Source organism: Gopherus flavomarginatus, chromosome 1 (genome assembly GCF_025201925.1).
Source record: "Gopherus flavomarginatus isolate rGopFla2 chromosome 1, rGopFla2.mat.asm, whole genome shotgun sequence".
In the NCBI taxonomy this organism is placed as follows: Eukaryota; Metazoa; Chordata; order Testudines; family Testudinidae; genus Gopherus; species Gopherus flavomarginatus.
This window is the reverse complement of record NC_066617.1, coordinates 366,616,559-366,685,734: the sequence shown is the minus strand read 5'-3', so window position 1 is coordinate 366,685,734 and position 69,176 is coordinate 366,616,559. Positions and strand designations below refer to the sequence as shown.

Genomic DNA, 69,176 nt, shown 5'->3' with positions numbered 1-69,176 from the left:
GGTGGAGCCAAACTGGCCACCTTTTTGATCCGATTCAGAGCAGTTACAAACTACTGGTGTGTAGGTAATTAAAGAATTTCTTCTTTTCATGGCATTAGGTTCCTTGTTTAATTTTGTTCTCAACATCTCAATTTTGTGCCGAGTGCTTATCTTTCCTCTTTTGTTATTAGTTTATCACCCTCCTGACTACTCTCATCTCTAATTTCTCTGTAATAGACTTTCTATATCCCTCATTTTCCTCTGGACTTTTTTCTTCCATATCCTCTAGAAAATGACACAGTAGTCAAAAGTATGGAATACTGTTGACTTAGACATTGTATTTTCCACTTGGCATTTCATGTTTCCTTTGATTCTGAGGCGTGTAACTTAGTTGCTCAGTTCCTCATGGGCTTTGTCTTGGTATGCAAATTTAGGCCAGATCTCACTTGGATATTAATGAGTATGCACTTGGGAGAACCAGTTGTCCCTCACAAGCCAGAGTCAATCAGTGGAGGGGTCTCAGTTTTCAAAATACCTGCTCATTGATCTGGGTTCTTATAAAAATTTTGGTTATTTACCTACTCTTCTCTTTCAGTCTTGACTCCTATGTTAATTTCAGGAGTGTGAGGTCTGGTTCTTTTATATTCAGCGCCAGCACTCCCATGGAGGTAGGGGAGAACAGGGTGTGAGTGGTGCATCATGTAATATTTGAGTTGTCCCTAGCCTGCTTGCCAGAAGCTGGGAATGGTTGACAGGGATGGATCACTTGATGATTCCCTGTTCTGTTCATTTTCTCTGGGGCACCTGGCATTGGCCACTGTCGGAAGACAGGACACTGGGCTAGATGGACCTTCGGTCTGACGCAGTGTGGCCTGTCCTATGTTCTTGTGTTGTGTTCTAAGTATAGCACGTTACTGCAGACAAAGGGCTTGTCACATGGGGAGTTTAAACTGGACTAAGTAGAAAATGCGGTTTTAAAATGTGTACACATGACGCAATTCATTGTAGTGCACTGACTGCATTTATTGCAAATTCTGGAGTCCTTTTCAAAGAGTTAACTTTGCTGTGAATCTGGTTATTCCAGTGTATTTGTATGCCTGCAAAGCTATTGTGAACTACTTTGGCATTGTTCTACATGCCTCAAGCAGCCACTTGGAGACATGCCAAGATCTCAATTTTTGTCACCATCTTTGGAGACACATCGGTGCAGGAAGTTCTGGTGGCCAGCCACTGGAATAAGGGCCTTATTGTGGACATGGCTAGTTGAATGTTTGCGAGGGTCTTATGACTGAGATGCCAAACAATGCTGGATAAAGAGCAAACAGCTCAGGAGCACCTACATGAAAATGCTGGATAACAGGAAAAAATCCAGCAGGGGACATGTAACCAGTCCATTTTTTGAGGAGCTGCACAGGATTTTACATAACCACATGGCCACCTATCCCAGGCAGCTGGTGGGGCCTCCCCCAAGGATGGGCAGCAAGACTCATGGGAGGATGAGCACCAGGAGGCCAATAGAGCTTCCTGGAAAGCCAGGATCTCTTCTGACTTCGGACCCTGATGCCAGCTAGGTAGTGAGCCTGTTTCTTACCCTGCAGTAAGCCAGAATGGGACTGAGGAGGATGATCCTATAGAGGGAACTCCAACATGTAAGTGTCTTCAGAATTTTTAAAATTTAATGTTAGTTTTTTAATTGTGCTACGCTGCTGTGCTCGCTTCTGTTTCAGCGGCTCCATGGCCATGGCCACTACAGGAGGATGTGACCTAGAAACCTTTCCGAGTCTGAGGTCACCACCTCCTTCCCTTCCTTGGCCCATGCTGTCCTCTCGGCGCCCCCTCCCCAATCCACCTTTCCAAAATGGCATCTACTCTGACTAAGCAACATGTCCATCTCATGCCAAAGCCCCAACAACCAACCGTTGAGGCCCACATGCTGAAAAGCACAAGCCCATGTACCTATTTTCTTTCCCCCTCTAGCTGTCACCCAGTGAACGCACTGTCTCTCCCCCCCGCCCCTGCCGAACTCCCCATTTGCTACCTCAAAATAGTAGACCGCCTTATGGTGCTGCCCACAGCCCCTACCACTCCCTGCCCCCCCCATCACATCCTGTCCCCCTCCCCGGTCCATGGCAGATTCAGATAAGGAAAGCATACTTGTGTGAAGTGCAAAAGTTAGTTTACAGGAAAAGAAGTTTGCTGTTCTCACTTACATGGACACTGAATGCCCGTAAAGCTGTGAAGAGTACAATTCCCAGGGGGGGTATAAGTGCCCTGTAACACACGCTCTTCGACTGGTCACAGTGTGTGCTTCACGTGATCATTGCAGAATCTTCTACATTTTTCTCTCCACCTTTAGCATATTTGCTGGGGAGATAAGGTTAAAATTTAAGGCTGAGGAAAATGCCTGGTTTTGTTTGAGTATGAGGACTGGCTGCATGGCCATCTCCCCCCACCCGGGATTGCTCTTGACTCCCGCTGCTGCAACATTTCTGGAGTGACCCTGTTGGTGAATAACGTTGGAGTGTATCTTGCTGGGCTGCCCTTTTGTTTTAATAAGATCATTCTCTGCCTTGTTGTCACCCATCTCAGTGTAATGTCATTGAGAATCAGGACAGCTTTACGGAGATGTAGAAGGGATTACTCGCTCTGTCTTGCTTCCCCCTGATTTATCCCTGTAAGCCCTCTGACATGACAATCCCCTCCAAGGCACAGCAAAACTGCAAAGCCAGACCAGGATCATAATTCCCCTCCCCAGACTGAGAACATATTTCATACACACCCCATCCCTCCAAGGCATAACTGCAAAAGCAAACAATGCATGCACCATTTAACTAGCTCCCAGGCTCCCCCTAGCCTGAGAAGTATCTCAGCAAACTAGAGCCAGAAATGCATCTTAAAAAATTGCTGGCCCAGCCTTGCTATAATCTGAACACTTGTCATTGTTTTAATACCCCTCAGCTACAGAACCTGCACTGCCTTAGACCTTCCTCAGCAGCTGAGTAGGGGGAGAAAATCGGAAAGCTCCTGATGAATGGTTCACAAACATAATTCGAGTCCCAAACCACCACCCCCCGAACATGCAGAGAGGTGGAGACAGTGGCTGAGGACAGCAGGGATCGCACAGGGAGCTTTCCAGTGAGATTATTGAAGTGGCAAATGAAAGTTTGGTCATGACCCTGCTTTCCCTCGCAACCGCCACAGACAGCATGGAAAAGGGACAAGGCAGAGCCCACTCCTGGAGGCAATGCAAAGCCCAAGTGCCACATTGCAGTGTGTTATTAATGAGGGCAGTGGGCAATGCAGTACTGCAAACCAACACCCAGCCATGTACTGTAGCCCCTGGACGGTACAGGCTACTTGGAACAACCAGGGCTGGATTAATCTTTTGTGGGCCCTGGATTGTGGCACACTGCCTCCGCCCCCCGCCTGCCCCACTTGCATGCACTTGCAAGGGGGAAGGGGCCGGGGGGGAGGGGAGGCCAAATGGGGGCAGTGCCTCAGGGCAGAGCACAGGCAGAGAAGGGGGGTGGGGCTGTGGTCCAGGTGCTGGGGCTGGGGTCCACATGCCAGGGCCCTTTGAGTGTGGGCTTGGTGTCATAGGTGCCATTGTAAATAACAGCTGGAACAGCAGCAGATGCTACCCATCTTACCCCTGCAGCAGTGCTCCCAGGGACCATTCCCTTTCCAGACCCCTGCTCAGGGTCCTGAGGACAGTGGTGCCTGTGTCCCTAACCCTTTTGAGCCCTCCATCTGTCATAAACAGATTAAGGGTTAATGTCTCTTGTACCTGTAAAGGGTTACAAGCAGGGAACTGGACACCTGACCAGAAGGCCAATCAGAAGACAAGATACTTTTAAATTTGGATGGAGGGAAGCTTTTGTGTGTGTTCTTTGTCCATTGTGTGTTCTTCTCTCGGAGGGTCTGAGAGAGACCAGACATTACTACAGGATCTCTAAGTTTCTTTTCAAATAGTAAGTAAAAACAGGCGGTTTAGGCTTTTTGATTGTTTTACTCTATTTGCAATTGTGGATCTGGCTGGTTAACTTTTATATGTGTAGTTGCTGGGAATATTTTGGTTTGTATTGGTACTGGGGGGAAAGTCTCTTTCTGGTGTCTGTAAGCTATAGGACCCTGTAATATTTACATCTTGAAGTTACAGAGAATTCTTTACTTTTTCCTTTCTTTTATTAAAAGATTTCTTTTTAGAGAACCTGATTGATTTTTTTCCCCCTTGTTTCCCTTGTTTTATTCCAGGGGATTGGGTAACTCACCAGGATGGATGGGGGAGGGAGAGAATCTCTCTCTGTTTTCCTTGAATCTGTTTGCCTCTTTGTGGAAGGGAAGGGAGATGCTTCTCTATATGGTGAATTAAGAGGTTGGATCAGTATCTCTCAGGATAGCCCAGGGAGGGAAATTCTGGGAGGGGGAAAGGTGGGGGAATGGTTTATTTCTCCTTGTTTTAAGAACCCAAGGGATCTGGGTTCTTGGGGTCCCCAGGGAAGGTTGGGGTGGTCAGAGTGCCCCAAAACACTATATTTTTGGGTGGTGGCAGTGCTATCAGATCTAAGCTGGTAATTAAGCTTAGAGAATTCAGGTGCTAGTATCTCATTTTCTGAACTCTAAGGTTCAGATCTGAGAGGGAATGCTATGACACCATCACCCCTAGTAACTTCAAGCCTTGGCACTCAAGTCCCCCAAAATAGAAGAATCATAGAAAAGTTGGGCTAGAAGGGACCTCGAGAAGTCATAGTCCAGCCCCTGGCACTGAGGCAGGGCCAAGTAAACCTAGACCAGCTGCGGCAGGGGTTTGTCCAGCCTGGTTGAAAAGCCTCCAGTGACAGGGATTCCACAACCTCCCTTGGGAGCCTGTTCCCGTGTTTAACTATCCTCCTAGTTAATATTTAGGAGAAGAAACTCACCAAATCTCCCTTGCTGCAGATTAAGCCTGTTCCTACTTGTCCTACCTTCAGTGAACATGGGGAGCAATTGATCACCTTACACTTCATAACAGCCCTTAATATATTTGAGGATTGTTATTAGGTCCCCTCATCTTCTTTTCTCAAGACTAAACATATCCAATTTTTTAACATCTTCCTCACTGTTAAATGTGTAGAAAACATGACTGTTGTTGCTTTTCTCTGGACTCTCCAGTATGTCAACATCTTTCCTAAAGCGAGGCACCCAAAGTGGACACAGTACAGCAGCTGAGGTCTCACCAATGCTGAGCAGAGCAGGACAGTTGCTTCCTGCGTCTTACTTACAACACTCTGTTAATGCACCCATAGTATTAGCCTCTTTTGCTACTTCAGACTGTTGACTCGTATTCATTTAGTGATTCACCATAAACTCCTGATCCTCGTCAGCAGTACTGCTGCTTAGCCAGTTATCCCCATTTGATTTTTCCTTCCTAAGTCTAGTAGTTTTCACTTGTCCTTACTAAATTTCATCTTGTTCATTTCAGACCAATTCTCCAATTTGTCAAGATTTGTTTTGAATTCAAAGCGCTTGTAACCCCTCCCAGTTTGGTGTCATCCTCCGATTCTATAAGCAGATTCTCAGCTCCGTTATCGAAGTCATTAATGAAAATATTGAGTAGTACCAGACCCAAGAATGAGCCCTGCAGAATTCCAGGGGCAGAAAAGAGATCTATACTGACCTGTGACTTGAAGCCCTGACACCTCTTGTTATGCACTGTTGCACTTTGCTGTTTTGTTTTACTGCTGCTTTCATGAAAGGGTTCTTTGCGGATAAGTAACTTTTTTAAAATCTATTTTATTATTTAAAGTTGTTGCATTTTCACTTAAGTTGAAGGTTCATTTGTTCCTTACATAATAGTTGGTTTAATAATAAAAATCTTAAGTTTCATTTGGGAGGAGGCATTTTGCACAGAAAATAATTAAGTTTGCACTAATGAGGGCAGAATGTTCCATTTTTCAAAATGGAGTCCTTTGTAATACCAGACAAAAGCACGTCTGGTTTTTGTCTTGGTACCGGACCCGAGACAAATCTTAGGGAAAAACAGGACTGTCTGGCTTAAAACTGGACAAATGGCCAGCCTACTTGCTGCTGGAGGAGCCGCTGCTGCTACACCCACTCGATGGTGCGGCAGGCAAAGTTGCAAGTCAAATTTTATCCAGCTTTGGAGCTGAAATACACCCGAGCAGCATCTATGTATTTGAAGTTGTCAGCATAGCGGCATGGAGCACTGTTGGGTCCATGCTGGCCAACAACAGTTCAGAAATGGTGCTTGGCCACCCAGTCAGAGGAAGTATGAGGTGGAGACAAAGGAATCATGGGATCTTTCTTTTAAAAGAAATTGGAACTAGCCTGGTTTCTTCTAAGCATCCCACAATGCACTGCAAGGAAATCCCAGAATGTACACTGCTCAGCAACAGAGCAAAGGCGCACAGGATGCCCTCCAAGAATGCCTTGCCTTCAGTCCTCAGCACACTGTTGCTATGTGTAAACTATGTGCATTGACAGAGGGCACACTGTCCCATGTGCACCCTATTGCTGCAGCTTGCATACTGTGAGTTACCTGATACACAGCAAAAAGCTCTGGATTAACCCTTCTAACCCACATCTGTGTAGAGAAACCCTAAGGCTATAATGCTACTGTCCACCTTGTCCTGGAGGCTGCTCAAAGACGGGGCTAGATTAAGGCAATCTGGGACCTAGGCAGATGACACAAGGCTCCTAAACTTCCCTATGACTTAAGCCTACATGTCACTGTGTTCCTGCCACTCCAAGGCAGAGGGCAATGTTGGGGTTCTTTTGTGCCTCCCACACAGGCAGGGATAGCAGCCAGGGTCCCTGTCCAGTACTTATCCCAGCCACAAAGGTCTACTTGGAGGGGCTTGAACATGCTGCATATCTGCTAGGGCAGGGGGTGTTGGCAGGGAGCCCCATGTGCAGTGGGTCTTGGAGTTAACACCCTATTGAGATGCGTGAGTCAATTTGTGCACCTCTCAGAACTATTGTTTTAGACTCTCTGCAGGTGGCCTGAGTGTAACTGATGCAGTGACATGTTTCCAAGCTGTGGTGGTGGCTCTTCAGTGACCCATGAGAATCTAGCTGACTGTTTTGCTCCAGACGCTCAGAAGAATGTACAGAGTAGCTGTCAGCAGGGCATGGATGCCTTCTAGCTCTGCTCCCTCTCTAGAGAGGAAGGATGGTCTGGTGTTTAAGGGATGAGCTTTGGACTTGAGACCAGGATAAATTTCTCAGCTTTGCTGCAGCTGTGTGACCCTGGGTAAATCATTTAGCCTTGTGTCTCAATCCCTATCTCGCTTGGGGGCTGTGAGCCAAATTCGGTCTCTGCATTCAGGCTACTTAGTCACTCCGTGGCAGTGACTTCCCGCCCCTGCTAGGTTCTGCTGGAACTGTGGAACCATCGGACGCTAGCAGACGAGAGTGCAAGACAGAACTTTCTCAGCAGCTGGATCCGGACGAGAGCAAGTGATCAATCTGAGAAGAGAGTGTGAACCTAGTTCAAAACCAAAACTACTTCCAACTGGAGGGAGGTTGGAGGTGAGGAAGACAGCTGTTGTTTCCTTAATACCTGTAGGGCAGGTGTTGGGTGCAGAAAATCAAGGTCACTAATTCTTGCCAGAACCAACTATCTCTGTAGTGACCAAGCTTGCGTGGGCCACGGAAGATGAGCTACACTCTCCCAAAGGGGTGCCTCCATCTGTTGGCAGGGCAGTCTGGGGAAGTTCTGCACAGCTCTTACCCCTCCTTGGCTTACTTATGTGACTAGCCAGGACTCTGGTCTCAGGGGCATCTATTAGAAGCAATAATTACTTGAAAGGGAAGGTCCTTTTGTGAGTTTCTTTCCTTTGGAAAGAGGAAACCTTGCAGCCCTGTGCTTATATCCCATTCACTCCCCTGGAGAGGAGAGCTCTGTTTATGTAACGGATAATTAAATGTGACACCTGTAACTGTTCCAAAGGCAACAAGAAAGTTAGGTCATTTAGTGACTTATCCTCTTTTTTCATTATCTTAATTGACTTCATGCAAATCCACCTGCTTCTCTGGCTCCTGTGTAGTGGCGCAAAGGAGAAAAGTTGCAGGGACTTCAGGCTCAGGGATGAATAATTCACCACCTGTAAATAAAACCGTATCCTGCCTTAAAACTGATCAGCACTAGTGCTCATCTGCTGCTGCCTGGGATTAGCATATGAATGAAGCCAAGGAGATGTCAAGGGAGCTACTCGGGGCTCTTTAAAATGGGCCCCTAGTCGAGACAGGGAGCTGCACCTGGTTACGGGAGGAGAATCTTTTTGAGCTGGAGCATCATGAGCCCACTCGTAACTTCATGAAGATTCTCTTCCAACAGCTCTAACTTCCTAGGCCTGCAAAGTGCAGGGGCTCTCTGCTGCACCAGGTGAGAAGGTGGAAGTGCCTAGTGTCGCGTAGTATCCCTTTGACAGTTCTCTAAGCCTCCACCCTCTGCATTTTAGCCCTCCATTAGAGATTGTTGCTTCTGCTGTCGTCCAGCAGCGGAGAGAAGAATTTCACTCCAACTTGCTCCTTCCCCTTAGCTTCCCCAGTCTGTTTCTCTTGGACTGTTAGCTTTTAGAGGCAGATGCCGACATGTACAGGGCAGAACACCATTTTGGCACCGAGATTACATACATCGGCTACTGCAAATGTGGTGCAGGGAGGAGAGGTCATCTTGTGGTGGAGACAGTGGCATGGGATTCTGGAGATGTGGCTTCAATTCCTGGCTCTGCCACGCACACTCTGTGTCTCTGAGGGCAAGTCACTTTATCTCTCTGGGCCTCAGGTGAGAGGGCAATGCTACTTGTCCATTGCTCTATTCTGTCAAGTCTAAGCTATTTGGGGCTGGTGGTGTGTTTACAGCACCTAGCACAATGGGGCTAGGATATCGGACCACCCCAGAAGAGACTCTGGTCAGATAATAGCCCCAGTTCCCTAGTCATTTTTAAAAATCTATTGGTCTTTCTGACTTGCACCCAAGAGTTTTAAAAGAGCTGGCTGAGGAGCTTGCTGGTCCACTTCATATTCAATAAGTCTTGGAGCACTGGGGAAGTTCCAGAAGACTAGAAGAATGCTAAGGTTGGGTCAGCTTTTTAAAAGAGTGAATGGAATGACTTGGGTAATTATACGCCTGTCGGCCTGACATCAATTCCAGGCAAGATAATGGAGCAGCTAATATGGGACTTGATTGATCAAGAATTAAAGGAGGATAACGTAGTTAATGCAAATCAAAATGGGTTTATGATAGATACTGTCAACTTAACCTGATACCTTTTTTTTGATGATTACAGGGTTGATTCAAGTATTAGTGTTGAAGTCATATACTTGGCCTTCTGTAAGGCTTTTCACTTGGTACCGCACAACATTTCTGATTTTAAAAAAACTAGATGAATACAAAATGAGCATGGTGCATGTTAAATGGATTAAAAACTAAGTCTCAATGTAATTGTAAACAGGAAATCATCCCTTGAACAGGTCTATTTCTAGTGGAATCCTGCAGGGATCAGTTCTTGGCCCTAAGCCATTAACATCTTTATCAATGAGCTGGCAGAAGGCATAAAATCATCACTGATGAAGTTTGCAGATGATGCAAAAATTGAGGGAGTGGTAAATGAAGAAAACAGGCTGCTGACTCAGAGCAATCTATATCCATTAGTAAACTTGGTGCAAGCGAACAATATGCAAAAAGATACGAGGCTGGTTGTGGATAATCACCTCAACGTGAGCTCCCAGTGTGAGGCTGGGGCCAAAAGAGCTAATGTGATGCATCCCAGGATCAGCAGGGGAATCTCAAGTAGGAGCAGAGAGGTTATTTTCCCTCTGTATTTGACGCTGGTGAGACCGCTCCTGGAATCTTGTGCCCACGACTGGGCGATTGACAAACTGCAGAGGGTTCAGAGAAGAGCCATGAGCATGATTAAACGATATAGAGATTGACTTAAGGAGCTCAATCTATTTATCTTAACAAAGAGAAGGTTAAAGAGTGACTTAATCACAGTGTATAAGTACCTACCTGGGGAATGAATATTTAATAATAGGCTCTTCAATCTAGCAGAGAGCAGTCTAATACAATCCAATGGCTGGAAGCGGAAGCTAGAGGAATTCAAGTTGGAAATAAGGTGTGAATTTTTAAGTGAGTAATTAGCCATTAGAACAATTTTCCGAGGTTCTTGGTGGATTCTCCATCATTGACAATTTTCACATCAAGATTGGATGTTTTTTTTTCTGAAAACTCGGCTCTCGGAAATAATCTGTGGCAGGTCTCTGACCTGTGCTATACACGTGGTCAGGTAAGATGATCACAGTGGTCCCTTCTGGCCTTGGAATCGAGCAATCTCTCACTGCTATGACCATTTATCTCCATTGGGAAATCCAGCATTTATTCCCCAGGGTTTTTGAGAAGCCAGCCTTATTAGCAGCTTATCCACCATCTGAACTGTGATGCTAGGTGGTGAGGTTGTGCCAGCCATTGAAGTCAGCTTTGCAGTCTCTCCTTTTAAAGTAGTCAGCCAGCTTGTAAAACTCAAGGGGTGGGGGCTTGTTTCTCCTGTTACATTGGTTGTGTTAAAGACTGCTCAAAAGGTGGTGGTAAGAAATGGCTAAATAAGAGAAATGCCCCCCGAACAGCAGAGGGCAAACCTATCATGCCTGCAGGTATGGGAATGCCTGGAGACATGCCTGGCTCTGAAAGGTGAGATGTAATTGTTTCTGACACAGGGCCTTCTAGCTTTGAAGGATCTCAAGGCACATTGCTGGTACCAGTGAAGTGCCTGCTCGTGGTTAACTATGATACTTATTATATTATGGTAGCACCTAGAGGCCACAGCTGGGATCAGGCTCCATTGGACAAGGCACAATATAGGGGTATGGAACAGCTGCCATATGAGGTGAGATTAATAAGACTGGCACTTTTCAAGTTGGAAAAGAGATAACTAGGGCGGGGGGGAGATATCATAGAGGTCTATAAAATCATGACTGGTGTGGAGAAAGTAAATAACGAAGTGTTATTTATTCCTCATAACACAAGAACTAGGGGTCACCAAATGAAATGAATTGGCAGCAGGTTTAAAACAAACAAAAGGAAGTATTTCTTTACACAGCGCACAGTCAACCTGTGGAACTCTTTGCCAGAGGATGTTGTGAAGGCCAAGACTCTAACAGGGTTAAAAAAAGAACTGGATAAATTCATGGAGGGTAGGTCCATCAATGGCTATTAGCCAGCATGGGCAGGGATGGTGTGTCTAGCCCCTGTTTGCCAGAAGCTGGGAATGGACGACAGGGGATGGATCACTTGATGATTCCCTGTTCTGTTCATTCCCTCTGGGGCACCTGGCACTGGCCACTGTCAGAGACAGCGTACTGGGCTAGCTGGACTTTTTGTCCTAGTATGGCCGTTCTTATGTTCTTAAGCACGTAATAAGAGACAGTCCATATCTCAAAGAAGACCAGAAAGGGAGGTGTTATCCTTACTTGACACACAGGCTCGGAGGTTGCAACTTGCTCAACGCTGTGCAGAGTCTGTGGTAGAGTTGAGATTAGAACCAAGAACTTGCGAGGCCTCCGCTGCTGTCTTAGCCACCAGCCTTGCTTCCACTTTAACAGCCCATGATGATGCTGTGCAGCAGTGGGGGAGCGTGAGAGCTGACAGTTCGGATATTGATCTTGGTGAGGGTGTTAAGAGTGTTTATTTCCTTGCTAAATAACAAAGCTCTACTGCTATTAGCTCTATTCAGCAGGGGCTGTTTGCAAAATCAGGCAAAGGTGTTTTAGCGCCACCCGCTGTTCTATGCTGAAGATTTCCTGACTGTTTCTTTTTCATCCATTATAGCACAAAACATAAGAGCGACCCTACTGAGTCAGATCAGGGGTCCATCTAGCCCAGTATCCTGCCTCTGCCGTTCCCTCTGAAACATTTGTCACTGGCAGATCATCGAGTGATCAATCCGCGGCGTCCAGTCCCAGCTTCTGGCAGTTGGAAGTTTAGGGACACCCAATTTATGGACCTATTCTCCATGAATTTATATCATTCTTTTCTTAACCCAGTTATAGTTTTGGCTTTCACAACATCTCCTGCCAATGAGTTCCACAGGTTGGTTGTGCGTTGTGTGAAGAAGTACTTCATTATGTTTTAAACATGCTGTCTATTAATTTCGTCAGGTAACCCTCACATGTGATGTCAGCGGTTCTCAACCAGGAATACGCATACCCCTGGGGGTAAACAAGGGTCTTCCAGGGGGTACATCAACTCATCTAGATATTTGCCTAGTTTTACAACAGGCTACATAAAAAGCACTAGTGAAGTCAGTACAAACGATAATTTCATACAATGACTCGTTTATACTGCTCTATAGACGATACACTGAAATGTAAGTACAGGTTGAACCTCTCTAATCCAGCACTCCCTGATCCAGCAACATCCGTGGTCCAGCAGAGGCGCCGACCCCGTAGGTGCTCCGGGGCTGGAGCATGCATGGGGAAAAATTAGTGGGTGCAGAGCTTCCACCGGTGCCAAGCTCCCCTCTCCTTTCACTCGAGTTCACCTGTCTTCATACTTAGACTTGTTCATTCTGACAACTTTCAGCTGCTTCACTGCCTGCGTTATAGTTAACTGGAACTCTTCTTTGTGTGTTCTTCACCTGGATTTTACCAGCTTCTTTCCTAGCCTCTTTATTATGGTAGAGTTCCCTCTTTATAAATTCATCCCTAAGGGATGTGTCTGTCCAAACTGTGTGCTCCTCTGCACCTCTTGGCTTTCCTAAATCTCCATCAAGAGGCACTGAGCTTCCTCCTGTGCTGATGTTACCCATTAGGCGAACTAACCACAGCTCTTTGTACAAACCCCCCACCAGGTGATCAGTGATTCTTGAAGAGAGAGGATGGCATTACAGCCAGACCCCTCCTCCCCCCGCGAGCTTGCAGCCAGCTGCCAGCGCATGCAAGGATTCTGCATTCATGGCTCAAGCAGCTGAGCTGCTCTCTTGTTCCTGTCTGGGATACAATTTGGCAGATCAGGTTTTCCCCGCAGTGTCCCGAATGAAGCCAGCGTCTGATATGTCACCCTGAGCCCTGCACTTGTGTGCTCCAGTGTTCGAAGGGCTCTTCTCCAAGGCACACTTTGGACAGCAGCAGGAACGCAAGGATGGATCTCAATTCCTGCCTGCTCTCTCTGGGCTTCCTGGGGATCTGTGTGTCGCCAGGTGAGAATTCGTAAGCTTGTTTGTTCGTAAACGCTCCTAGAAGAAAACCCTCATCTTAGGCAATCCAGCCTTTGCTGCCCAGTGGCTGGCTCTGTCCTGCTTGCAAGTGTTTAATAGTAGCAGCTGGGAAGCTGGCTCAGTGCAGCTACCCAATGGCCGGGAGCCTAGTCTGAGGCATCTGCTCCGTAAGTAAATAATTTCCATGCAACTTGCAGCCTGTTTCAGAAATGTATCTTGGTGTGAGTCCCTATCCTAACACCCAGCTTACGCTCCTCTGAGCAAACCATGCTCTGCACTTCCCCTGAGGAGGCTGCTTTATTCAATGTACCACCTCAGTGTAGTATTTGGTGAGTTTTACATTCTTGGTTTTGCCAGGAAATGCAGCCCCTCAATTGGGCTTGAGTCGGGGTTAACTGCCCTACACCAGCTCCCATCCCCTGCTGCTGGGCGGGATGAGAACATGGACCATGAGGAAGGTGATGGGGTTTGCAGCCTTTCGCCTCCAGGCGGCCCAGGACTTGGGAGACCCAGGCTCTGCCACAGACTTCCTGTGTGACCCTGGCGAGCCACTTGGCCTCGCTCTGTGCCTCAGTTTCCCATCTGTAAAAGGGAATCCTAGAACTTCCCTGCCTCCCAGGGGTGTTGGGCTCTCAGACCGATGTGTCGAGAACAGTTCAGAGATGACAGGGCAGGTGGGGCTGAGCCATGATTTCGTTAGATAAATGATTTAATTAAATGCATGCCCTAATGCATTGGTCCCACGCACAATGCGTTCAGGCCTGGCAGTTCTGGGCTATGCTGTATTTGCTTGGCTGTTCTGGGCTCTGTATTCTGTTGAAGGGATGCCTTGGACTCTTACCTCTGCAAGTCCAGCTGCAGAGCCTGCCACTGCAATCAGCTAAATTGCAATTCAATCAGCTGTGTGAAAAGCACCTGCCTTTGGAAAGGCACCTAGTTAGTAACTGGAAAGGGGGCATCTTGATCTGTAAGCGAACCTTGCGAGATGTCAATAGTCGCGCCTGCCAGCGAAATGGGATCCTGGTCATTAAACTTTCAAACACAAGCAAGGCCAGAGCTCTGCACAGCATCTTCCAAGTGGGAGCTGAAGCCAAGAGGCAGAAGGACTGGGCACTGAATTGTGCCCTGACCTCAGAATTGGGGTGAGACCCTCCCACCTTGCCCTGAGCACTGTCATTCAGCTTCCCTCCCATTGACTTAGCTGGGATCGGGCTCCTTTGCATGCAGTGTCACCCCCACTAAGATCTCTTCTTGGCCAGCAATATGCTGAAAGGGGAGGGGTTGCTCCCTTCGTTAAAATCTCCTCCGTGCCACTGTCGGTGGGGTTCGCGCAATGCTTCTGTCAGCGTGCCTCTGCCTCTGCCTGCCAGAGGAGACACCCTCTTGTGGGAGGGGCACGGGACACACAGTCTGGAGAGCAAATCTTGTTGCCTTGGGAAAGTGCCAGTTTGCGGATGTCACTAACCGTGTCCCTGGGAGGTGCCGGCTCGTAGCGGATTGCTGGCTGCCGAGCTGTCCTCTCAGTGGGTTTGCCTTTCAGGAGCCTTGACCGAGATCAGGGCCGCATTGTGCTGGGTGCTTCACGTGCACAGACTGAGACACGGCCCCCGCCCGGCAGTGCTTCCAATCAAAGGGGCGGGGGAGAAGGAAGTGTGGCTATTCCCATGGGGTAGGTGGGGAGCGCGGAGATCCAAGGTCTCTCACTCAGTCTGTTGCAGAGGTGGGAACTCAACTCAGATCTCCTGAGCGCTGGGCCAGAGGAGTCACCCCCGCAACAGGCCATCCCCTGCATGTAGTTTTCAGGAACGAAGGACAAATAGCTCCTGTAGGTGGCACTTCGCGTAAGATGTTTCTGAAGTGTGTAGAAGTATGGTCGTATCCTTTTAAACAGAGGGTGAGCCTTCTCACTGTGGTGCTCACCGTGCTCTATAGCTTAGGCGCCACCAGAAACCAGGCAGAGCTGTGCTTTGTGGGTAATGAGGCCAGACCAGGGGTGCTAGAACAGAGGGGCCACGACCTCCCATTTTTGAGTGACGGGAGGGGGCAGAGAGGAACAAGCAGATGCTGGGGTCCTGTGGGGGGGGGAGAGCTGGTGAGAGGGTGGGGCCTTGGGAAGGAGAGGAGCAAGCAGGGTTGGGGCCTTGGGGAGAAGGGGTGGGGCTTGGGCAAAAGAGCCAGGGTTCAGGCACTGCTGGGCCCCCCCTCCCCCAACCTTTAGGGACCTTCTGCCATTCCTGGCCAGACGTGATGGGGAGTATTAGCAAACATGGTTACTGGGGCCCCAGCTTTGTGGTTTCTTCATATTTTTGCATAAACCAAAAAAGATCCAACAGTGTCTTTGTTAAATGAGGCTTGTCATAACATTTCTTCCCAGATCTGGACCTTAGCGTCCAAAATATGGGTGTTAGCATGAAAACCTCCAAGCTTAGGTACCAGCTTGGACCTGGTATCGCTGCCACCAGCTAAGAATTATACAGTGCCTAGCTCACTGTGGTCTCCCCAAAACCTTCCCTGGGGGACCCCAAGACTCAGATTCCTTGAGTCTCACAACAAAGGGGAATAAACTATTTCCCTTCCCCCTCCTCCCCTCCAGGTGTTCCCTCCCTGGGTTCCTGGAGAGATATACAGAAGCAAGTTCCGTGAATCTAAACAAAGGGATTCCACCCTCCCTGTTTCCAGTCCTGGAAACACAAGTACCGAGAGAGCTAATCTCTCTTCCCCCTCCGCCAGAGGGTATGCAAAGTCAGGCTTAGTAAATCTAACACAAAGAGATTTTCCCCCTGACTTCTTCCTCCCACCAATTCCCTGGTGAGCTGCAGACTCAATTCCCTAGAGTCCCTACTAAAGAAAAACTCCAACAGGTCTTAAAAAGAAAGCTTTATATAAAAAGAATGAAAAAAAGGACATAAGGATCTCTGTAATAAGGTGACAATGTACAGGGTCAATTGCTTAAAGGAAAAAAATGAATTAACAGCCTTATCCAAAAAGAATACAGTTTAACATGTTCCAGCAACTACACACATGTAAATACAACAGAAAACAATATAAACCTATTGTTTTACTATCCTTGTACTTACAACTTGGAAACAGAAGATTAGAAAGCCTGGAGATAGAAAAATCACTCTCAGAGCTGAGAGAAGAGAAAGACCAAGACAAAGAACAAAGAACTCACACCCAAAACTTCCCTCCACCCAGATTTGAAAAAGTCTTGTTTCCTGATTGGTCCTCTGGTCAGGTGTTTGGGTCCCTGTGTTAACCCTTTACAGGTAAAAGAACATTAACCCTTAGCTATCTGTTTATGACAAGGCTGCATCTCTGTTGGGTTGAGAGACTGTTTTTACTCAAGGGGGAAAGCAAAGGAATAGCCCGTCCCCACCTCACCTCTGCAGTAAATGTGTCCTTGGGACATGGGATTAATCCCAACGGAAAGGGGACGACACGTGTGGGAAGCCATGCTGTCGTCTCGGCCGCCCAGCACCATCTGCGTCGCCCTACTTTGCCGCGGTAGGGTCCAGTGCTGTTGACAGGAATAAAGAGCCCATGTCATGCAGCAATGGAGTAGAGCTGCAAATTATTGTTGTTAGTCATGTTTATGACGGTTGTGCTCAGGGACCAGCCAAGAATGGGGCCCCGCTGTGCTAGGCTCTGTACAGAGTAGGAGCCAGGCCCGGCCCCAGAGAACTAAGAATCTAAATAAACCAGACAGATGGAGGGTTGCTGGGGGATAGACCCATAAGCAGAGGGAACAATGTGATGGCAGCAAACAGCATTTAGTGTCCTGACTTTTCTAGGTGGGCTTAGTTGGGGGGCGGGAGGAGCTAAATGGAAGGGGAAGCAGCAGGGCAGGGGAGAACTGTTCTTTAGTTGTTGGACTGAAGCATAATGCACAGAAGCAATGCTTTGCATGGGGGGCATTTGTTCGGTCACTTAATTCTTGCTGGGCCTTGGGATTTAATCTTTGGGGTCTTTATTTAGCCAATGGGACAAATACAGAGCTTGGGAATGGCGATGAATAAAGAGAAGCTCAAAATTAATGCCCAAGCTGAAGGCAGCTTGGAAATGTGCATTCATCTGCTCCGTGTGAGAGGCACGGCTAGAATTGCACCAAAAACCATCTGATCAACCCCCGAAATAGCTGCTGATCTGTATGGCCGTGTGGCCGCACTGCCAAGGACTGTGCAGAGACTGGTTTTGTTTTCGAAAATCCAGGTAGAAAATGAAGGCTACAGCGCTTTCGGGATTGTTTCTGGGTGGCGCGAGGGTGACACGTTCCTTTGGAAACACTGGATTTAATTGGAAGGTAAAGTTTTGGGTGCGTGTCTGTTTCAAAGTGGCAGCCATACTGCCATTCAGAGTCAGCTGTTGGGCTGCTAGCCATGGGAAAGGGAGGCCTCTGTATCTCTTAACTAGGGGGCTAGTGAGCCTTGCCTGCCTTTGCAGAGGGTGTTGGGATCTACAGGTGAGAAGCTCTGCACAGAAGCTTATCAGAGGGATAGGCAGCCAAGCTCCCAGGACCAGCCGTGGGCCTGTGGCAGCAGAGCCGGCCTTGCCCTGGAATGAAAGTTGGGATTAGGTCTAAGCAGAAAGGTCCAAGAGCCCTACCTGGCCTCAGCCCTGCAAGCTGGTTAGAACAGCTGGTCAGCACGTGACGCTGGCTGATCTCCCTGACGTGTCCGGTGGGAGGCTCAGTGCAGCAGGACAGCAGCAAGGTTATGTGGGCGGTGGCTGCCTCAAAGCCAGGACACGTGCCCGCTCGCATAGAGCGGGTGCTTGTCCCTGCCATCCCCTCTCGCTCCCGGCATGCGGGGCTAGGAGGCTGCACTTCTCCCTCGTTACTGGAGCAGCTCTTTGTTGCCTCTGTGCTGTAGGATTCAGAGCCATGGGGAGCTGGGCTTGCTTCTCCTGAGCCTGGCCTGCTTCTGCTCCAGACTGTCTTGCTGGGCCCGAATGCCACGGGCTATTCGTGGCCACTGGCCCTGGCATTCCCAGGTCACTGCTGTGAACGTGTGTGTGTGTGTGTGTGTGTCTTCTGCTGAAACGGCCTTGCCTGCCCAGGAGAGGGGATCTAGTTCTTCTGTGGGGGGAGCATGATTTCCCTCCCCCACCCCCCAGTCAGAGATCCAAATGGCTGCCTCCCCCAAGGCCCTGGCCCTGGCAGCTCTGAGTCAGCGAAGTGGAGAAAGGGGGTTGTCACATGGGCTTGAATCTGGGTAAACTGCCCTGCTCCACCTCCCTTCCCATGCTGCTGGGTGGGATGAGAACATGGGCAGTGAAGGAGGTGATGGGGTTTGCAGCCTTTTGCCTCCAGGCATCCCAGGACTTGGGAGACCCTGGCTCTGCCACAGACTTCCTCTGTGACACTGGGTGAGTCACTTGGCCTAGCTCTGTGCCTCAGTTTCCCATCTGTAAAAGGGAAATCCTAGAACTTCCCTGCCTCACAGCAGTGTTGGGGCTCTCAGACTGATGTGTTGAGGACAGGCCAGGAGGGGCTGAGCCATGACTTCATTAGATAAATTATCCTGTTCCCATGCACAATGCATTAGGGCTTGACGGTTCCTTGGGGTTGGCTGTCCTGGGCTCTGTATTCGAACTGGCAGGCGTGCTCCCAGTCCAGGGCTGTGAATACCTGGGTTCCCAGGCGTTTCATAATGCATCTCCTGGACTTTAACCAAGCGAGGCCAGGTGCCTGAGAACAACAGACAGTATGGAAGGGTCACATGATGGAACAACGGAAACTCTTTCCCCTGGGGGTTGCTTCGACCTCCTGCTTCCCAGCTGGTGCCTACCAACTTACCAGGATTTGTCTGTCTTTTTCATTAAATAAGATCAAACCTAGAGCCAGTCCTGGCACCAGACCTCCCCACAACATGGTACTCCCTCCCAGGCCTGAATCTCTCCCAGACCATCTGCCCTGAAATGTCCTGTCCTCTCCTGGGTCGCTCAGAGGAGTAATTAAGGTGCATTGCTCCTTCAAAGAGACAAAAGCCCAGTGGTTCATTGCTTTGACTGGAGTTAATAATCACTACACTTTCTAGTGACTAGGGTATGTCTACACTATGAAATTAGGTCGATTTTATAGAAGTTGATTTTTAGAAATTGATGTTGTCGATTGTGTATGTCCACAGTAAGTGCATTAAGTCAGCGGAGTGCGTCCTCACTACCATGCCTAGCATTGACTTATGGAGTAGGTGCACTGTGGATAGCTATCCCACAGTTCCCGCAGTCTCCGCCGCCCATTGGAATTCTGGGTTAAGCTCCCAATGCCTGATAGGACAAAAAAAATTGTCGCGGGTGGTTTGGGATATATTTAGTCAGTCGCCTCTCCCTCCATGAAAGCAACGGCAGACAATCAATTTGTGCCAGACACCAGGGCGATTAGAAGAGCACAGCTAGGTGTGCTGCGCATCAGAGGCTTTGAAAACCAGTTTAATGACTGGCCAGGCTTCGGTGTGACAATTGTGTGTGTTTCTCCTTGATGCAAACCTGTCCTCTTTGTTCATTTTAATTCCCTGTAAGCCAACCACCCTCCCCCCTTTGAAATAAAGTAACTATTGTTTTGAAACCATGTATTCTTTCTTTCTTAATTTAAAAAAAAATGAGATAACGGACAAGGTAGGCTGGGTGGGGTGGTGGAGGAGGGAAGGACAAGACCACGTTGATTTTTACTATGGCTACAATAAGCAAACTGTTTGAATTACAGCCTTCTGTTGCTTGGGCCATCCTCTGGAGTGGAGTGGCTGGATGCCCGGAGCCTCCCCCCACCACGTTCTTGGGCATCTGGGTGAGGTGGCTATGGAATATGGGGAGGAGGGGAGGCAGTTATACAGTGGATGCAGTGGGGGCTGTGCTCTTTTTGGCTTTCCTGAAGCTCCAACAGATGTTTCATCATCATCATCATCATGTCCATTTGCTCCTCCAACAGACACTTCATAATGTCCTTTCCTGGCCTCTGCCACTGAAGGCCTCCTTGCATCAAGCTGTGCCCTATCAATGCGGGAGGACTGCATAAGCTCGGAAAACACGTCATCGCGAGGTTGTTTTTTTTTTTTTTTTTTTTTTTTTTTTGCCTTCTAATCTGTGATAACACAGGGACAGAGACGATGGGGGGAGCATAGAAACATTCTACGCTCTACGATTCTGGGGGGACTGCATGGTCACCAGTGCTGTTGAGTTTGCCATGCTGACCAAACAGGAAATGAAATTCAAAAGTTCCCGAGGCTTTTCCTGTGTACCTGGCTAGTGCATTGGAATTCAAAGTGCTGTCCAGAGCGGTCACAATGGATTACTCTGGGATAGCTTCTGGAGGACAATACCATCGATTTGCGTCCGCACTACCCCAAATTCAACCCAGCAAAGTCGATTTTAGCACTACTCCCTGCGCCGGGGAGGAGTACAGAAGTCGATTTTAAGAGCCCTTTAGATCCATGGAATGGGGTTGGTTGTGTGGTCGCATTCATTTTTAAATTGACCTAACGCGGCTAAATTTGACCTAACCCCATAGTGTAAACCAGGCCTAAGACTTGACAAAACTACAGTCTGGCTTTGAGGTAAGAAGCTACCACACCTTTCAGTGAGGTGGCTGGCCACTCCTTGGTCAGGATCTTCAACAAAGTCCAAAGTGCTCGGTTCCTTTGTCGTCTTAGGTGAAAGATCCCTTGGGGTTATGTGCTCCTCTTGTGTAGTCCTGTGAACTTCTGAAGTGTTCCCATTCCAAAGTTCCTTGCCCCTACCATGAGGAACAGTGCCGGGATGTCTGATGGAGAAGATTCCAGGGCAGTTTCTTCCCTGCTGGTGCTTTCTACAATGCAAGCTCGTCTGTCCCTGCAGCCTCTGTTACGCCAACGAGTGGCTTGACTTGTGATTGTGATTGCACCTGGAGGGAGCCATCGGCTTTTCCTTTGTCTGGAAAAACCTGTTTCCCCGCTCCTTGGACTATACATCATAGTCCCATATTTCCTTCACATTTGTACAGCCCTCTGGGTGTTGACCGTATGTTGACCACTCCAGAATAGTAATGACCAGTGCGGTGTTGGTTTTCCAATGATGCCTTACACGACGCCTGTTGTATACTGATGGCTATAAGCGAGTTGGGGGGCACTGAACTGGTCAGGCCAGCTGAAACTCACTACCGGTTACTCGCGAGCCCCTTGCCTCAGTCCCAGCAATGCTCTTAGGCTCACAGTGACCATTGCCTTGCCCCACAGATATACCCTCGTAGGCAGCAGCTCTGCGTGGTCTCAGCTGTGCAGTTAGTTCAGGGGTTTGCATGCACAGCTTATCCGTGCTGGGTTCTATGCAGCCCCGCTGCCTTTTGCTTCCCAGTTCCCCTCCAGCTTTGCCGTGTGTCTTTTTTATCTATTTATTTAGGGTGCTCAGGAGCTCAGGGAAAATTCGCCTACAAGTTGCTCCACGACTTGTTTGCCAACTACTCCAATGCTCTGCGACCGGTGGAGGACACGGACCAGGCGCTGAACGTCACCCTGCAGATCACCCTGTCTCAGATCATCGACATGGTATGTCTGTGAAATACAGGCCATTCCTTACCTGTGCAGGCCACGCAAGACATGTCACCTGCTGGGAGATCGAGGTCTCGCTCTGAGGGTTGCAGGACAAACAATCCAGATGGGGGCTGAGGAGGTTACTCCGAATGTCACCTCCAAGTGCACCCTTTGCATCCCTGTGTTGGAGCAGAACCAGGGGCTAAATCCTGGGCCAAAGACCCTCACCACTAGCCAGTGACAGTGTCCTAACCCCAAAGTGAGGGCTAACAGGAATTAGTAACATGGCTGCAGTGGGATCTGGTCCCATCCAGCCCAAAGAGGAACTGATCCGTGATCTCCTGATGTGGTAGGTTTTCTAACATAGTCTGACTCCGAGCCCCAATCATAGAATATCAGGGTTGGAAGAGACCTCAGGAGGTCATGTAGTCCAACCCCCTGCTCAAAGCAGGACCAATCCCCAACTAAATCATCCCAGCTAGAGTTTTGTCAAGTGGGCCTTAAAAACCTCTAAGGAAGGAGATTCCACCACCTCCCTAGGTAACCCATTCCAGAGCTTCACCACCCTCCTAGTGAAAAAGTTTTTCCTAATACCCAATCTAACCACCCCGACTGCAACTTGAGACCATTACTCTTTGTTCTGTCATTTGGTACCACTGAGACCAGTCTAGGTCAGGGATGGGCAAACTATGGCCCACGGGCCACATCCAGCCCGCGGGCCCATCCTGCCTGGCCCCCGAGCTTCTGGCCTGGGTGGCTCACCCCCGGCCCCTCCCCCACTGTTCCCCCCTCATCTGCAACCTCAGCTCGTTTGCTTCGCCACCGCTGCAATGCTCTGGGCGGCAGGGCTGTGAGCTCCTGGGGCAGCGCAGCTGCAGAGCCCTGCCTGACCTGGTCTCTGAGCTGCATGGTAACGGCAGCAGCAGCGTGGCCCAACTCTAGCTGGGCGGCGCGGCTATAACGCCGCCAGCCACCGGTGCTCCAGGCAGTGTGGTGAGGCGGTTGGATAGAGGGCAGTGGAGTTCGGGGTGGTGGTCAGGGGGTGGGGTGTGGATGGTGGTTGGGAGTGAAGCAGGGGGTTGAATGGGGGCAGGGGTCCTGGGGGGGCAGTTAGGAAGGAGGGGGGGTTGGATGGGGCAGCAGAGGGCAGTCAGGAGACAGAGATGGGGGGGCGAGGGTCCGGGGGCAGTCAGGGGGCAGGGGTGTGTGGATGGGGCAGGGGTCCCAGAGGGGCCGTCAGGGAACAGAGGTGGTTGGATGGGGCAGGAGTCCTGGGGGGGGCACTACCTCCTCCCCTAATCGGCCTTCCAAACAATTTATAATCCCCGATGCGGTCCTCAGACCAAAGTTTGCCCGCCCCTGTTCTAGATCCATCCTCTTTGGAACCCCCTTTCAGGTAGTTGAAAGGAGCTATCAAATCCCCCCTCATTCTTCTCTTCTGCAGACTAAACAATCCCAGTTCCCTCAGCCTCTCCTCATAAGTCATGTGCTCCAGCCCCCTAAGCATTTTTGTTGCCCTCTGCTGGACTCTTTCCAATTTTTCTACATCCTTCTTGTAGTGTCGGGCCCCAAACTGGACACAGTACTCCAGATGAGGCCTCACCAATGTCGAATAGAGGGGAATGATCACGTCCCTCGATCTGCTGGCAATGTCCCTACTTATACAGCCCCAAATGCCGTTAGCCTTCTTGGCATAATGGCACGCTGTCGACTCATATCCAGCTTCTCATCCACTGTAACCCCTAGGTCTCTTTCTGCAGAACTGCTGCCTAGCCATTCAGTCCCTAGTCTGTAGCAGTGCTTGGGATTCATCCGTCCTAAGTGCAGAACTCTCTGCACTTGTCCTTGTTGAACCTCATCAGATTTCTTTTGGCACAATCCTCTAATTTGTCCAATCCTGCACAGTCCCATGGATTTCCCTGGCATTCTTCTCAAGCTGAAAGCGAAGCATGCATCACCATTGGCAAGGTCCCTTGTGAGGGTGGCTTCATGGTGGTAAAGTGAATGACAAATGCACTGCCAGTTAGTGTAAAACCAGTTTCTTTTTTCCCCCTCCCCAGAGGTGGCTGCATTTCACACACAACTCTCCCTGTTCCAGGACGAGAGGAACCAGATCCTAACTGCCTACCTGTGGATCCGGCAGGTGTGGGTGGATGCCTACCTGGCCTGGGATAAGGACGATTACGATGGGATTGACACCATCCGCATACCTAGTAGTTACGTATGGAGACCTGACATAGTCCTGTATAACAAGTAGGTCAGCGTGGTAGTGAACTGCACCACTTCTGGAGATAAGGCTCCTGTGGCCTGGTGGGGGGATAGAACCAGGGACCCTCCAGCTCCATAAACACAGGCCCCTGCCACCTGAACCAGCGGTGGCTCTGTTAGCTGGAGGAGAGGTTACTGAAGTGCTTCTTTGCCGGCTGCAGCTCCTAGAGGGCAACAGGCTCACAGGCTGTATCTGGAAGAGAGGCTCCTGTGCACAGGTTAACAGGCTGCAGAGCCTAGGCATCTTGGAGCCGTGCAGAGACCATGTAATTGCACCCCTTGTTACGGGCACCCCCGCGGCACGGTGAGCGTAACAGCTTCTGCCTTGGGCCATGGCCCCCTCAAAGGCTGCACAGATGTAGGGGGCAAAAACCTTCCCGGCACATTCTGCTGCTCGCTGACCTCATCTGCTTTGGTCTCATCCCGCACCTTCCCCGGTGCGGCGCTGGGAGCAGCCGGGGGAGAGGGATCAGCTCACTGAGGCCCAACGGTGCCTGGGTACAGCTGAGCGGCCTCGCACACAGGCAGGTAAAGCCCACGCCTGCCAATCAGAGCAGCTGAGTGCAACAGGTGGCGTCCCAGGCTGATCTGTCACCCTTGAAGGGGAGAACAGGAGGGAAGCTGTCAGAAGGCGGGCGTGTGGCTGTTTAAAGACTGGACATCTCTGACTGAGAAGCCCAGAACTGGACCTGGCTTTATCTTGTATCTGTTTGCAGACTCCAGGTGATTTTTATTGGGGGGGGAGGGGCTCCTCAGAGCAAAAATCTCATGACTCATTTGTTTAAAAACAAAATCAAGGCCCACAGGCCCCTGGTCCTGATTGACCCTCTAATAACACCAAGCCAGCCAGGGCCGGCTTTAGTAAGTGTGGGGCCCAATTCGAACAGTTTTGAGGGGGCCCCGGCAGAGATGACTTAAACAAACAAACAAAAAACACATGTAAAAAAGCACGTGTGGCTTGTACTCATCGGGTGGTGCTCTGAGTCTTCGGTGGCACTTCAGTGGCGGGTCCTTTGCTTGCTCCAGGTCTTCGGCAGCACTGAAGGACCTGCCGCCAAAGTGCCACCGAAGACCCACAGCAAGCAAAGGACCTGCCGCCGAAGACCTGAAGCGCCACCAGGTGAGTAAAAATTAAAAAGGCGCCTCTAGCCAGGGAAGGGATTCTCACTGGGCACGGGGCCTGATTCGGGGTAATTGGTGGAATAGGCCTAAAGCTGGCCCTGAAGCCAGCCAGTGAACAAGTGACCCTACGAAACACACCTGTGTTGGCCACTGAGTGCTCACGAGGGACCCTACTGGACCAAGCCAGCGAGCTCTGTCTCGCATTCGTGAGCAGCCCTACTGGAACAAGCCCAGCAGAGCAGGGGAGGGGCTAGGCTAGCTAGGGCCGTGCAGTCTTGTCTCGTATGTAAGGACTCTTCCCCCAGACCCCCACATCTGTGTTCCCTGTCCCTCCAGCGCCGACGACCAGTTCACAGAATCCATGGAGACCAATGTGGTGATCCGCTATGACGGGCAGGTGATGTGGGACTCCCCTGCCATCACCAAGAGCTCCTGCAAGGTGGACGTCTCCTACTTCCCCTTCGATGGGCAGCAGTGCCGACTGACCTTCGGCTCGTGGACCTACAACGGCAACCAGATCGACCTCCTGAATGGGCTGGACACGGGCGACCTGACGGACTTCGTGGAGAACGTGGAGTGGGAGGTGCTGGGCATGCCGGCCAAGAGGAACGTCATCATCTACGGCTGCTGCTCAGAGCCCTACCCCGACATCACCTACACGCTGCTCCTCAAGCGACGTGCCTCCTTCTACATCTTCAATCTGCTCCTCCCCTGCATCATGATCTCCTTCCTGGCCCCGCTGGGCTTCTACCTCCCAGCCGACTCTGGGGAGAAGGTCTCCTTGGGGGTGACGGTCCTGCTGGCGCTCACCGTCTTCCAGCTGCTGGTGGCAGAGAGCATGCCGCCCTCCGAGAATGTGCCACTGATCGGTGAGTATCTGCCTCTGCCTGCAGCTGGATGGGCAACTGTGGAAGCCCTCTATCCACTTGGCAGGTGCAGCACGTGACACAGAATGGGTACACTTTAAACCGGGTCACTGTTCATGTGCTTCAGCCATGCAAGGATCAGCTCTAGGGGCTTATCCATTCCAGTCCTCAGCCTCTTCGCTAAAACTGTCTGCAAGTGGCACACTGCAGCCATGGTGGAATCCCAGCTTCCATTCTAGTTCTCCTTTCCTGCCTTACCTAGGGACCAGGGGCACTCTCCATCCCTTGCAGTCTTAAAGACAAGATTAGACATCTCTCTAGCAGATAGGCTGTAGCTCAATCAAGTTACGGGCTAGATAAAGAAATTGAGTGAAATCTCTGGCCTGTGTTCTGCAGATCAGATTGGATCATCTCAATGGGCCCTTCTGGCCTTGGAGTCTATGAATCTAACCAAACACACACCTTTCCAGAGTAATTTTTCTATGCTTGGTCTCACTCTCAAATATATATTTTTTGTTTTGAACGTCCGAGCCAAATCTGCTCAGGTTTGTTTTTTTCAGGGTTTTCTTTGAGCAAGTGGAAAGGGGGTGGTCCCCTTTTACACCTTTGTGTTTCATTTAGAAATCTTGTGCTCAGAATACCTGCATTAAAACCAAATGAAATTAGAAGCTTCAAACTTGGCTTGTTTGATAGGTCTCATTGAGATCAAAGACTCAACCCAAGTTTGTGGCTCATATGTTTGAGCCTACTTGAAAGTGGACAATTTTTTAAATCTAAAATAGCATTTTGCAAGATGGTCTGATGTTTTGGGTGCTGCTATTTATTTTTTGCACATAGCTTTTGTTAAGGTTGTTGCAGTTCAGGCTGAAATTATCGTTTTGAAATGCTTGTGACCTTACAAACTCTGCAGTGACTTTTCTATCTGATTTTGATTTTTTTTTTTAATCTTGATCTCCAAAATGTTTGAAGTGGGTTTATAAGGTTCTATACTCTTGCTGCCAGTATGTGCATCCTGAATTGGGATGACCCAGACTACTGCAGATTTAAGGAGAGGTTGGTGTTTGAGACAGATAGGCAGCCCCCGTTAAGTAGGGATGGCTTCAGTAGGGGTTGGTTTAGGTGGGCTGCATATGGGAAATCTTGGCTAAAGCCTGGCTGTATTCTGTAGACTTCAGGAACACCTTAAAAAAAATCAAGCCAAGTCTGAAGGCTGCAGGCCAGATCCTGAGGTGCAGCATGGTTGCTCTGCACCACACTGACACCAGAGTCTGTATCTAAAGCTGATGTTCCCAACCGCTGAAGGACCATCCCCGTGCAAGGGGTTCTCTTATGGCCTAGAGGGTCCCACACTAGCGTCTTGTTTGCTGCTGGTGGAAGGGACTCCTCTGGAGGACAGAGGCTATTCTTGGGACTATAACAACCTGCTTCTTCATAGCTAGAGAAGTTGTTCTTTAGCTTACATGGTAGGAGCTTGTGTTTTGGTGTTGAAGGTCCTCGCGTCCCATTCCTCTGGGTGAGCAGCAGTGGCTGGGCCTGCAGCCACAAGTCCCCACTTCCTGGGTCAGTCACTGCACGTCCCTCCTTCTTGTCTTCTAGGGAAGTATTACATTGCCACCATGACCATGATCACAGCCTCCACTGCACTGACCATATTCATCATGAACATTCACCACTGCGGCCCAGGAGCCAAGCCCGTGCCCAAGTGGGCCAAGAAGTTCATCCTGCAGTACATGGCCCGGCTATTCTTTGTCTACGAGGTGGGGGAGAGCTGCAAAAGTCCCAAACGGCAACTGGGCCACCTACCCACAGTCCAGGTGGTGAGTGGCAGGGCCTCCAAGGAGGAGCAGAAAGCCCAGACAACGGAGGATGACTCGTACGCGACATGCCGGGAGAACTCTCCGCAGCAGGAGTTGGTGCCGCAGAGGGTCAGCAGTGCCTCTGGGCAGCAGGACTGGAAAGAGACCGGGACACGTATGAAGCTAGAGTGTGGCTGGGAGGGGCAGCAGCACCAAGTCTGTGTGAAGACCCCATGCCTTTGCCACCACAACAGCCTGCTGAGGAACGTTGAGTACATTGCCAACTGCTTCCGGGACCAAAAGGCGGCTCAGAAACAGAGTGGCGAGTGGAAGAAAGTGGCCAAGGTCATGGATCGCATCTTCATGTGGATCTTCTTCATTATGGTCTTCTTCATGAGCATGCTCATCATGGGCAAAGCCATCTGAAGAGCCCTCGGCATGCAACGCCCGCTAGTTAGCTAGGACCTTTCGTCTCACCCTGTCGGAGCTGCGGGAGCACACGGGTGGGCGGCCTGGAACGGTCCATCCTGGCGCTGCTGTGGAAACTATTGCACGTGAAGTCTCACTAATAGCATGTTCTCCTAATTCCGTAGAGATCTATCCTTTGGCAATCCTAGAACCCGTCTTCCCCCACAAGGGCGGCACCTGTTACTGCTGCAGCCACGTGGCTGGTTTGAAACCATCACCACCCTGTGGAGTGCTAGGGAGCTAAAGGGGAGGGGTGGCTGAGGTGGGGAGGGAGGGTCAGGAGACGGGACTCTTGGGACTATTGTTTGGTTCTGGGAGAAGGTTTTGGGGTAGTGGTTAGAGCAGGCGAGGAAAACTGAGAGCTGAGACTTTTGGGTTCTGTTCCCAGTTCTGGGCAGAGACTGGGGTCTAGTGGATTGGAGTTGGGGAGGGGCTGGGAGCCAGGACTCCTGGGTTCTATCCCAGCTCTGGGAGGGGTTGGCAGTCCGTAGCCTGCACCCCAATGCAGCATGTATTGTTCTAACATGTTCAGTCACTTCTGCAAGAGCTCAGCGCGGGAGCGGGGCCTGGAATAAAGAGACCAAAATAAAATCTCTGCAACGTCTCCTGTGCATCGTTCTTGGGCTAGAAAGTCCAGCAGGGACCGTATGTCATGGCCCCCAGGCAGTACCTGTGCACTCAAGGGCTTTGCTGTGGGGGCCCTGACACTGTCACGTGTGCAGCCAGCCTGTCCAGCTGGGCGGAGAGAGCTAATGCCACTGGCAATGCAGCAAAGGATCCTGGTTGTGGCTGTTTCCAGCACATCGACCTTCAGCTCAGCTCATTCCACCTTCCGTCCCTTCTTTGAGCCCATGCCAGCCAGTGCTCGGATACAGACACAGGCCTCTTCTCTGGGGCAAATGTTCCATGTAACCCCCTGTCAGCTTAATTATCTATTTCCCTGTTGCAAATGTGGCTGCTGATTCTGTGGCTGGATGGCCTCTCCCCATTGCAATTCTCCAACATGGGGTGCCTTTTACACTGCTCCGCTGGGAGAGCCACCACTCCTGGTCTGCTCACAGCCAGCCTCCAGCATGCAAGATACACTGTGTGAGTGCTCTGCCCAGCCTCTCATGAATTACACCAGCAAACTCCCAGTCCCAGACATTCCCCCAGAAATGTGTGTCTTCTACTGCCCAGCACCTGCCTGGACAATCCCAGCTCATCATAAGTCCATCATTTTATTAATGGGGAATGATGTGCACAAATCCTGTTATCACCAAGGGAGTTCCCCAAACATTTTAATCCAAACACACTGGTCTAGATAAAACAATAAAATAAAAGTATTAACGACAGAAAGAGAGATTTTAAGTGATTGCAGGTAGTGAGGCATAAAAGTCAGAATTGGTTACAATGAAATAACTTCTTAGTTGCTTTTGATCTTTTAAGTGAATTCACAGATAAGTCCCTCTCACCACTTTTTCCCACAGTCTTGCTGGCTGAGTCTTTCAATCAGGGTCTCTTCACAGATCATAGAAAAGTGACAGCTGATCATAGAATATCAGGTTGGAAGGGACCTCAGGAAGTATCTAGTCCAACCCCCTGCTCAAAGCAGAATCAATCCCCAACTAAATCATCCCAGCCAGGGCTTTGGCAAGCCTGACCTTAAAAACCTCTAAGAGAGGAGATTCCACCACCTCCCTAGATAACCCATTCCAGTGCTTCACCACGCTCCTAGTGAAAGTTTTTCCTAATATCCAACCTAAACCTCTCCCACTGCAACTTCAGATAGCTACTCCTTGTTCTGTCATCTGATACCACTGAGAACAGTCTAGATCCATCCTTTTTGGAACCCCTTTTCAGGTAGTTGAAAGCAGCTATCAAATCCCCCCTCATTCTTCTCTTCTGCAGACTAAACAATCCCAGTTCCCTCATCCTCTCCTCATCAGTCATGTGCTCCAGCCCCCTAAGCATTTTTGTTGCCCTCCGCTGGACTCTTTCCAATTTTTCTACATCCTTCTTGTAGTGTGGGGCCCAAAACTGGACACAGTACTCCAGATGAGGCCTCACCGATGTCAAATAGAAGGGAATGATCACGTCCCTCGATCTGCCGGCAATGCCCCTACTTATACAGCCCAAAATGCCATTAGCCTTCTTGGCAACAAGGGCAAACTGTTGACTCATATCCAGCTTCTCCTCCAGTGTAACCTCTAGGTCCTTTTCTGCAGAACTGCTTCCTAGCCATTCGGTCCCTGGTCTGCAACAGTGAATGGGATTCTTCCATCCTAAGTGCAGGACTCTGCACTCGTCCTGGTTGAACCTCATTAGGTTTCTTTTGGCCCAATCCTCTAATTTGTCTAGGTCCCTCTGTAGCCTATCCCTACCCTCCAGCATAGCTACCACTCCTCCCAGTTTAGTGTCATCTGCAAACTTGCTATAGGGTGCAGTCCACACCATCCTCCAGATCATTAATGAAGATATTGAACAAAACCGGCCCGAGGACTAACTCTTGGGGCACTCCACTTGATACCGGTTGCCAACTAGACATGGAGCCGTTGATCACTACCCGTTGAGCCCGACAATCTAGCCAGCTTTCTATCCACCTTATTGTCCATTCATCCACCTGATAGTTCTTTAAATTGTTGGCAAGAACACTGTGGGAGACCGTATCAAAAGCTTTTCTAAAGTCAAGGAATAACACATCCACTGCTTTCCCCTCATCCACGGACCCAGTTATCTCCTGTGATGGGGCAAGGCCAGATGGCTACAGTAAAGTACTGAGAAACAGGTATATTAGCCCCAGGCTAAACAAGTCCCTAGTACTGTGGTAACCAAATGGCAGTTGCTCCAGGTTAATCAAGGCACCTGGGGCCAATTAAGATCTTTCTAGAAGGCAGTGGAGATAGCTACTTTAATTAGAACACCTGCAGCCAATCAAGGCAGGCTAATCAGGGCACCTGGGTTTAAAAAGCTCACTCCAGTCAGGCAGCGAGGAGCCAGAGGAGAAGGAGTGTGTGAGAGGAGCTGGGAGCAAGAGGGCAAGGAGTGAGAGTGAGAGAGTGCACTGCTGGAGGATTGAGGAGTACAAGCATTATCTGACACCAGGAGGAAGGTCCTGTGGTGAGGATAAAGAAGGTGTTTGGAGGAGGCCATGGGGAAGTAGCCCAGCGAGTTGTAGCTGTCATGCAGCTGTTACAGGAGGCACTATAGACAGCTGCAATCCACAGGGCCCTGGGCCGGAGCCCAGAGTAGAGGGCGGGCCTGGGTTCCCCACAAACCTTCCAACTCCTGATCAGACACAAGAGGAGCTGACCCAGACTGTGGGTTTCACAAGAGGGGAAGATCACTGAGGTGAGCAAATCCGCCAATAAGTGCAGGACCCATCAAGGTAGAGGAGGAACTTTGTCACACTCCTCATAGAAGGCAATTAGGTTAGTCAGGCATGACTTACCCTTAGTGAATCCATGCTGACTGTTCCTGATCACTTTCCTCTTCAAGTGCTTCAGAATTGATTCCTTGAGGGCCTGCTCCATGATTTTTCCAGGGACTGAGGTGAGGCTGACTGGCCTGTAGTTCCCTGGATCCTTCTCCTTCCATTTTTTAAAGATGGGCACTACATTAGCCTTTTTCCAGGCATCGGGGACCTCTCCCGATCACCATGAGTTTTCAAAGATAATGGCCAATGGCTCTGCAATCACATCCCCCAACTTCTTTAGCACTTTCAGGTGCAGCGCATCCGGCCCCATGGACTTGTGCTCGTCCAGTTTTTCTAAATAGTCCCAAACCACTTCTTTCTCCTCAGGGAGCTGGTCACCTCCTCCCCATGCTTTGCTGCCCAGTGCAGCAGTCTGGGAGCTGACCTTGTTCGTGAAGACAGAGGCAAAAATATCATTGAGTACATTAGCTTTTTCCACATCTTCTGTCACTAGGTTGCCTCCCTCATTCAGTAAGGGGCCCACCCTTTCCTTGACTTTCTTCTTGTTGCTAACATACCTGTAGAAACTCTTCTTGTTACTCTTAACATCTCTTGCTAGCTGCAACTCCAAGTGTGATTGGGCCTTCCTGATTTCACTCCTGCATGCCTGAGCAATATTTTTATACTCCTCCCTGGTCATTTGTCCAATCTTCCACTTCTTGTAAGCTTCTTTTTTGCGTTTAAGATCAGCAAGGATTTCACTGTTAAGGCAAGCTGGTCGCCTGCCATATTTACTATTCTTTCTACACATCGGGATGATTTTTTCCAGCAGCCTCAATAAGGATTCTTTAAAATACAGCCAGCTCTCCTGGACTCCTTTCCCCCTCATGTTAATCTCCCAGGGGATCCTGCCCATCAGTTCCCTGAGGGAGTAGAAGTCTGCTTTTCTGAGGTCCAGGGTCTGTATTCTGCTGCTCTCCTTTCTTCCTTATGCCAGAATCCTGAACTCGACCATCTCATGGTCACTGCCTCCCAGTTCCCATCCACTTTTGCTTCCCCTACTAACTCTTCTCTGTTTGTGCGCAGCAGGTCTAGAAGAGCTCTGCCCTTAGTTGGTTCCTCCAGCACTTGCACCAGGAAACTGTCCCCTACATTTCCCAAATACTTCCTGGATTGTCTGTGCACCGCTGTATTGCTGTCCCAGCAGATATCAGGGTGATTGGAGTTTCCCTTGAGAACCAGGGCCTGCGATCTAGTAACTTCTGCTAGTTGCCAGAAGAAAGCCTCGTCTACCTCATCCCCCTGGTCTAGTGGTCTATAGCAGACTCCCACGATGACATCACCCTTGTTGCTCACACTTCTAAACTTAATCCAGAGACTCTCAGGTTTTTCTGCAGTTTCATACCAGAGCTCTGAGCAGTCACACGGCTCTCTTACATACAGTGCAACTCCTCCACCTTTTCTGCCCTGCCTGTCCTTCCTGATCAGTTTATATCCATCCATGACACTACTCCAGTCATGTGAGTTATCTCACCAACTCTGTTATTCCAATCACATCATAGTTCCTTGACTGTGCCAGGACTTCCAGTTCTCCCTGCTTGTTTCCCAGGCTTCTTGCATTTGTGTACAGGCACTTAAGATAACTCGCTGATTGTCCCGCTTTCTCAGTCTGAGACAGGAGTCCTCCCCTCTTGCACTATCCTGCTCGTGCTTCCTCCTGGTATCCCATTTCCCCACTTACCTCAGGGCTTTGGTCTCCTTCACCTGGTGAACCGAGTTTAAAGCCCTCCTCAATAGGTTAGCCAGCCTGCTTGCGAAGAACGAGCACTCCAGATAAATCCATAAGGCCATTGCTTTGTCCTCCTGCAGATCCCCTCCAGCTAGCCTCCGTCATGATGCCCTGCCCGTCGAGCGACGCTAGGCGGGTGGCAAGCTGTGATGGCAGAACTTCCACACAATGCCTGCTCCTTTCATAGTCGTCTCGTCCTCCCCTGGCCCCGCCCCCCATTTCAACCACCTGTTGCATCCTGTCAAAAGCAAGATGGTTCAGGCAATTCCCCTCCTCACACTGGTCAGCACAATGGGGCCCTGGTCACTGATCGGGCCTCTAGGCACTATTGCAATGGAAATAATAAAGATAAATTGCAAGGCATGAGAGGGCAATGCGGGGAGAGGTGAGATTTATGCTCAATAGGAGAAAAGTGCATCCATGTCTGAGACTGTGGAAGAGTCTCCTGGGGAAAGCGTGTAAGCCCTTTTCCTGGGGACATTTAAAATCAGACTGGACATGCCCTGGAGAATACGCAAAGCAATTCTCCACGGGGCATGGAATGGATGGAAGCTAATAGCCTTTCTGTATCTAACATATATACCTCTGTGGCACTGAACATAAGAACGGCCATACTGGGTCAGACCAATGGTCCATCTAGCCCAGTCTCCTGTCTTCCGACAACTGGCATTGGACATTGCCCCAGAGGGAATGAACGGAGCAGGGAATCATGAAGTGATCCACCCCTCTCGCCCATTCCCAGCTTCTGGCAAACAGAGGCCAGGGACACCATTCCTGTCCATCCTGGCTAATAGCCATTGATGGACCTATCTGAACTAGAAGTGACTGGAGCAGGAAGACTCAAATATATCCGATTAAGGCCCACATTTTTCCAACACAACTATGTCAGTTAGGGATGGGTTTTTTTTGCTGACATAGCTGAGCCAAAGCCCTAGTGTAGATGCACTTATACCAGTATAAAAGGGCTTATGCCTGGGCTGTAACTGTACAATGTATGAATTCTGGTTGTCAGTGTGAAGTTGTCTTGTGAAAATCTCCTGTGTCATGAGGGCCAATGTTCATGTGGATCATTGCTGACTGGTTCTGTAGCACACGTGCACCAGGCAGATACAAGAAGAAGGTGCTTAGGACTTAGAAATCCTATTCAGGTAGGAACATCTGGGACATGGGGTGAACTGCATCCTTAGAAAACCAGCTTTTAGCTGACTCCAGTAGGGAGCCGGGGAAAGCCTTAGAGGAGAACAAAAGAGACCAGCTGGCCAGGAGGGGGTTAAAATAATGAAACCCACCAGTGGTGTAGCGAGGTTCTAAGAGCAGGGGGAGTGAACACACAAACATTTTGGGCTCAGATAATCGTCCCACATTGATGAGGCTCCTCCAGCCCTTTGCAATGTTTTGTGCCTGATTTCTTTTGTAGCTGGATTTGTTGCAATGAAACCCAAAAGGGGCATCGTAATGGGGTGGCGGGCCAGGGGCATGACAACAAGCCTGGGCTGCAGGAATAGGATATGTTGGGGGCGGGGCAGGAGAAGTGGCTGGAAGTGGTTCGTCCATTAGGCATCATCATCATTTTCATGGCATTCCTGGAGCAGCTAAAGCTAACATGACACTAATGTCGACAAACTCTGTATTCAACTGCTTGACCCCACTTGAGTTCATTATGAAATATACTGAAGATACCAAATAACCAGCATCCGTCAGGTTTATTGCTCTGACCCAATAATAACGTAGTGCAGGGAAAAGGTTCTGTATGATCCTCATCTCTGGGAAGCCGTCTCACATTCATCTCACGCAGAAGGTGAGCTCCTTTATATAGGGGAAAAGGCAGTACGCTGCATTTATTGAGAATACAACAATTAGCACATGCTTTTCAGACACACACACACACCATGCACAAAGTCCCATCAGTCGATGTTATAGTTACCAGTACAGAGTATGGATCAATTTAGTGGCCAGCCAGATTGGTCGCAGAGGGGAGCCGGGCTCTGTCGGTCGCAATCCGATGCTACTGGAGTTGTTGGCAAGACGAACCCAAAGCCCCATGGCAAAGCACCCTGTTCTTATAGTCCTTTTTCCTTTGAAGTCTATGGATTTTGCTGTGTCAGTTTACTCCTCAGTGGGTGTTATCTTTTGATAGCCCAAAACACCTCCGGGAGGGTCATCCTGTCTGGTTTCGATTTAATTAATTATCTTGTGTTTTAAGGGTGCCAGCCCTAATCTCAGGATTGTCTCCTCAATCATGGATGCATGTTGATGGTTCTCTGGTGTCTCTAAGTCTCTTGAGTCTCTTCACTCCTCCTTCCTTGGCCATCTGGCTTTAACAATGGCCTTCACACTTCATCTTTTCCTGATGCATGCACTCCTCATTCACACAAACCGTTCTTTACCTTCAAAAGGTAACAAATAGCAGTGTTTTATGTTGAACAAGAATGGCATTGCAAATTAGGCTTTATTAAATCTTGCAACTATCTTTTCCTACATTGGGGCCCAGACCTTCAAAATTCCTCTAATCCGATTAACACAGACATGGACAAGATCCTGTCTGTTGCTTGCAAGGCATGAATAAAAAGAAAATGGTTAATACTAGTATCCACTATTCTATTCATTTATTCTAATACCTTAATTCTTATTATAAAACATACATAGTATATAGCCAAAACATAACCAATTATATAGCACAGTACCATGGTACAACAATGCTTTGGCCATCATTCCAGAGGACATACTTCCATGCTGATGATGCTCATTAAAAAAAATAATGCGTTAGTTAAATTTGTTTAGTTTTAGTGTTTAGTTACTGGTTTCCCTTTCCCCTAGGTGTCCCCTTCAGTACAGACCTCAGTCTAAAGCCATCTTTGGGGTCTTGGTATGCCGGGGTCTGGTGAGGTAAGGATGTAAAGGGACTTTGCATGGTGGATAACCCTCTGTGAAGCTGCTTCCCAACCGCAGGGTTATGTCCATGGGAAAAAATCCACCCTCTTTTGGACTTTCCCTGAGATCCCCACTCCCAGCACTTGGACCTTGCTCCCTCCCTGCCCCCAGCCTTTCCTAGAGGGTTGTGATCTGCGCTCTATGGGCTAAGAGATGTCTTCTCCCAGCAACTCATTCATAGCTACTGTCTTTGTCTTCCCAACCCAGGAAATTTCCTCCTCACCTCTGCCAGTTGGGTCATTAGCATTTCCACAGACAGCCATTGATTCAGTTGGACCTGCATCCTGTCTGAAAGAGACAGAGTTGGTTGTCACAAGTATGTCAGGAACAAAGTTCTGAAAAATCGAGTGCTGGATTGGAGTACCCTCCGTCACCCTCTCTCTATCCCGGAGAGGTGAGTTGTGTGACTGCTCCTTTCCGGCAGGTCAGTTATACAGTTCCCTCTCGAAGTCTGAGCCACAGGTTGGGTGCCTGGAAGCACAAATGCTGAATCATCCATTCTGCGCTGGGCATTCTCCCCCATGTGATCAGTGAGGAGACATTCCTGTACCCCCACTATTCATCCCCCAGTTTCCTTCTCTGGGTCCCCCTCTAGGACACATACCCCTATGTTCTCTAGAGTGAGATCTCTCCCCTGGTCAGCCAGGAAGGGCTCAGACACTGCTAATAGCCTGGACAGTTGTCTCAGTACCAGGCTCTCCACCCTCCTCCCTTCCTGAGATGGTGTTATAGAATCATAGGACTGGAAGGGACCTCGAGAGGTTATTTAGTCCAGTCCCCTGCACTCAAGGCAGGACTTAGTATTATCTAGACCATCCCTGACAGGTTTCTGTCCAACTGCTCTTAAAAATCCCCAATGTTGGAGATTCCACAACCTTCCTAGGCAATTTATTCCAGTGCTAAACAACCCTGACAGTTAGGAAGTTTTTCGTAATGTCCAACCTAAATCTCCCTTGCTACAGATTAAGGCCATTGCTTCTTGTCCTATCCTGAGAGGTTAAGAAGAACAAATTTTCTCCCTCCTCCTTGTAATGACCTGTTATGTACTTGAAAACTGTTATCATGTCCCATCTCAGTCTTCTCTTCTCCAGACTAAACAAACCCAATTTTTTCAATCTCCCCTCATAGGTCATGTTTCTAGACCTTCAATAATTTTTGTTGCACTTCTCTGGACTTTCTCTAATTTGTTCACATCTTTCCTGAAATGTATTGCCCAGAACTGGGCACAATATCCAGTTGAGGCCTAATCAGTGCAAAGTAGAGCGGATGAATTATTTCTTGTGTCTTGCTTACAACACTCCTGTTAATACATCCCAGAATAATGTTTGCTTTTTTCCAACAGTGTTACACTGTTGACTCATATTTAGCTTGTGGTCCACTATGACCCCCAGATCCCTTTCTGCAGTTCTCCTCCCTAGGTAGTCATTTCCCATTTTGTATGTGTGCAATTGATTGTCCCTTCCTAAGTGGAGCACTTTGCATTTATCCTTATTGAATTTCATCCTATTTCCTTCAGACCATTTCTCCAGTTGTCCAGATTCTTTTGAATTTTAATCCTATCCTCCAAAGCTCTTTACCTCTCCCAGCTTGGTATTGCAAACTTTATAAGTGTCCTGTCTATGCCATTATCTAAATCATTGATGAAGCTATTGAACAGAACCGGATGCAGAACCAATCCCTGTGGGACCCCACTCGTTATGCCCTTCCAGCATGACTGAGAACCACTGATAACTACTCTCTGGGAATGGTTTTCCACCCAGTTTTTTACCCACATTATGGTAGTTCCATCTAGTTGTACTTCCCTTGTTTGTTTATGAGAAGGTCGTGTGAGACCATATCAAAAACCTTACTAAAGTCAAGATATACCACATCTACTGCTTCCCTCCTATCCACGAGGCTTGTTACCCTGTCAAAGAAAGCTCTCAGGTTGGTTTGACGTGATTTGTTCTTGACAAATTAATGCTGACTGTTACTAATCATCTTATTATCTTCTAGATGTTTGCAAATTGCTTAATTATTTGCTCCCTTATCTTTCCGGGTACAGAAGTTAAACTTACTGTTCTGTAATTCCCCAGGTTGTCCTTATTTCCCTTTTTATAGATGTGTCATGGAGTATGGGGGAGTCCGGTCCTGCAACCCTCTTCCTGGGACTCTCAGTGAGCCAGTAAAACAGAAGGTTTATTGGACAACAGGAATGCAGGTTACAGCAGAGCTTGGAGGCACAACCAGGACCCCTCAATCAAGTCCTCCTGGGGGTTCAGGAAGCTTGGTCCCCAGCTAGGGATTCCCTGAATTCCAACCACCCAGCCCAAAACCGAAACTGAACTAACTCCCTCCAGCCGGCCCCTTCCTTTAGTCCGGCTTCCCGGGCAAAGGTGCTGACACCCCTCTCCCCCTACCTGACTCAGGTTACAGGCTTAGGTCCTGTCCCTCACCTAAAGTCCTCCCCGGCTCTCCCATCCCCCACACAGACAGTCCCTACTGCATCACAAGATGGGCACTATATTTGCCCTTTTTCAGTCTTCTGGAATCTCTCCCGTCTTCCATGACTTTTCAAAGATAAACACTAATGGCTCAGATATCTTCTCAGTCAGCTCCTTGAGTATTCTAGGATGCATTTCATCAGACCCTGGTGATTTGAAGACATATAAGTTGTCTAAGTACTTTTTACTTGTTCTTTCCCTATTTTAGACTCTGATCCTACTTCATTTTCACTGGCATGCACTATGTTAGATGTTCACTCGCCACCAACCTTGGTGAAAACCGAAACAAAGAAGTCATTAAGCACCTCTGCCATTTCCACATTTTCCTTTATTGTCTTTCCCCCCTCATTGAGTAATGGGTCTACTCTGTCCTTGGTCTTCCTCTTGCTTCTAATGTATTTGTAGAATGTTTTCTTGTTTCCTTTTATGTCCCTAGCTAGTTTAATCTCATTTAGAGCCTTGGCTTTTCAAATTTTGTCCCTACAAACTTGGGGTATTTGTTTTATATTCATCCTTTGTAATTTGATTGAGTTTCTACTTTCTGTAGGACTCTTCTTTGAGTTTTAGATCATAGAAGGTCTCCTGGTTAAGCCATGGTGATCTCTTGCCAGACTTCCTATCTTTCCTGCGCAGTGGGATAGTGTTGCCTCCTGCTGCCTTGTTAAAGAAACCCACATCCATCTCTTCAGTGGTTTCTATGAGTGGGATCTATCCCCTATTCATCTGTGAAGTGCTCACAGCTAACAGCCTGAACAATTGTCTCAGTGGCAGGCTCTGGGTTCCCTTCATTGGGCTCCCCTCTGGGACACATCTCCCTAGCATTGGGTTTGTCCCTTGTTTGCCAGCAACATGGACATTTTTCTTCCTGAGGCAGCACTGCCTTCAGCTGCAGGGCAGGAGCTGGTCTCAGCCACCACCACCACCCCTGAAAGCATGTAGCTTCCCACTGCTGCAGGGGAATCAAGGAGACTCTCATTCCTTCAGCAGTTCCTGGGACTTTCTCCTTTCCCTCTGAGGTTCCAGCAGAACACTCTTTCTTGCTGCAGGCTTACTCTCACCTCTGCTAATATTGGACATTGGACTGCAACAGAAGGATTAATTCTGAAAGAACTCTTTGCAACTCTAAAGCTCACCATCTCTACCATGAAATTGACTTAAGAATTCTATTAATGTATCTATGTATAATGATGTCTGGTAACTGCAGTGTGGAAGGAGGTGTTGGATCATTAACTGGGGCTGCCTTCTACCCTCAGGCAGGTTCCTTGTCAAGCTGCGGCAGCTCCCATCCCAGCTTTTTCATAGGAGCCCAGCTGCGGGGGTTGGGTGGAGATTGTGATGGGATGTACCCCTGAGGTGAAGCCTGGAAGCTGTTGGAACCGCTGTGTCCCCTAACTATTCAGCTGGGTTGGCATCTCTCCTGGTGACACACAGCCAGGCCCTGTTATCACCCAACATGACAGCAGGTGGTGCCACATACCCAACTGAGTCACCTGAGTGTTTTATCTAAGTCACTCATGGACCATCATTGTAGGCACCAGCCAACTTCCCAGCTCCCCAGCTGTACCTCTACTGGAATATAAACCCAGAAATAGACTTCCACTGCCAAGAGCCCTGTGGCTATTTCGGTGGGGCTAGAGCAGACGGAAACTGCACCTAACCCAGAGAAGGAAGTCATCAATGAAGAGGTGGAGGCATTAGAAGATGTGGTGCCCATGACGGGGTTGCCCAGTGCTACATCCAGTCAGGAGCTGTTCTCCACTCTGGAGGTGTCCAGCCAGTCTCGGCAGTCACAATCAGATGATCCAGAAGCAGGAGATAAGGCCCCTGGTAAGTGGTTTTGCTCTGTGAAGTGCAGAGTTGGGTTGAGGGCAGAGAAATGTACAAGGCTGGCTGTGTTTGTGTGTGCTTGGCATTTCCCCGTGCAGCTAGGCAGTATGGCAGAACGGGGTGTTGATGCACACCAAGATTTCACTGGAATCCTCCAGAGAGATCTCTGGGAAGCCTTCCTGCAGGTACTCTGCAATCCTCTGCTGGAGGTTCCTTGGCAGAGCTTCTTTGTTCCTTCCCGCATTGAAAGACACTTTCTCCCGTCATTCTGCAATTGCTTGAGTAAAGACCAAAGCAGCACGCAGGCGAGCAGCATAGGGACCGGGGCGGAAACCACAAGCATGTAGTGGATGCACCGTAGTGGATGCACCCTTGCTTCCTTCCTTACACTCAGGAGAGAGATATCTGCCACAATGTCCCCCCCTTTGGAAAAGGGTGGGAAACTTTTGAGTGTTTTCCCCCGAGAAGTGCCCTGCGACGCCTTTCATGTTGCTTTTCTCCCACGCACAACGTCCTTCGCCCCGGGAACACTCACCATTCTTGCAGTATTCACCAGCATGTGTGCTTGTCAAAGATCAGCGGGAAAGTGATTCGTGTTTTACGAGCAGTGTATTTTAATGTAGTGCTTCAGTGCTGTATGTGTACTTACCAATAAGGCTTCTGTTTATTATTACTTGTGTTTCACTAGATATGTCCTTGAAAGGAGGCACCAGTAGTGAGCTAGAGCCAGTTCCCACCAGTTCCCAAGAACTGGTTGCTAAAATTAGACCTCCGTGGAGAACTGGTTGTTAAAGGGCCAGGAGGAGGGCAAAGAACTCCGTTCTGCAGGCTGGACCGTCCTGTTGCTCCCAGGATTCCCAGCTGGGGAGGTTGAGGTTCCCCTGGCCCCTCCCCTGTTTCCCCCCAGCTGCAGAATGGCCAGCTGCCTGCATCAGCTGGGTAGCTCAGCTGAGCTCCTGAGTTGTCCTGCTGCTTTGAGCTGCAGGCAAGGTAATGTGGGGGCTGCGAGCTTCAGGGCTGTTGAGGGGGGGCAATTTTCCCCAGGCCCTGCAGGGGCCCCCAGCCCCATGACTATGTCTCCCCCCGCCCCTTCCCTGCTTCCCTCCCCCTTTAAATCAGAACTTTTTATAGGAAACCGATGGTTAAGATTTTGGCATCTCATCACTGGGAGGCACCCCCTCCACTCCAACCAAGTGTCTCCACCGAATTAGAAAATGCCCAGGATGGAGCAAAGAAGATATGTTCTGGGAGGTGCTGCAGTACTTTGATGCAGACAAGAAAGAATGCAGGCGGTGGAGGGAAAGTGACAATTAGGAAAGAAAAGAAAATGAGGCAGACACTAGAGATGCAATGGAGATGCTGATAAAAGTTTTGGAGTGGCAAACCACCATGCTGCAGTCCCTCCTGCTGTTCCAGACTGAGCAGATGGGTGCCTGCCCTCCCCTTCAGCACATTCACAACTCTTTGCCATGTCCTCCCCAAACTCCACCCACACATTCCTTTCTGATTTCTGGGACTTCTCACTTCACTGTTCGTTCCTCCTCTGCAGACAGCTTTTCAAATGAAAGCTGCACTTATGCTCAGCTGTGTGTGTGTGCATGGTGTGGTGGGGTTTTTTGGCAATAAAAGCAAAGTTATTTGAATAATCAGCACTCTTGATTTGTTTCCGTTGAAGCTACGATAACAGATGGCAGCAGCAAACCAACAGGCAGTTTTATCATTTCCTTACATTGAACCCTAGACCTGAACAATCGCAACTGCTTTCTACTCTACCAATAGTAGACTTCATTATGCATTACAATCCCAAGCATAGCAACAAACATTACTCTTTCTTATTTTTAAAGTGCTGCTGCAAAGTCTCCCTGATCTGAATTGCCTGCCATTGCACCCCTCTAATAGCCTTGGTGTCCCACTGTTCAAAATCAGCATCCAAGTGTTCTGTCTCAGCAGTGCACCCCTCAGCAAACTTTTCATCCTTACCTTCACAAATACTATACAACGTGCAACACGTGGCTATGATCCGGGTAATATTTTCCTCACTGAGGTCTAACCTGTCATAAAGGCATTACCAGCACTCTTTTAATCTGCCAAATGCACATTCCACGGTCATTCTGCTCCTACTCAGTCTATTGTTGAAATGCTCCTTACTGCTATCCAGGTTTCCCATGTATGGCTTCATGAACTCTGGCATTGAGGTGTATGCCAGGTCTCCCAGGATCACTATGGACATTTCAACATCCCCTATGGGGATCTTCTGGTCTGGAAACAAAGTCTCTGCTTTCAGCTTTTTGTAAAGGCCGGTATTCCTAAAGATTCATGCGTCATGCACTTTTCCAGACCACTCTACACTGATGTCAATGAAACACCCATGGTGAGCCACAAGTGCCTGCAACACCATGGAGAAGTACCCTTCTGACTGATATATTCCATCACAAGGCGTCCGGTGTCAGAATTGGAATAGGCAGGCCATCCGTCGCCCCTCTGCAGTTGGGGAAACCCATTTCTGCAAAGCCGTCCACAATATCATGCACGTTGCCAAGAGTCATGGTCTTGTGCAGCAGGATGTGATTAATGGCCCTGCACACTTGCATTAACACAGCCCCAATGGTTGACTTCCCACCTCCAAACTGATTTGTGACTGACAGTAGCAGCCTGGAGTCGCCATCTTCCACACTGCAATTGCCAGGCAATTCTCCAGTGAGAGCGAAGCTCTCATTTGGGTGTCCTTATGCTGTATGGCTGGGGTGAGCTCAGCACACACTTCCAGGAAGGTGGTTTTCCACATCCAAAAGTTCTGCAGCTACTGCTCGACCTCCCATACCTGCATAACGATGCAATTCCATCACTCTGTGCTAGTTTCCTGAGCCCAAAAGCAACGTTCCACCATGGTCAGCTGTTCTATGAATGCCAAAATCAATCTACCACTGCTGCTATTCACATCAGACACCACATCAGGCAACTGTGACTCCTGTTGCCTTCGCAACTTCAAGACTGATTCCACTGCCATTTGCAATGTTCTACTGACAGCTAGCAGAGCAGTGCAGGATCCATTTCAGCAGATAGAGGTGGCGGACTGAACAGAAAACAAGGGACGTTGATAAATGCTGTGAACTGGAGACCGAAGCACATGGAATGCTGGGACAGAAAGCAATGCATCACGGGACACTGAGCCCAGATCCATGATCTGTAGCATCAATTATGATCTGTGGCTTCAGTGTGGAATCAATTCTGAAGCACTTAGAGGAGAGGAAAGTGATCAAGAATAGTCAGCATGGATTCACCAAAGGTAAGTCATGCCTGACTAACCTAATTGCCTTCTATGATGAGATAACGGCAGAGTGGTTAAAATGAGGAGGCCAGGGCAGGCACACTGATTGATCTGGAGATTTTGGTGAGCTGGGCCTGTGCATAATAAAATGTTTTGATACACTCAAATGTAGAGTTATCATCTTGAAACAGGGAATGCTGGCCTGATCCTCAGACTAGGGCTCTGTATTATGGGTCACTGTGGACACCCAACTCATCATGAGATCCCAGTGGGATGCTGTCGCCAAAAGGGCTAATGCAATCATAGACTCATAGACTCTAGGACTGGAAGGGACCTCGAGAGGTCATCGAGTCCAGTCCCCTGCCCTCATGGCAGGACCAAATACTGTCTAGACCATCCCTGATAGACATTTATCTAACCTACTCTTAAATATCTCCAGAGATGGAGATTCCACAACTTCCCTAGGCAATCTATTCCAGTGTTTAACTACCCTGACAGTTAGGAACTTTTTCCTAATGTCCAACCTAAATCTCCCTTGCTGCAGTTTAAGCCCATTGCTTCTTGTTCTATCATTGGAGGCTAAGGTGAACAAGTTTTCTCCCTCCTCCTGATGACACCCTTTTAGATACCTGAAAACTGCTATCATGTCCCCTCTCAGTCTTCTCTTTTCCAAACTAAACAAACCCAATTCCTTCAGCCTTCCTTCATAGGTCATGTTCTCAAGACCTTTAATCATTCTTGTTGCTCTTCTCTGGACCCTCTCCAATTTCTCCACATCTTTCTTGAAATGCGGTGCCCAGAACTGGACACAATACTCCAGTTGAGGCCTAACCAGCGCAGAGTAAAGCGGAAGAATGACTTCTCGTGTCTTGTTTACAACACACCTGTTAATGCATCCCAGAATCACGTTTGCTTTTTTTGCAACAGTATCACACTGTTGACTTATATTTAGCTTGTGGTCCACTATGACCCCTAGATCTCTTTCTGCCATACTCCTTCCTAGACAGTCTCCTCCCATTCTGTATGTGTGAAACTGATTGTTCCTTCCTAAGTGGAGCACTTTGCATTTATCTTTATTGAACTTCATCCTGTTTACCTCAGACCATTTCTCCAACTTGTCCAGAATTTCTCCAACTTGTCCTTTAATGCATAAAGAGTAGAGTGGGGAGTTGAAGCAGGGGAAGGATTTTATCTCTGCAAATGTACTGATGTAATCGACTCTGTCCAGTTCTTGGGTCCTCATTTCAAAAGGGATGTTGAAAAATTGGAGAGGGTGCAGAAAAGACCCACAAAAATGATGTGAGGTGGGTGACAATGGTGGTTAGACAGAGAGATACTTAAAGAACTTGATTTATTTACCTGATATAGAGGTATCGGGCTCTTTAATCTTGTGGAGAAAAGCAGAGTGAGGCCCAGTGGCTGGAAACTGAAGTCAGGCAAATTCCAGTTGGAAACAAGGGCCAAATGTTTAGCACTGAGGGAGACTAACCACTAGAGAACACTGCAAAGAGAAATGGTGAATTCTCCAGCTGTGCATGTCTGCAGACCCACAGTGGATGCTTTCCCAAAAGATCTGCTTGAGGGCTTGTGTACACTTAAAATCATACAAAGGCTCTGTCTTACTGCTTCAGTGTAGACAGTACCTACACCAACAGCATGGGTTGTTTTGTCAGTGTAGGTAATCCACCTCCCTGAGAGGTGGTAGCTAGTTCAATGGAAGAATTGGACACAGTACTCAGTTGAGTACTGTGTCCAATTTTGATCTTGACTGTATAGAAGGGTGGAGGGAACCTGGAAAGGATCCAGAGGGAAGGCACAAAGATATTCTAAGGGATGCAGTGCAAACCGTATGAACACGCTAAAGGAACTAAGTGCGTTTAGTTTGGAAAAGAGGAGATTGGATGGGGGACAGGACAGCAGTCTTCAGATACTTGAAAGGCTTCCTTAAAAAAAGTGAAGAAAAGTTGTTTTCTCTTGCTGCAGAGAGCAGGGCCAGAGGCAATGGGTTCAAACTACAGCAGAGCAGATTTAGATTAAATTTCAGGAAAAACCTCCTAACTGTAACAACAGGATGAAAATGGAACAGATGACTTGGAAGGTTATGGAAGCTCCTTTGCTGGATGTATTATAAAGGAGGAGGGACAGCCATGTGCCTCAGATGGTTTAGGCTGAACACTTCCTGCATCTTGGCAGGAGACCAGAGTAGATGACCCTTGTGGTTCATTATCGTGCAGTGTCTCTGTGAGTCTGCAATGTAAAATCCTGGTGTGAACCAGGTCACAAGTTAAGGGTCTCAATGGAGGAGTAACTGGGTGAAATTTAATGGTCTGTGTTATACAGGAGGACAGACTGGATGATCAAATGATGCCTTCTAACCATAGACCCCATAAACCTATCAATAAAGAAAGTAGATCAAATATTTCAAGTCAAAGTTGCAGAAACTATCAGAAGTCTGCATCCCAAGAAAGAGGAAAAAAATCATAGGCGGGAGTTGTAGACCACACTGGATGAACAAGCATCTCAGAGAGGTGATTAAGAAAAAGCAGAAAGCCTACAAGGAATGGAAGATGGGAAGGATTAGCAAGGGAAGCTACCTTAATGAGGTCAGATCATGTAGGGATAAAGTGAGAAAGGCCAAAAACAATGTAGAGTTGGACCTTGCAAAAGGAATTAAAACCAGTAGTAAAAGGTTCTATAGCCATATAAATAAGAAGAAAACAAAGAAAGAAGAAGTGGGACCGCTAAACACTGAGGATGGTATGGAGGTTAAGGATAATCTAGGCATGGCCCAGTATCTAAATAAGTACTTTTCCTAAGTCTTTAATGAGGCTAATGAGGAGCTTAGGGATAATAGGAGGATGACAAATGGGAATGAGGATGAGGAGGTAGATATTACCATATCCAAGGTAGAAGCCAAACTCGAACAGCTTAATGGGACAAAATCAGAGGGCCCAGATAATCTTCATCCAAGAATATTAAAGGAACTGTCACATGAAATTGCAAGCCCATTAGCAAGAATTTTTAATGAATCACTAGACTCAGGGGTTGTACCGTATTACTAGAGAATTGCTAACATAGTTCCTATTTTTAAGAAAGGGAAGGAAGGTGATCTGAGTAACTATAGGCTTGTTAGTTTGACGTCTGTAGTATGTAAGGTCTTGGAAAAAATTTTGAAGGAGAAAGTAGTTAAGGACATTGAGGTCAATGACATTTGGGACAAAATACAACATGGTTTTACAAAAGGTAGATCGTGCCAAACCAACCTGATCTCCTTCTTTGAGAATGTAACAGATTTTTTAGACAAAGGAAACTCAGTGGATCTAATTTATCTCGATTTCAGTAAGGCATTTAACACTGTTCCACATGGGGAATTATTAGTTAAATAAAAATTGAAAGGTGGATAAGGAACTGGTTAAAAGGGAGACTACAACGGGTTGTATTGAAAGGTGAACTGTCAGGCTGGAAGGAGGTTACTAGTGGAGTTCCTCAGGGATCAGTTTTGGGGCCAATCTTATTTAACCTTTTTATTACCGACCTTGGCACAAAAAGCGGGAATGTGCTAATAAAGTTTGCGGATGACACGACGCTGAGAGGTATTGCTAACACAGAGAAGGACCAGGATATCCTACAGGAAGATCTGGATGAACATGTAAACTGGAGTAATAGTAATAGGATGAAATTTAATAGTGAAAAGTGCAAGGTCATGCATTTAGGGAGTAATAACAAGAATTTTAGTTATAAATTGGGGACACATCATTTGGAAGTAACAGAGGAGGAGAAGGACCTCGGAGTATTGGTTGATCACAGGATGACTATGAGCCACCAATGTGATATGGCCATTAAAAAAGCTAATGCGGTTTTAGGATGCATCACGCGAGGTATTTCCAGCAATGATAAGGCGGTGTTAGTACTGTTGTACAAGGCACTGGTGAGACCTCATCTGGAATGCTGTGTGCAGTTCTGGTATCCCATGTTTAAGAAGGATGAATTCAAACTGGAACAGGTTCAGAGACAGGCTACTAGGATGATTCGAGGAATGGAAAACCTGTCTTATGAAAGGAGACTCAAAGAGCTTGGCTTGTTTAGCCTAACCAAAAGATGGTTGAGGGGGGATAAGATTGCTTTTTATAAATATATCAGAGAGATTAATATCAGCGAGGGAAAGAAATTATTTAAGCTTAGTACCAATGTGGACACAAGAACAAATGGATATAAACTGGACACTAGGAAGTTTAGACTTGAAATTAGACGAAAGTTTCTAACCATTAGAGGAGTGAAGTTCTGGAACAGCCTTCCAGGGGGAGTAGTGGGGGCAAAAGACATATCTGACTTTAAGACTAAGCTTGATAAGTTTATGGAGGGGATGGTATGATGGGATAGCCTAACTTTGGCAATTAATTTAACAATTGATCTTTGATTATCAGCAGGCAAGTATGCCTAGTGGTCTGTGATGGGATGTTAGATGGGGTGGGATCTGAGTTACTACAGAGAATTCTTTCCTAAGTGCTGGCTGTTGAGTCTGCCCACATGCTCAGGGTTTAGATGATCACCATATTTGTGGTAGAGAAGGAATTTTCCTCCAGTACAGATTGGCACAGGCCCAGGAGGTTTTTTGCCTTCCTCTGCAGCATATGGCACGGGACACTTGCTGGAGGATTCTCTGCAGCTTGAGGTCTTCAAACCACAATTTGAGGATTTCAATAACTCAGACGTAGGTTAGGAGTTTGTTTATAGAAGTGGGTGGGTGAGATTCTGTGGCCTGCATTGTGCAGGAGGTCAGATTAGATGATCATAATGGTCCCTTCTGACCTTAAAGTCTATGAGTCTATTTACATTTACTGTGTCTCATAACACACGAACAAGAGAACATTCAATTCCATTTACTGTCTGAATGTATGACACAATCCATATTTAATAATATGACATATTACATTATCCATATTTGGCCTGTGGAACTGCTTGCCACAGACATGGAGTGAAGAGCTAAGCTGAATGGGATTCACAAATGAATTGGCAAGTGGAGGTGGCTTTGGTGGTAAAACCTTTAATTAAGGTTCAATTAATGAGAAGACCTCAGGTTCACCTGAAGTTTTCCAGTCTTCAAGCACTGGGAGTGAAATTTCCCATGCTAGATGTCTGCTTACAGCTGAATTGTTTTTTGAAACTTTCAGGCATAACAGTTCAGCTGACTACTCGAATGAAGCTAAGAGATCCTATGTCTTGACGGTGTTGTTCCCGTGAGGAGCCCTTCCACCTCCATGGTTCCCAGCAATAAAAGTCAGGTAACAGCCTCCACCCACCCAGTTAACAGCCAGAGCCCTGAGATTCAAGAGAAGGAGGTGACAGTCGCTGCCTATTAACACACATCTGTCTTCTCAGGTCTTTACTTAGTTCTTATTCAGGGGAGTTTTCCCATAGTGAGACCTGAGCGAACTATGGGCCATGGCATCACAATTTGGTCTTGAATTGTACTTCTACCACCTTTAATCCTGAATGCTGCCCTGTGCCACAGAAATACACCCACCTCCACGTTGAATGGCATCAGCCGGGACGGGAAGGGATGCTAATCAAAGGAGGACATTTTGGTCAGTGGTATTGGAGCAAACTCATCCCCCGTGGCAAGGGCCCTGGGATATTTAATGGCTGTGCAGAACGGAACAAACCACAGACTTACACTGTATCCCGTGATGCCCACATTGCACTGAGTTTGTAAAGCAGGTGAGTGCCTCAGGAAGAGATGGTACCTGTGAATTCTGAGACAGAAATGTCTTCCCTGGGAATCCCCCTCAGGTAGCCGTGTCCCAAACCTCTCTCACTGCAGCATCACCAGCAACATCCCACGCTGAGACCTGACACATGGGTGTGCACCATTTATAATATAGCTCTGCGCAATCCTAGTGGGATTGATTCAGCCTCTAGCGGAGAAGCGGCACCTTAATGTAAGCAGGCTGGAGAAAAGTCAGTCTGCACTTCTGAGTTATTTATCGAGCTTTCGGAGTAAACAGCAATTAAGAGACTTTCCTTAAGGGAGATAAGGTCTCTTGGACTCTGTGCTGAGTCACAGAGGAATTGGTTGCTCTGTGTGTTTGTGTAAATTTAAAAGCTATCATTGATTAGGAAGAAAATTAGGGATAACACCTATGTCCCATAGGGACTGATACCTTGTAAATTGCCAGGAGGGATGGGTAGATAGTAGACAAACAGATCTGGAGATAGAAGACTGAGGGGAAATACAAACAGTTTCTGCTAACGCACAGGACTGTTGCTAAAAGGTCAGAGATCAGTAATTCTTATCAGTAACTATCATCATCCGGTGCAGCACCTTCCTTTGAAGGATTAACAGAACATCTAACAAGGAAAGTCTCTATGAATGTACCCTATTATTGAGATATCTAAAGTAAGGCACAGTTAGACATAAATTGGCCAGAGTCACACAGAAATTGTGTGGCAGGATGACAGGCAGAACCCAGGAGTCCTGACTTGTTACCCGGGATTCTTTCAACCCAAAGCTCTTGGTAAGTTTTACTCTGTGCCAGGTGATGTCAGGAAATAAATCAGGGGAGACACAGCTGTCCGATCGATAGATGGCTGGCACAGACAGGACAACGTAAGAGTGCTTTCACCTAAAGCTAAACTTTACTTAGTCTCAAGCACTTACACACATCTGCAACAGGTTAGTAAAACATCCCCAACCCTTGATAATTACCAAAGCTGAGTGTGGCTCTCAAGTAACACTGCAGCAGGCTTCTGGTTGCCAAATTTTCTGTCTGCCTCTGGGGTCAGCAAAATATATCCAGAGGAAGAGTCCAAAGAAGTCTCCAAAGAGTCCAACTACCTCAAACTTTCCCTCTTATTTATAAATAACTTGTTAAGCGAGCAGTTTCAATGGTCAAACAAGAGGTACTTTCTGATTATTGATTAACCAGGTGTGGGTTTTTCCAGAGTTTTCAGCCTTGAGTCTCCAATAGACATTCCTGGGGCACGACCTGCTTTTCTAAAATGCATATGTCAGCAACTTCAAAAATAATTCTTATCAGGAAGGATGTGGGGTCAAGCTGCCTTTTCTGTGGCACCCAAACCCCCCTCCCCTCCTGCCTTGGTCAAGTTGAGCCTGCTGACTAGACTGCTTTTAACAATAAGCCATAGTGGTTTCAGGCACTTTACTGATTGGCCAAAATCTGCCTATATAGACTCCCCTTCCATAATCAAGAGGGAAATGGACTCCCGCTCTGGCAGGGACTGTTCATTGGGTAGGATGCAGAGGGAAGGCAGGAAGAGTGAGCCTGATCCTGCACCATCTTCTCAAGGTGCATGTGAGGTTTCCAGAACTAGCTGGAGGTTGTGAGATCCCTCTCCTGTGAGCTGTGAACTCCGAGACTCTTCATCGTCTCCCACTCAGAAACCTGCCAAAGCATCACAGTCACTGGGGTGCTCTGGGCGACAGGGGTGAAAGTAAATTAAAAATCTTACTGGTATGGAGGTGTGTCGCTGGGCCTCCCAAAAGGGCAGGGTCTCAATCAGAAGGGGCGGGGCTGTGGGGCCAGACTTCCTCATCCAGCCCTTCAGCACTGCCCAGCCCGCACCGCCTGGGGCTCTGGCTGAAGCTGCAGTAGTGGCGGTTGGGAGACCTAAGCCCTTCTAAATTGCCAGGCCCCAGGGCAGCTACCCCATTTGTCTCCCCATGTCGGTGTCCCTGATGGTATTGAATGGACAGAGATTCCCCTTCCTATGCAACCGATTCCAGTGCTTCATCACTTTCCCAGAATCAGAGAATCAGAGAAGATTAGGGTCAGAAGAGACCTGAGGAGGTATCTAGTCCAACCCCCTGCTCAAAGCAGGACCAACCCCAACTAAATCATCCCAGCCAGGGCTTTGTCAAGAGGGGCCTTAAAAACCTCAAAGGAAGGAGATTCCACCACCTCCCTAGGTAACCCATTCCAGAGCTTCACCACCCTCCTAGTGAAATAGTGTTTCCTAATATTCAACCTAGACCTCCCCTACTGAAACTTGAGACCATTGATTCTTGTTCTGTCATCTGCTACCACTGAGAACAACTGAGCTCCATCCTCTTTGGAACCCCCTTTCAGGTAATTGACAGCTGCTATCAAATCCCCCCTCACTCTTCTCTTCTGCAGGCTAAATAAGGCCCGTTCCCTCAGCCTCTTCTCATAACTCTTGCTGAAACTCCCTAATCATTTTCATTGCCCTCTGCTGGACTTTCTCCAATTTCTCTACATCCTTTCTCTGCGCAGGGTGAGAAGCAAAACCGGATGCAATACGAAAGCTGTGGCCTCACCGGTACCGAATAGAGGGGAATAAAAACTTCCCTCGATCTGTTGGCAGTGTTCCTACCTATGCAGCCCAATCAGACATTAGCCTACTTGGCAACAAGGGCACACTGTTGACTCATAAACAGCTTTTTGTCCACTGTAATCCCCAAATTCTTTTCTGCAGAACTGTTGCTTAACCAGTCGGTCCCCAGCCTGCAGCTGTGCATGGGATTTTTCCATCCTAAATGCAGGACTCTGCACCTGCCCTTGTTGAACCTGATCAGGTTTCCTTTGGCTTGTCTAGGTCACTCTGGGCGCTATCCCTACCCTTCAGCATATCTACCTCTCCCCCCAGTTTAGTGTCATCTGCGAACTTGCTGAGTGCTGTGCACGCCATCCTCCAGATCATTGATGAAGATGTTGAACAAAACCAGCCCCAGGACTGATCCCTGGGGCACTCTGCTTGATATCAGCTGCCAACTAGACATCCAGCCATTGATCATAGAATTATGTGAATCATAGAATCATAGTACCGTACAATATCAGGGTTGGAAGGGACCTCAGGAGGTCATCTAGTCCAACCCCCTGCTCAAAGCAGGACCAACACCAACTAAATCATCCCAGCCAGGGCTCTGTCAAGCCTGACCTTAAAAACATCTAAGGAAGGAGATTCCACCACCTCCATAGGTAGCCCATTCCAGTGCTTCATCACCCTCCTAGGGAAAAAGTTTTTCCTAAAATCCAACCTAAACCTCCTCCTCTGCAACCTGAGACCATTACTGCTTGTTCCGTCATCTGCTACCACTGAGAACAGCCGAGATCCATCCTCTTTGGGCCCCCCCTTCAGGTAGTTGAAACCAGCTTCTCTTCTGCAGACTAAACAATCCTAGGTCCCTCAGCCTCTCCTCATAAGTCAGGTTCTCCAGCCCCCTAATCATTTTTGTTGCCCTCTTCTGGACTGTTCCAATTTTTCCACATCCTTCTTGTAGTGTGGGGCCCAAAACTGGACACAATACTCCAGATGAGGCCTCAACAATGTTGAGTAGAGGAGAATGATCATGTCCATTGATCTGCTGGCAATGCTCATACTTACACAGCCCAAAATGCCGTTAGCCTTCTTGGCAACAAGAGCACACTGTTGACTCATATCCAGCTTCTCATCCACGGTAACCTCTAGGTCCTTTTCTGCCAAACTGCTGCCTACCCACTCTGTCCCTAGTCTGTAGCAGTTCATGGGATTCTTCCTACCTAAATGAAGGACTCTGCACTTGTCCTTGTTGAACCTCATCAGGTTTCTTTTGGCCCAATCCTCTAATTTGTCTAAGTCCCTCAGTATCCTATCCCTACCGTCCAGAATATTTCCCATTCCTCCCAGTTTAGTGTCATCTGCAAAGCATAAGAGGTACCCAGATCCAGGTAAACATTATACAATACCTGCACACCATTCCCTGCCAGTGCGTCCGCACCACCCTGGAGCATCATTGAGATTTGGCCAGAGCCCTTTAGGTTGTCATAGAATCTTAGAACATCAGATGTCCAAGGGCCACCACCTGCTACTCCTGGCTTCTCATCCAGCTTGAGTCTGCCTCTGCTACAGCCAAAGCCCTGCAACCAAAGAGTCCCTTCTTCTGCCTGTGTACCTCTCTCCTGCCCCAGCTTCTTCTGGCTCACTCTACATCTGTGTTTTTAAAGGGCTGGAGAAACACCTCCTCCCTCTCTTCCATCTTCTGAGGAAATTCCATTCCTTCCACGCCCACCCCACTGCAGAGACTCTGACATTACCTTCTAAAGTTAGGAGGAGCTACAGCCCCCCCCCCCGACTCCCTAAACAGCACATCTAACCCGCAGGGCTCCCTCTGCTCAAGCACAGACAGGGGGTTCTGTAACATGACATGTAGCCTGCCTGCAGATACAAAGCAACCCTGGCTGAGCAAGGGCTGGCTTCGGTTAATAACCTGGTATCATGAATATAGGGGGAAGGGTAGCAACCTTTATGTGTCCTTGGCAGCTGTACAGGATTGGATTGCATTACCTGTTAAAGGTTAAGCAGTTCAAATAAACTAGTTGGCACCTGACCAGAAGGACCAATGAGAAAAGAAAATACTTTCAAATCTGGGGGGAAGGATTTGTTTGGTGTTCTCTTTGGGTTGTTCCCTCTCTGGACAGAGGAAGAAGCCAAGCGGTCATAACATCTCCTGAAAATATACCTGGAATAGTCCATCTAAAACCATAAAAACTGTGAGTAGGGCAAGGAAATGTGTTAGGTTATCTCTTTTTTTGGCTTGTGAATTTTCCTATGCTACATAGATAGTTTCTTTCATTCATAGGGAATCCTCTGGGTGTAAAGTTACCTTCTATCCTAGTTTTGAAGGTGTGGTTCTTTTACTTTTTTTCTTTATAAATAAAGTTCTTCTTTTAAGAACCTGATTGATTTGAGTGTCCTGAAGACAAAGGGTCGGGCCTGTGCTCACATTGCTAAGACAATTGGTTGGTACCTCTCCTGCCATCCATCTCCACCCTCTGACAAATATAGGCTAGGGACTCCATTCCTTACTCACATTGCTAAGACAACTGGTTCATAGTTTATTCTTAAACCTCCTCAGGAAAGGGGGTGAAGGGTCTTGGGGTGTATTTTGTGGGGATAGGGATTCCAAGTTTCCCTTTCCTGAATATTTTGGGTAAATCACTTGGTAGTGGCAGCAGTATACTGTCCAAGGACAAGAAAAGGAATTTGTGCCTTGGGGAAGTTTTAACCTAAGCTGCTAGAATATAAACTTAGGTGGTCTTTCATGCAGGTCCCCACATCTGTACCTCAGAGTGTGGGAGGGGAACCCTGACACCTGGCATTTCCTCCATCCCTGCAATAACCATATACTACCCTTTTGAAATAGAAGTTCCAGTTTTCATCCTTAATTGCTGGCTTCCCTTTGCCACTGAACCGGGTTTTTGGCCAAAGTTGTCCACTTTCTTGATTGTGGAACTGTGACATTTTAGCTATCTAATAAACAGTTCTTAAAGAACCCCCAATTTTCATTTCCATTTTTCTGTCTCAGTTTTTCCTCCTCAACAGTTTTCCTGACAATTTGCCTCAGCTTTAGAGAATAAGCCCTTTTGAAGCACTAAGTGCCTGTAGATGTTACTGGTTGGGACCTGTTCTCTGTTTGTCCATTTGAATGTGATCAGTTCCATTCTTTATTTTCCTCTCCTCTATCGCATGTCCCCTTCTTTGTCTCTTCTCTAAACTAAATAGTCCCAGACTTTTCATTCTGTCCACATATGGCAGCTGTCATTGTGCAGGACTAAACCCTGTAGCGCCTCCTGCTGGTTGTCTCTGGGAATTAGCTCGTCCAGCCTTCAAAGCACCCTCTGCAGGCCAGGGTCCTGCTGCCGCTTGACCCCCATGTCCCTCTCAGACCCGGTGCCCCATTGTCTGGGGTGCTGCCCCCTGGCCATACACCCCTCCGTCTCAGGGTGTCCTCTACCCAGGGAACCCCCACCCTCTATCCCCACCTCGCCTCCGTATCAGGCTACTGCCAGTCATTGTCTAGTCCCGCGCCCTGGGGCAGACTGCAGCATCAGCCACTCATCATAGGCAAAGGGGTTTGGACCTGGTGCCTTGGCCTACCCCTGGGCTGGCCTCTGCAACCCCCAGTACCTGTTGGCCTTGTGCTAGGCTGAAGCCTGGGCCTTTCCAGGCTGGAGCTCCCCAGCTCCTCAGCCTTTCCCCAGCCCTGCTCCACTCAGGTACCCTGTGTCCAGCTCCCTGCAGCCAGGCCCTTCTCTCTCTACAGCTAGAGACTGTCTGTGCTTCGAGCCCACTGCCCTCTTATAAGGCCAGCTGGGCCCTGATTTCACTGGCTACAGCTGCGGTTGCTTCCCCCATCAGCCCAGCTGTTCTCTGCCACAGCCTTCTCCCTGGGCTGCTTTAAGCCCTTCAGAGCAGGAGCCGGGTAACCACCCTGCTACACAGCCTTCCCAGTTCTCATAGACTGCCTTGGAAACCCCCATTCTATCTACTATCGCTGTTATAGTGACCAAAACTTGAGTGCATGTCCACAGCAGGTGTTTCTCCACCCTATTCCGTAAGCATGTGAACATTGTCTTGTTTTGGCTACTACTGCGAATGAGGAGGTGTTTCCATGGAGACCAGGTCTTTTTTCCCTGAGATGTGTTCCAGCTCAGACATTTCCCCCAACAGAATGCTTAGCAAAGCTTTGTTTTTTTCCCACTCTCAGATTTTGAGCAACTGAGTGAATGGCAAACTCAGTACACCCTGGGTTCTCTAGTGTACCATTCACTGAATTAAGCAACAATGAGGGATAATGAATGTTTCCTGCTGGTGCCTCTTAAAGTTTCCCACACCACGAAATGTAGGATTTATTGACACCATAAAATATGGAATTTGCATTAATAGGGTCAGTTGTTCATAATTCATTTCTCTGAATAATGACGGTCATTTTACAGCAGGGGTGGGCAAACTTTTTGGCCCGAGGGCCACATTGGGTTTGCGCAACTCTACGGAGGGCCGGGTAGGAAAGGCTGTGCCTCCCAAAACAGCCTGGGCCCCGCCCCCTATCCACTGCCTCCTACTTCCCGTCCCCTGACTGCCCTCCTCAGAACCCCCAACCCATCCAACTCCACCTGCTCCTTGTCCCCTGACTGCCCCCTCCCAGGACACTGCCCACTATCCAAACACCCTTCTCCCTGTCCCCTGACTGCCAACCCCTATCCACAAACCCGCTCTTGGCAGCCCCTCTGGGACTCACACTCCCAACCCTTCCTGTTCCCCATCCCCTGACCACTCCCCTTACAGATCCTCCGCCCTCTCCTCCCTGACTGCCCCCCAGGATCCCCAGCTCCTTTACTTAACCTCCCCACTCCCCACCCCCTTACCAGCAGCAGGAAGTAGCAGCTGTGACATCTGGCTGCGGGGGAAGAAGGACAACGGTGGAAGGGCCGTGGACTAGGATCCCTGGCTGGGGGCTCATGGACCGGGCAGAAAGGTCCCGCGGGCTGGATGTGGCCCGTGGACTATAGTTTGGCTAAGTCTGTTTTACAGTGTGGGAAGAGCAAACAATCTGTTTCACCCATGAGAACAGCTTCCAGTAGTAACATTGTGTCTTCATCCAGGCATTTCTACTGCGACTATTGTCCTAGACCGTGGGCACATAAAGGAAGTGAGGAGACTATAACCCAGAAAGTGGGAGAATCAGAGTCAAATCCCTGCTCCATTGAATGTGTATTTGTACAAGAGCTCCAGCTGGAGATACTGAGAGCCCAGCTCAGAATAGCCATTTGCCTGGTACTCAGGGCGCTCACATGGGTTGCGGAAGTCCTCTGTTTATGTCTCTTCTGCAAATTGGCTAGAGCAGAGATTTTGGATCTGGGTCTCCCACATCTCTCTCGAGTCTCTCATGAGAAAGCGTTGATGCACCTGGCTTCAGGAGAGGGCTCACAGCTGTCAATCCCACATGGAAATAGTCAGCTTTCTCCAGTCCCTCAGCCAGGCCCCTAGAGACACGAAGTGGGAGTTAGGTGCTTAAGGACCTTTCTGAACCACCAGAAAACCTCTTGTTGAATCATTCCCCATGAGGTCTCCGTACTCAGCTCTGATGGTGGTTCAGCTGGGATCCCACTATTGTTGGGCTTGTCAAGCTGACACACAGGAACACATGGAGAATGGAGTTTTTGGTTATGAGATTACCATTTATTGTAGCAGGGACTTAGCCAAAAGTGAAAGCAAAGCTGTATCACTCGTTCACCTCCCCCACATCCCGAGCAGTGATCCTGAGGTGTCTTTGCATTTCCCCTTTATTGTAAGCATTAGCCCTCCCCCTACCCAGGCAGGCAGTTCTGGCCTTGGTCTTGGCCCAATAATTATCCTCTAATTATCCTGCTAAATTCTCCACTCCTTTTTGTATTTTCCTTAGCTTATGCCCACTGCTGCCTTATAAGGGCTCCAATCGAGCGCTTCAGCTGTTTTTGTCAGTGCACACCTGCAAGCTTGTGGTTTGAGGGTTTTCCACATGTGTCACGGATCGTCTCTTCCAGCATTTTACCAGACAGACTCGAGGAAGCCTAGAGATAACTCCCCACAAGATCTATCAGTTAGCCAGTTCTCACTCCATCTAATGAGTGCTCTAGTGACACTGGCTAGGTCTAGTTTGGTAATCTGAATGTCACGTGGTACTAGTCAAACAGATTGCAATGGTGTAAAGCTATTCCATCTCCCCAGTTCCCTTTATCATCCACATTTGTGATTCCCTAAAGCAATCGTGAACTGTAGTACTCCTTCAATTCCTTATTTTCTAAATATATTTTTCCATTATTATGCCCAGGACCGATGTCAAGCTAACCACCTTTAATATCAAAACTCATCTCTTTTTGAATACTTTCATAACATTAGCAGTCTATCAGCCTTCTGCGATGTTCTCTATTATTTATTACAAATGAACTTCACCGGTGCAGAGATCTCCTCAGAAAACACTTTTAGGACTCCTTGACTGCTTTATATCTGGGAATGCTGATTTAAAAATACCGATCCCTAGTAGGTGCTATTTACCATCTGTCATAATTACCAGTGGAAGGAAAAGACGTTCATGTGAACTGCATGCATCATCCTGCTTCTTTCCAAATGCAGCATAGAAAGCTTTATTGAACATTTTTCCCATTTCTGCATCATTATGAACAGTGTTACCATCCTCATCTAGTAAAAATCTATACCACTCTGTAGATTTCCTTTGTTTCTAATATACTAAAAAATATTCTCCTTATTTCCTAAGCCCTGCCAGCCATGGATTTGTCTCTGATGTCTTTTGCTTCCCTTATCCATTTTCAGCATTTTATAATTTCTCCTTTCTATCAACTGCTATCCACTTTGCCTGGTTTAAATGCACCAATGGACAATCTCTTCCTGTCAATAGATGGAGGACTTTGTGTTCATTCTCCTGGACTTCTTTGCATTATTTGACTCTGTTGGCAATGAGATACTGCTGTGTCACCAAAGAGGCAGCAGGAGTCTAGCAGGATGCACTAAAATGGTCTGAATCCAGGGAGGGACACAACCAATTACTGGTAATGGGAAACTGCAGCTGCAGCACTATATTCCTCCTTGGTGGAGTCGTAGGAGGATCAGTTCCCTCTCTGGGGCCTTTCAGAATCTCCAGGCAGCCATTGTGGGAAATGGTCACACAACATGGACTCAAATGCCAGCAATGTGCACATGATACCGAGCTCCTGCTCTCCTTTCTCTACAACAACACCACGTTCACCAGGATGGAACAGGGGGCTGAAGCTCAAAACAAGAACGACAGAGGCGATGCCAGTGGGCAGAGCAAAACATTTTGAAGGGTTGGCAGCCCCGGTACAGCCTCTTTTGGATGAAGTTTCAGGAAACATCTGAGCAATAGTTTTCCTGCTGGGATAATTAAACCACCCCGAACCAGCAGCAGTAGCTCTGTCTCCCACTGACATAACACTGTGCACACAGGTGCTTTTACCAGTGAAACGTTTGTTGGTCAAGGGAGTGGTTTTTTTCACACCCTGACCAACAAAAGTTTTACAGACAAAATTTCTAGTATAGGCAAAGCTTGAAGACTTTCAACTCCTTGGGGGCTTTCAGTTGTTCCATCTCCAGGATGGCTCCTTCCTTCTTTCACCACAACCCTGTTACCTCTGCCTTCTCCTCTGGTCTCCTTCCTGGTACCAGGGGTTCTCGGGAATTTATAAGACAGAGGCTCAGTCTGCACTCGAAGGAGGGAGGCGTGAGTAGAACTAAAGCAGAATTACTAAAGCTAATGGAGAGCCACGCGCTCCTAGCTGTGCGTCTGGTGCAGCCACCACTCAATGGCTGGTTCTCGCTTGGCCCTGAACATGTGCTCTGCTCTTAAAGGCCCAGGACACACTTCTAACAGCTATAGCAAGGCTGTGCATTTCCGCTGTCTCACACCCACCCAGCAGCCTATGTAATCACCCAGTCTCAGTGCTGTTACTCCCCCATCTTCCTGCATACTTCTTTTCCGGTTGGTTACACACGGTAGCTGTGTCTTCAATAAGCTCCTAGGGACAGGGTGTGACAATGTGGCCTCTGGTGGGACACTACTGAGAGTATCGATTCAGGACAAATTGCTTGGAGCAGGGCAGTCACAGCCCAAGGCTGGGTTCCTTCACTACAAAGGCACCAAACCAGTTTTCCAGTATCACCCCGAGCATCATTCCTTATGGAGATGAATGGTTATGAACACCAATACCCCAGTAAAAGAAAAAAAAAGTTTGTCTCGATCCCAATGGACCAAGCCCCTGACCCAGGTCAATATATAATTCAGCCTTCACCAACAAATCACGCTGTTGCCAATCCTTTAGAATCTAATATCTAAAGGCTTATTCATAAAAAGAAAGAAATATAGATTTGAGTTGAAATAGGTTAAATGGAAACAAATACATACAGTAATTGTGAAGTTCTTAGTTCAGGCTTGTTTCAGGCTTGATGGGATTACTGCTGATTTAAACCAATCAAGTCTCTGAAGTACAAACATCTCAGCTTGGATGGGTCCTTCAGTCCTTCGTTCAGAGCATCAGTTTATAGTAAAGTTCCTCCAGAGGTCAGAAGGATAGAAGAGAAAATGGATGGGTTTCAAGGGCCTTTAATAACCTCTGCCAGGTGGAAGGAAACCCCTTTATTCTTACTGTGGAAAATCACAGCAGCAGTATGGAGTTTGGAGTCACCTGGGCAAGTCACATGTCCATGCATGACTCAGTTTGCGGGGAGAGCAGCCATTGCTCACATGCTACCTTGAACATTCCCAGGAAGGCTCCTCAGATGTGGATTGGAGTCTCCCAAGGTCCAATGTCAGTTAAGTGTTTCTTGACTGGGCACTTACCCAGAATAGTCCTTTCTCAAGAAGCTAACCAAATGCTTCACTCATGTTAGTCAGAATGAAACACATTGGGATACAAGTATATAGCCAATATTCATAATTTCAGATACAAACAGGATACACAGTTACAGACAGCATATTCCTAACCAGCAAATTACAACCTTTCCACAAACACCTCCTTTGTACAAGCTTTGGGGTAACTATGGGATCTTGGTTGCAACAATGGTCTATAGAGTCATAGTTCCTGTCAATGACGTCACACAGGGGCTGTTTCTCCTGTGTGCACGGAGGGCCCAGCACAATGGGCCCTCAACTGCAGCGGAGCCTTTGGAGGCTTCCACAACATAAATAGTGATAAAGAAGAAGGCTGCTAATTGCAAGTATCCATGTGCCAGGGTGGCACTGGACATCCCGGTATGAATACATTCAACAGAGATAACAAGGAACAGACCGACCCATCTTAAAGACAGGGTCAAAAGGATAATATGATGGACTGACTGGTTTCTTCGGATCACCATGTACGAGGAGAGAGGCAGCACCCCAACATGCAGAGGGGTTGTACTTCAATATGTCAGGAGTGATGTGTAACTTATTTGTACCTGTGTATAAAAGTGCATCCCTGAGGCAGTGTCTTTGTCCAGTGGAGGGGGCAATGGAGAGTCCCACCAATGACTGAGCTGTGTCCATTGTAAGGGAGCACATTTGCACTAGCAGAACTGTAGATAACTGATCCGGGGAGCTAGAGACTGTGTTTTGTTTGACAAAAAACCTGGCCAGGTGCCTTTGTACCTTATGGGAGTCTGTGGTCACTGGGGGTTCTCTCGGGGTCTGCTGTGTCAGCGATCTGCGCAGAGCCGGGGCAGTATGCAGAGGAAACACACGCACGTAGCCAACTGTTATCAACACTGGATAGAGCAGAGCACCACACCGGTGACATTTGACAACACTCACAAACCCCAGATAGTTCTGAAAGCCTCAGATTCACCTTGAGAGGATGGGGAAGGCTCGAGATCCCTCTTCCAGCCTTCTGCATCCCACCCAACAGACAGTCCATGCAAGAGCGGGAGTCCCTTTCCTTCTTGGCATGAGAGAGGGACTGTGGTTAGGGCAGGGAAGTCAGGATTGCTGGATTCTATCTGTCATCCTGCCATTCAAGGTCTATGTGACCTTGACCGGTCATGGTTCCCTCTGCCTCAGTTTACTTCTCTGTATAATGGGGATACGTTCATACTGAAGTACTGATGTTTCTGAGTCTTTTTCAAATCCTTCAATGAAAGGTGCTTCACAGCATGATGATAGTTACTGAGGAGAATTACTAATCTCTGATATCTTAGCAATAACTCTGTGCCTGCAAAGTGTTTGTGTCTCCCCTCAGGCATCTGTCTCCAGATCTATTTGTCTATTATCTACTTCTCCATCCTGGGTATTGACAAGGTATTAGACTCTATGGAGATCTAGGACTAATCCCTTGTTTTTCTTCCTAATCAACTAGAATTTTTACATGTATACAAACACACAGAGCAGCCAATTTCTGTCTGACTCAGGGGAGAGCCCAAGAGTTCTCAACTCCTTTTGGGAAACTCCCTTAATTACTATTTACTCCTAAAGCTGGATAATTAGCACAGAAGCACAGACCAGCTGATCTCCAGCCTGTTTGCATCCAGATGCTGCTTCTCACCGGGAGTCTGAGTGATACCCCCTGAGACTGCACAAAGCTAGGTTATAAACTATGCACACCCCTGTGTCAGCTCTTGGCATAGGACGCTGCTGCAGATGCTGGGGTGAGAAAGGTGTGGGACATGGCTACCAGAGAGGGATTCCAAGGGAAGACGCTTCGATCTCAGAATTCACAGGTACCATCTCTTGCAGAGGAGCTCAACCCCTCGACAAACTTAGTGCAATGTGGGCATGATGGGATAGACAGTAAGTCTGTAGTACTTTCTGCCCTGCACAGCCATTAAACATCCCAGGGCCCTTGCCACAGTGGATGAGTTTGCTCCAGTATTTTCTGTGCACACTTGTCCGCCTCAGCTGATGGCTTCCCACCCAAGGTGAATGCATGTTTTCCAGCGGCCCAGTGGATCCTCCAGGAGAAAGGTATTAGTAGATGTATAATACAAAGGCTGAATTCTGGGGCCCTGGCCCATAGTTTGCTCAGGCCCCACTGAGGCAAAACTCCCCTTGGAACAAAAAATGAGTACAAACCTTAAGAGCCAGCTGTGTGTTAATGAACAGACACTGTCACCTCCTCCTCTTGCGTTTCAGGGCTCTAGTTGTTAAATGGGGAGAGGTGGCTGGTACCTGACTTTTATCTGCTGGGAAACATGCAGGTAGAAATGCTCCTCACTGGAATAATATGGCCAAGACATTGTCTCCTAACTCCTAACTTATGTCTGAAACGTTCAAAAACAAATTCACCCAGCGTAGGAAATTTCTCTCTGAACACTTACAGTTTGGAAAATTTACATCCAACTGAAAATGAGGTCACCTTACTGAAGATCTCAGGCAGCTTTACCTAAAGATACTGCCACCAGTGCCACCTACAGTGGCCAATCTATCTGTGAATCCCATTCAGCTAAGCACTTTGCTCCAATAATGTCTGTGGCAAGGAGTTCCACAGGCCAATTGTGGATTACATAAACAATTTCCTTTTATCGGTGTTACATGTTCAGACTTTCAAGGGAACTGAATTACCACACCAATAGAAATGCCTGGTCTGCTTTCTTTATCGATAGATTCACAGAGTTTAAGGTGAGAAGGGACAAATGAAAGGATTTTGTGCCTCTGGCCAGGAGGGATTTTATAGTACTGTATACAGAAACGTGGTTACCCTTCCCTTTATATTTATGACACTCCCCACCCCCCAAATCACAGATAGTGTTGGATAGCCGGTTCCACGCTGGCTGTGATTTCTTCCTGGAGCTCTGGGAGAAAACAGAGTTAATAAGACACATGCACCTCTACATATCCTACTGACTATGTACAAACTAACAATACTTTCCACATTTCAAAGACAATTTTAACCAGTTTATTCTGGGAAACTTTCATGAGAGAGTGCATCAGCCACTTTGTTAGAAGCTCCCGGAATGTGATATATTTCAAAATTAAAATCTTGGAGAGTTAAACTCCAACAAAGAAGTTTTTTGTTATTGTCCTTGACGGTGTGAAACCACTTCAGCACAGTATGCTTGGTTTGTAGCTGGAAACACTATCCCCAAACGCATGGGCCGAGCTTTTCCAGAGCGTACACAATGGCGTATCATTTCCTTTCGCTGACTGACCGGTGACTTTCCCTCTCAGATAGTTTCTTGCTGAGAAACACGACAGGATGGAATTCTTGATCCAGTCCTTCCTGAATTAAAACTGCTCCTACACCATGCTCAGACACATCTGTGGTTACTAGGAAAAGTTTGTCAAAGTCTGGGGCCCTTAGCAGACAGTCAGACATGAATGTCGCCTTAAGCTGGTTAAAGGCCTTCTGACACTCATCAGTCCACTGAACTGCATTTGGCTGTGTCTTTCTGGTCAGGTCTGTCAGTGGGGCAGCAATTTGGCTGCAGTGTGGTACAAATCACCTGTAATATCCTGCCAAGCCTAAGAAGGATTGGACCTGTTTCTTTGACTTTGGGACAGGCCACTTTTGGATAGCATCCACTTTGGCCTGTAGGGGGTTGATAGTTCCTTAACTCACCTGGTGTCCAAGGTAAGTCACTCTGTTTAGGTCTATTTGACACTTTTTAGCCTTAACAGTTAGTCCTGCCTGCCTTATGTGCCTAAAGATTTTTTGTAGATGCTCCAAGTGTTCTGCCCATGAATCAGGAAAGATGGCCACATCGTCAAGGTAGGCGACTGCAGATTCTCCAAATCCTGGTAGGAGACCATCTACAAGTATTTGGAAGGTGGCAGGTGCATTTCGCAGCACAAAAGGGAGCATATTAAATTCATACTGCCCTGCCTGGGTGATGAAGGCTGACCGTTCCTTGGTGAGTTCATCTAACAGTACTTGCCAGTACCCCTTGGTTAAGTCTAAGGTAGAGATGAACTGGACACGTCCCAGTTTCTCCAACAGCTCATCTGTGCGTGGCATTGGATAGTTATCTGGGCAAGTTACAGCATTTAGTTTACGATAGTTCATGCAAAAGTGAATCTCCCCATCTGGTTTGGGAACTAGAACTAATGGAGATGCCCATGCACTGTTAGAGGGGAGGATTACCCCCATCTGTAGCATGTCCTGGATCTCTTGTTCTATAGCAGTTTTGGCTTGAGGAGACACCCAGTAGGGCTGGGCTCTAATTGGGTGAGCATTACCTGTGTCAATGGAGTTGTCATAGATTTCACCCTCACTCTGAACCTTAGAGTACAGATGTGGGGACATGCATGTGAACCTCCTAAGCTTAATCACCAGCTTAGATCAATAGGCTGTCACCATCCAAATGTTTGAGTCATTTGGAAAACTCTGTCTTCCCCCCTAAATCCTTCCCCTCCCTGGGTAGCCTTAAGAGACACTTCCACCAATTCCCTCGTGAACACTGATCCAAATCCCTTGGATCTTAAAACAAGGAAGAATTACTCAATCCCCCTCCCTTTTCCCCCCACCAATCCCTGGTGAGTCCAGATCCAATTCCCTTGGATCTAAAAAACAAGGAAAAATCAATCAGGTTCTTAAAAAAGAAGGCTTTTAATTAAAGAAAAAAAGGTAAAAGAAAAAAAAAACCTCTGGGAGATAGCATACAAGCTGATCTCACAGACAACAGATTCAAAACACAGAGGATGTTCCCAATTTGATTATTCCCCTAATGTCAAGACAAGTTACAAAAAGTAAATAAACATAAACCTATTTATTTTCTTCCTTCTTACTCACTACTCTGATAAGAGGCTGATTCCTTTATCTTTTCTACTTTGGCTGAAACTGAAACTGACTCTAAACAAAGGAAACTTCCCTCTTTCCTTTTGAAACATTTTGTTCCCCAATTGGTTCCTCTGGTCAGGTGTCAGCTAGGCTAGGTGAATTTCTTAACCCTTTACAGGTAAAAGAGGCATTAACCTTTAACTATCTGTTTATGACAGGAGTGGTATGCCCATTCGGTCCATCCTGGGGTGGCTGACAACATTGACGTGAAGCTAGTGCACAGTTCCTCGATCTGCTATTGCTGCATACGTCCAAGGATCATGGAGAAGTTCACCTCTTCCATATCACCATCACTTTTTCCTTCTTAGTAGGCACCTTCAGGCCACTCAGCATCATTGCCTCCCTGGGCTATAAACTGAAAAACCTTTAACTCTCTGGAATAAAAGGGCTTTAGAGAATTAACATGATACACTTTAGGCTTGAGGTTGGAGGTGGGGGATGCTATCAGATAGTTAACAGCTCCCAGGCGCTCTTGGACTGTGAATGGCCCTTCCCACAACGCTTCCATCTTATGGGCCTGGAGTGCCTTCAAGACCATGACCTGGTCCCCTGTTTTGAAGGAACAATATCTGGCATGTGTATCATACCAGACTTTTTGCTCTTCCTGAACATCTTGTAGGTTTTCTCTAGCAAAGGTTGAAGAGTGTCGGAGGGTGCTTTGTAGGTTGATTACAAAGTCTAGAATGTTAGTTCCTGGAGAAGGCGTAAACCTCTCCCATTGCTGCTTCACCAGTCTTAATGGCCCCTTAACCTCATGGCCATACACAAGTTCAATGGTGAAAACCCTAAACTGGGATGTGGTACAGCCCTATAGGCAAAGAGAAACGCTGCAACACTGGGACCCAATCATTGGAGTGTTCATTTACAAATTTCCGTATCATGGCCCCCAAAGTTCCATTAGACCTCTCCACCAGGCCATTGGTTTGATGGTGGTAAAGTGGCACCAAGTGGTTCACCCCATGAATTTTCCACAGGCTTTTCATGGTCCCTGCCAGGAAATTAATTCCTGAATCTGTAAGGACATCGGAGGGCCAACCTACCCTGGCAAAAATGTCTGTTAATGCCTGGCACACACTTTTAGCCCTGATGTTGCTTGAAGCTACTGCTTCTGGCCATTGGGTAGCAAAATCCATGAAAGTCAGAATGTACTGCTTTCCTCTGGGGGTCTACTTTGGGAAAAACCCAGAATATCCACAGCTAGTCACTGAAATAGGACCTTAATTATAGGGAGTGGCTGGAGAGGGGCTTTGACCTGGTCTTTGGGTTTTCCCACTCTTTGGCACACCTCACAAGACCGGACATAGGTAGAAACATCCTTGCCCACTCCCTCCCAGTGGAATGACTTCCCCAAGCCATTTTTGGTCCTGTTCACCCCAGCATGGCCATTAGGATGATTGTGGGCCAAGCTCAAAAGCTTTACCCGGTACTTAGTTGGAACTATCAACTGTCTCTGAGGATGCCAGTCTTCCTGGTGACCACCATAAAAAGTTTTCTTTTATAAAAGTCCCTGTTTTACAACAAACTGGGATTGGTTTGAAGAGCTGAGAGGCGGTGGGTTGCTCCGTGCCACCGTCCAAGCTCCCTGGAGGCTTTCATCTGCTTCCTGCTTGGCCTGGAACTGTTCCCTTGATGCTGGAGACATCAGTTCCTCACTGGATTGTGGACCAGGGCTTGGTCCCTCTGAAAGTGATGTAGGTGATGGAGTTGTTTCTGTTGACTGTGAATCATTCTCTTCTGGTGCACAATGTGGTATTTCAGCCTCTGGCTGAGCCTCTTGTGTAGGGTTAGCTGCTGCTGCTTCCAGTCCAGGCCCGCTAGTGCTCTCTGGTGTTGAAGTTGTAGATAGGCTTGCAAGCACTGGACTCAATACTGGCAATGGTGGAAGGCTCAGGAACAGGGATAGGTTTGAAGGCTTGCTTATCCTGGCTGTGGGTGACCATTCCTACCCTCTTGGCTAGCTTCAAATGGTGAGCCATGTCTTGCCCCAGCAGCATAGGAATGGGATAATCTTCATAAATTGCAAAAGTCCACATTCCTGACCAGCCTTTGTACTGGACAGACAATTCGGCTGTAGGCAAGTTTAGAGAGTTTGACTTGAAGGGTAGAATTGTCACTTGGGCCTCTGGTTTGATGAATTTGGTGTCCACTAAGGATTGGTGGATAGCTGACACTTGTGGTCAGTAGAAATGCTGTACCCAAGGCAGGCCCTTTCTAAATTTTCTAAGAAGGCCTCGGTATCATCGCCTGCTTTGTAGATGGGGAACTTTCTGGGATGGGAAGCGGTACCTGGAGAAGGATTGCCAGGGTTGTCTGGTACATTCTGCTTACTCTTTGCCTTCTCTAACTCCAGTTCATGCTGCCTCTCTTTTTCTAGTAACTCCAGCGCTCTCTTGTGAGCAACTTCCTGTGCCTTAATTTCTAGTTGTTTTAATTCAGTCAGTATCTTATGTTCATTTTCTTTCTCTTTTGCATCTAGTCTAGATAGTTCTAGTTTATTAGCTGTTTCACTGGTAATCATGTTTCTGCTTTTTGTACTTCACCTAGCCTAACCCGAGAGCTAGAAAGGGAAAAAACAAAAACAAAAAACTAGCTTGTGAATTCCCTTGTAGAAAGTTAACTACCCTGCCCTCAGGCAGAGACAAAAATCTCCAGCTGCTCACAGCTTAAAAACATCCCTTTGTTACAAGGACCTGATACTTCTGCCTCCAGGCAAAGAGAGATAAGATCTCTATCTGCTTTCTAAACAGCCAAAAAGGAAAAAAAATGTCCTTTTAAAATTCTGCTGGGCTTTTGGTTCAAAATGATCTCTGGTTCAAAATGATCCCACCGCTCTGCTACCATGTCAGGCTTCCATCCCCACTCTGAATTTTAGGGTACAGATGTGGGGACCCGCTTGAAGATTCCCTAAGCTTATTTTTACCATCTTAGGTTAAAGACTCTCCAAGGCACAAATTCTTTCTTATACCTTGGATTAGGTAATGCTGCTACCACCAAGTGATTTAAACAAACATTTAGGGAGGGTCACTTGGAGCCCCACCCTCCACAAATATCATCCCAACCCCCCTACACCCCCTTTTCTTGGCAGGCTTGAGAATAATATCCTCACGAATTGGTACAGGTGAACACAGATCCAAACCCTTGGATCTTAAAATGATGAAAAATCAATCAGGTTCTTAAAAGATGAATGTTAATTAAAGAAAAGGTAAAAGAATCAC

General features: G+C 47.8%; 1 protein-coding gene across 1 annotated transcript; it reads left to right on the top strand.

Annotated features, from left to right (window-relative positions):
* Positions 1–13,120: 13,120 nt before the first annotated feature.
* On the top strand, positions 13,121–28,172 carry CHRNA10 (cholinergic receptor nicotinic alpha 10 subunit). Its single transcript, XM_050938254.1, has 6 exons — positions 13,121–13,178; positions 21,519–21,709; positions 23,793–23,947; positions 25,421–25,953; positions 27,547–27,736; positions 27,779–28,172. Exons 1-6 carry the CDS (start codon positions 13,121–13,123, stop codon positions 28,170–28,172), a joined length of 1,521 nt encoding a protein of 506 aa, XP_050794211.1.
* The last annotated feature ends 41,004 nt before the right edge of the window (positions 28,173–69,176 follow it).

Bases quoted from the DNA above. Each gene is read 5' to 3' on its own strand.
- CHRNA10 (XM_050938254.1), top strand. From the start codon at position 13,121: ATGGATCTCAATTCCTGCCTGCTCTCTCTGGGCTTCCTGGGGATCTGT. The intron at 13,179-21,518 runs GTGAGAATTCGT...TTTGCTTCCCAG, and splicing joins GGGGATCTGTGTGTCGCCAG to TTCCCCTCCAGCTTTGCCGT. The intron at 27,737-27,778 runs GCAACTGGGCCA...GGTGAGTGGCAG, and splicing joins AGCTGCAAAAGTCCCAAACG to GGCCTCCAAGGAGGAGCAGA.